Source organism: Nannobrachium achirus (genome assembly GCF_963921795.1).
Source record: "Nannobrachium achirus genome assembly, chromosome: 23".
NCBI classification, from domain to species: domain Eukaryota; kingdom Metazoa; phylum Chordata; class Actinopteri; order Myctophiformes; family Myctophidae; genus Nannobrachium; species Nannobrachium achirus.
This window is the reverse complement of record NC_137830.1, coordinates 16,270,111-16,342,199: the sequence shown is the minus strand read 5'-3', so window position 1 is coordinate 16,342,199 and position 72,089 is coordinate 16,270,111. Positions and strand designations below refer to the sequence as shown.

Sequence of the window (72,089 nt, the reverse complement as noted above, 5' to 3'; positions counted from 1 at the left end):
CAAGAATTGGTGCGACCTTGAGGTTGCATGTCGCCCTGAGGCGTCTTAGTAGTATGAAAACCTGCAGATCATGTGAGTGCGTGCATGCGTCAGACATTTCAACCAACCAATAGTAACAAAACAATAACATCAAACTGACTGATTTACCCATCATTAAAGCAGCATCATACATGTAAGAGAAAGAAGTAGTGAATCGCTTTGAGCACAGTGGTGCTCGAACTTTTTCATGTGAAGGACCTCCAAAATGATAAGTATTTGACCACGGACCCTCATCTCAAAATATTTAGTTCCAGGGACCCCCGAGAATCAAAATTTCAGTTACACACATAAGATTTGCACACATTTTCACGACTTGTAAAAAATAGCAGATCTACAAGCTCGCAGCGCGGCACTTCTGTGAGCTTGTAGATCTGCTATTTTTCAATAGCTAAAGCATAAAATAATTAAGGCAACTCCACCTTGGGCCCTAGTAACTCAGTCCCACTCCCCTCTGTGACGCCCCTGCCTGGATCCTCTGGTGTGCAGTAACAAGTCCTGATCACCTCTACTGCACAGCAGGTCCTGAAGCACACTATCCAAATCACCACAACATTGTTAAAGGTCCCACTGATTCCTTTAATTTATGTATTTCATATACAGTATAAAGCCATAGATCACTCCTATGCCCTCCTGAAATGTAAGTGAAATCATCACAGCCATTCTAGGGCTAAAAGTTGTCAGATAGCGTTCATACTCACTCAGAAACCTGTTGAAATGTCTCCCACACTCTTCTCCTCCACTGACCTCCAGGCTAGTGTGTTGACCAGCCACAGTCCATCTGGTAGTTATTAATGTCAGCTGGTTGTGGTAGAAATACTGAGTGACAACCCAGCTCCACAGACATGCTGATATATCCACACTGATATATATTATCCCTGGTTCTTCATTTGGTGACAACATTTAACAGATTATTAAAAACAACTCTGTTTTCACCTGTTTCTCTCACTCACAGACTGTTTCTCTTCCTGCTTCTTTCAGCCCCACCCCCTCTTATACCTGCTAGGTTGTCTAGAGTTGATTGACACCTGGATAACAAATGACATTGCTTCCATGATCTTGGTATAAACACATATCTGACCAAGTAGCTGCATATCTGCCCCCTAGTGGACCTGGTGCTTTAGACAACTGGTTAGTGCAGCTGTCAGTGAAATGACAAACCTCTTGTCTTTGATGTTTGATGATCTCAAGGTTAAGAGATCAAACACTCTGACTACATTTAAAGTGTAATTAATATGAAAATAATAATACTAGTAGCTGCGCTCCATTTATGTTAAGTTAGTAAATCATTATGCTCATTTCCAATGCTAGCACTTTTGACTCACTGATGAAGTAGGCCTATATTTAAAGTATAGTGTAGGTAGTGTATCAATATGACAGATATGCCACTTTAAAAAGGCCAAATTAAACACATGGGACACTTTATTAGAACACGCTACGGCCTCAGTAGTCAACCACTCAAATTATGTTATTTCACGATGCCTCTCGTTGGGATTGCATTGGCAGCTGCAGAAATAATTTGTAGTTTTTGAAATATTTAACTTTAAGCGCCCAATGCATTGTCAATGACATTTGCCTTTTAAAGGAGAGAAAAATCAAGCCATCAGTGTCAATTGCTCAGATGCAAATGTGCTGGGATTTGATCCCATGACCTGCTGGTGATGATTTAAGAGCTTTTCCAACAGAGATACCATAACTAGAATGTATACATTAATTAAATATCAAATATGTGGGCCCACAGGTGCTTTCTTAGCCCACAGAAGATCATCATGGCATAAAATCCGAGCTGCGCGTCGGGAGGGAGGGGGGGTTATGGTGGAGGGTGGGGGGGCCCTAAAATATTATCGGCCAGGGGCCCTCGTGGGGGTTAATCCGTCCCTGTTTAGGGGTGGGGGCAATGCATGCAAGAAAGATCATACAGTTATTCAATTAAGTAATGACTTAAAGATGAGAAGTCATTATTAAAGATGTCCTTTGCTTCAGTCATCAAATCTGTACAAACCTATATTTGTCATTTTAAGGCTGAAATTGTACCCATGCTAGTAAAGCAAGCCTGATAAAAGTATCACACATTCACAAAATTCACCTGAACACAGGAAATTAAATCTACTATGTTAAAATGTTTCTGTTTCTTATTATTATTATTATGTAATATTAAAGACAGACGAACGAAGTGAACGTCCATACAATCATACGAGCTGAGCCTGACTGCGTTGCAACCTGCAGGAACCGAGATGTTGTTTCGACGTCTCAAATGCGCCAGGAACCGGGACGGTGTTTCGTCTTCTTGCAACGCAGAAACGGCGAAACACCGTCCGTCTTCCGGCTGCGCACAGACCTCCAAACACCGTCCCGGTTCCTGCAGGTTGAAACACAAAATACAGCACGCGCGCGCGCACGCACGCACGCACACCCACACACACACACACAGATTGATTGCTTTATTAACAGTTGTAAAAGGCAGCACAATAATGCCTGCATGCCGTGCGTAATTCTCCATAATGTCCTTCTCCGTTTACTCCTAACAATATAGGCTATATGCCTATATAAACTAGACCAGGTCAACCTGGTTGTGCCAGACCCCCTGTCTGTCATCATCATTTATGACATCATGCCTTTTGTAGGCATGTCATCATCATGTCATCATCATATATACCCTTTATATAGAAAACCCGGACAGACCGACATTTGCTTATGTAGGCCTACCCATTTCATGGGTCTGGCAAAAATAAACTAGACCAGGTCAACCTGGTTGTGCCAGACCCCCTGTCTGTCATCATCATTTATGACATCATGCCTTTTGTAGGCATGTCATCATCATGTCATCATCATATATACCCTTTATATAGAAAACCCGGACCGACATTTGCTTATGTAGGCCTACCCATTTCATGGGTCTGGCAATAATAATTAGAAAGCAGCAAATGGCCTAATGCACTTAATGCAGTGAAATTAATTCTCCGCCTTTATTATGCTTCGCGTTTGACAGAGAGAGAATAAAATCATACAGAAAATTAACAGACTTCTCTCACAGATTATAGAGCTCTTTGAATTATAACAATCGCTGGTTTATAATGCGACTGCTGCGAGCTCCTACCGTAATCACACTACATGATGGGCAGCCGACGTCAAAATCTCGGTGCGCTTCTACTCGGAGGTGGCAAAACAAGTGCTTTTTTTTCAACTTTCACAGTTTGGACGGTGGCTCACTTTACCCCCGTGACTGGAGTCAAGCCATCTGACCTGGCCAAACTGGAGGTAACGTGAGCCGACGGCGAAACTGTGAAAGTGGGGGGGAAAAGCACCTGTTTTGCCACCTCAGAAAATTTGCGTAAATTACCGTATAGGAGCTCGCGGGGACTGTGACGGGAGCAGGGAAAGGGGGGCAAGTCATAGCTCAGTGTCTAGAGTGAAAGCCTAATGAGCAAAAGGTTTCAGGTTCAAATCTCAGTAAGGGACATTAAACTCACCATGGTTCACAAAATGTTGACATAGAAAAAAATACTGTCAAAATACAGTGCTTGATATAGACTGTAACTGTTGATATGAAGGCAGACATTTTTTCTCCAATTTCATTATATATCTTTTATAAATTAACGTCCTACTTCATCATACAACAGACACACATTTTGAGCTTGTAGATCTGCTGCTTTTGCCATTTATTAATACATTTGTATTATGTGAATGCTTTTAAGGCTCGCTGCCCGTCTCAAATAGACTGCACTCTGACGAGATGCAAACTTGCACCTAGCTTCTAGATCAGCTTTTTTTTGGCAGATGTTCCCCCCCAGGATAATGGATTTTGATTATCGCGATAATATCGTAAAAGGCGATTTCTTTTGTCACTTCACTATAATCGTGAAATGAAATCTTCATATTATCCCATCCCTAGTTATAATTTGCTGTTTAACTGCAGTTGATTTAGTTATCAGGGCTGGATTTTGTCACCACCCAATTTTTATTTTTGGCATCACATAGAGAAGACAATATCCCCAGTGTTAATGAGTTACTTGGGCTACAGGTTGGGAAAAATGCAATTGACACTGGGTGAAAAATGGGTAACAAAATCGTGGAATAAAAAATAAAATAAAAAAAACCCTGCCCATCTCTGTTTTGCTGAGATGAAAAACAGATTACAGGGCAAAGGAAAATGTACTGTATATACAGCATTGATGCAACACTGCTGCCTGTGATATGCTTGTCGTTCTTTTGTTCTTTGAACACCAGTCTATAGTTGAATGTAGTATGAAAACTACATTTGAAATATAAATATAGTTTTTTCCCCCCATATTTCCTCTCACATAAAATAAATAACATTTTTGGGGTCTTTGACCACTGGGTGAGAGTGAGAGGTCATGATCGAGGTCATAAAGGACCTGGACCATGGCCTGTTTCATCGTGTGACTAAATAGACATTCTCTGACTTCACTTGAGATTAACTTTATTAAACAAATGGCAACTTTAGAGAACTTAATCAACAGTGTTTCTTATAATTTCTAGTGACTTGTCAATTTTAGAATTGCCCTTGGTGTGGAAACCTTTCCCCGATAATAATAAAAGCCTTTCTATGAACGCCAAACAATATACCACAGACAAACTTGCCATCTGCTGATATATATACCCCCCCCCCCCACCACACACACACACACACACACACACACACACACACACACACACACACCCAAATCACCCTCCTGCTTCGCTCTTCTATGCCTTTTGTCATCGCCGTTATCCGTTGGTGAACATTTTTATCTGTATACTACAGCATGTATCTTAACACATACTAGACAATGTCCTTTTACAGTTACTGATGGTGTACTGTGTTCTAAGGATCAAGGTAGTTTGTCTCGGGTTTGTCTCTTTAAACAGCATTGTTTTATTTTATTGTCTGATAAACGATATTATTTACTACTACTAAAAAGCAGGTGTAAAAAAAATGCTGTTAAAGAGAAAGTCAGATGTCAATTAACTAACTGGCAGAGATGGTAGCACAGACTGAGTGAAGCAGATTGTTTAAATGTCCACAATGGGTACATAATGTGCACTGCATGCATGGTAAAATACTCGCTATAAAGGAGCACTTAAAAACTTGCAATCAAAAGAAGAAGGGTTGTTTGAAATATCGGAAACAGATGTCCAGGGTGTGGAGCTTGAAATAACATCTTCTGGATCTTTGGGTTTGAGATCAGCATTTCAGTCTCTGCAGTAGTGTAGTGCCATCCATATTAGCGGCCAGGACCAGGACAGCTCTTCAGGGATTCCACTTCAAGCTTGAATGTCTGACTGACATGCCTAGAGGAGAGATAACACACTGTGACAAAAAGAATGTGCAAAGAGCAAAACATGACAAAGCTAATTTGCAGTTTAAAGTTGATCAATGATCATGAGGAGGAGCCCAGCAAGTGCTTGGAATACAGAAATAAATCTCCATTTTAACCACATGAACCCTAGGTACTGCTAACTTTGTTTCACGCCAAATAGCAAAAATAAATTATCTACAAGCTCATAACTCATCAATCTGCTAGACATGGTTTAATCAAGAAGACCACTGTAGGAGTCAAATTCAACACCACGAAAAACCCATTGACCTACATCACTGTTTTAAAACGTATCACTAGATAAGATAGGAATAAGTCTATTAATTAAAACACACAGTCAAATCCTGTGTTAAATCCATTTGTGTTCCTCAAAGTGAGGTCCAGGATCCCCTGCCCAGGGTCCAACGCCATGCTGGCTTGGGGGGGGACATAATTTTACTAAAACCCTGGGAATAAATTCCTTACCAAACAATTTCTTCACCAATGTGTTCGTAAAGGTGTCTAGTAACATATCTAACAAAGATTGAAATTCAACATCCCTAGCAAAATATTTGACAGCTAGGTTAATTCTGGGTCTCATTCACTTACTATACACTGTACTATAAGGGAAAAAAATACTCCCAAAATATGCTTTAAGTAGCATGTTAGGGGTCTAACTAGGTGTTTTTAATTAGTCTGAATCCATTGCAAGCATTTGTTTTGCACAAAAAACATTCATTGGGCCAAAATCAGACGCAAGGAATGCTTTTTGTGCAAAACAAATGCTTGCAATGGATTCGGAATAATTAAAAACACCTAGTTAGACCTCTCACATCCCACTTAAAGCATATTTTTGGGAGTGATTTTTTCCCTTATAGTATAGTGTATAGTAAGTGAATGAGACCCAGAATTACCCTAGCAGTCAAACATTTTGCTAGGGATGTTGAATTTCAATCTTTGTTAGATATGTTACTAGACACCTTTACGAACACATTGGTGAAGAAATTGTTTGGTAAGGAATTTATTCCCAGATTTGACAGTAATTCTGCAAATTTTCCCTGACTAAGGGGGTTCTTGCAAACAACATGAGAACCACTCCTGATGTGCCATAGTGTCGTAGTAAATCAGTGTCATACATATTCCCAAGAAAGCCTGGAGACTTGACATCCAGTAATTGGGTGTTATGAAAAAAATAAAAATAATAATAAGATATGTAACCCGAGGGCTCAACTTCAGTCAAAATAAACAAAACTACTTCGCTACTCACCTAAACAAAGGTAGTTTTGTGTTGTTGAAAGTCTATTCTCTGCGGTGGGCAACCTCTCAGCACCCCACCCACTCTGTAAAATACACTATTTTTGTCATGAAATGAAATGCATCCAACTCGACCGCCGCAGACACAACCTGGAAATAACAGCGGCGGTTTTATTTCACGACAAGAATAGTGTATTTTACAGAGTGGGTGGAGTGCTGAGAGGTTTCCCACCGTGGAAAATAGACTTTCAACAACGTAAAACTACCTTTGTTTAGGTGAGTAGCGAAGCCGTTTTGTTTATGTTGACTGAAGTTGAGCCCTCGTAGGGCAGAGAAATCCTGGTCTTGTCTGTGAGGCAGCCTCCTGTCAGAGCGCTCTGAACCAGAGCTATGATGAGCCCTGCCCTAAGGGGCACTATTTAGATTATTATTATTTTTTTATATGAAACAAAATAGGGATGCCAGTCAAGTTGAAATTGGTTAATTGCACTATGTTTACCAGCCGCACCCAGAAGGTAATCCAATTAGGCACCTCTGGGCCGAGTCATCTGAAATACTGGGCACCTTTTTTGTGAAAACAATGGCATGGATTTCTACCATGAGAGGGCAATTCTTTCAACATAAGATGCTGCATTCAAGTTAAGGAGAGTTTCGACAAGGCAATTCTCTTGAATGCTGCCTTCAGGTATGGCATGGAAAGGGGGGCATTTGCATTTCTTCCTCCACATTAAAAACTTCACTTATGGTCTGGAGAGGGCAGTTTTATGGGTAAAAGGGCAGGAGCTCAAGCCCCCCGATGTCTAAGTGTGCACATGCCTGACTATTAATACTGTAAAATGCCTACAAATACAAGAAAATTACTACAAGAGGGAATACACTAAAATGTTGATACCATATGTGTTTGTGTTTTATTTACCCACTTCATATGGAATCTGTTTCAGATCAATGATTTATTTGTAGATTTGAGAGTAACTTTGTAGCTATTGCTGGCAAGTTCTTACAGGCAGGGTTATACAGGATCAATCTGGCAAGCCATCGTCAAAGAAAAGGGAAAACAGCGCCCTATACAGGGTTGACTAAACGCTTATTGTATGGTTCAGATTTCATATCAAGGGACTTTGATATGAGTGTGTTTGTTTAGCGGGTGAGTGTGGGGTGGGGTCAGGGATACATTTGCAATGTCACTCAGCTAAATGGGTAAACAAGACAATTTATTATTATTATTATTTTTTGCCAGACCCAGGGGGTGGGGGGGTCGGCCTACATAAGGCTTTGTCGGTCGGTCTGTCGGTCTGTCGGTCCCTCTTTTCCTCAGTGTGCCTGTCCCTTTTTTCCTCAGTGTGCCTGCTCATCTGCCCCTCCCTTCCCTTGCTGGGCTGATTGCCTTGAGTGCCGTCACCTGTACAGGACCAGCTGAGTTGAGTTGGCTGACGAGCTGCTGACACTATAAATTCCTCAGCCCATCTACAAGCTCACAAACATTTCCAGCTGCTCAGCCTATACAATCCTGTGTGTTCATGTGTTAGTTCAGTGCCATACTAGTGAAAACAGCCGATCTACAAGCTCACTACGCTTTGTTGCTGAGACTATAAAATCCTGTGTGTTCATGTGTTAGTTCAGTGCCATACTAGTTTTCATTGCGGGTCTGGCACGACCAGGTGACCTGGTCTAGTTTTTAAAATAGAACTACTAGCTCACAGTGGTTAAACTGATCTAGATCTGTGGTTCTCAAACTTTTTCATTTTCAACAAGTACCCCAATTGATATGTATTTAACCACGGACCCGTCAGAAAAGATTTGTGTCAATAAAAAGTCAAAACTCAAACACGCACAGTCTTGCAAAAACATGCTCATGGTTTGTTTTTTAACCATGTGACTGGGTTAGGAATAGAAAGCTACCTTTGGATTTAAAATAAATTGTGAACTTGTAAATCAGTGTGGTGCTGATCTTTTCAAATGGGTGGTCCTTGACATGAAAACGTCCAATAACCAACGCACTATACATCAGTGGTTCTCAGTGGTCCGGCGACCACCAGTGGTCCTTGAGGGGGTTCTAGGTGGTCCCCAGCTAAATGATGGAGAGTTGGTAACCAAATGGACCCTTATAGACCTTTAATTCTTAAGAGCGTAAAATGAAACCAAGTGGACCCTTATTTGGTTTCATTTTACGCTCTCAAGAGTTCAATTATTGTTAAAGACCTGCATTCCTTCATTTACAACATTCTATATAATTACTGAATGTAGAGGAATTGTTATTTTGATTGACCTGTTATCAGTCCTATGGTACCACAATATAGCATGGAATTGTGGACAAAATCTTATCCAATGACAACAAAATATTCAAAGTTTTGGCTCTGAGAGGCTAGATGTCATCAAATGGTGGTCCATGGCACAACAGGTCTCCACCAGGCCACACAAATCAGCCTGTTATAGCGCCACCATGAGGCTGATTTAAAAAAATGTGGGGCAGAGGTTCTGAATTAGCATCCAGGGAGTGTGTGTGCTCAGTTTGGCAGCGATCGGGCCAACGGTGCCGGAGATTAGCTGGTAACAACCAGGCCACACAAATCGGCCTGTTATAGCGCCACCATGAGGCTGATTTGAAAAATGTGGGGCAGAGGTTCTAGATTGGCATCCAGGGAGTGTGTGTGCTCAGTTTGGCAGCGATCGGGCCAACGGTGACTGAGATTAGCTGCTCACAAACTGCGAGGACGCACGGACGCACGCACGCACGGACGGACGGACGGACGGACGGACGGGAAAACATACTCTCCCTCAGCCTTCGGCTGGTGGAGACAATAATGGACCTTGATATCAAAAAGGTTGAAAACCACTGAACTACATGACTTAGTTGGGGAGAGCTATAAATTCCAAGGAGGCTGAGTCAGGTGAGGTTCCTCACAACGGCCATTCACAATCGGAAAGTTGCGGTCTCTCAGGTGTTTACGTCTTAAGCGTGGAAGAATGTCTAAGCGGGGTGCCGAAATAAAGAGTTTAAATCGCTCATTTTGTCAGCCGGTGCATTATTTTCCCCATTGTGTTGTGAGGGGGTAGTAATGTTGCCTCTGCGGCCGCAACTTCCGGAATGTCTAAAACATATGGCACTGGCTGACAAAATGAGCGATTTAAACTCTTTATTTCAACACGCTGCTTAGATGTGCTTCCACGCTTAAGAAGTAAACACCTGAGAGACGTGTATGGGGACTTTACTTTTTGGATACGATGTTCACCAAAGGTAAGAAGTGTTCCTGACGGCGGAGCTGTATATCAGAGGGAGAGGTCCCGACAGGAGCTCGTGAAAGTCAACACTCACCACTATGGGACCAGGAAGAACATAACCAAGAAAAACGCCACGTCAAACACCACGAAGTCGAACCAGTAGGAGTGTTTTGGTAGCAGCGACGACACCGCAGGTCGTTCAGTTGTGACATCGTTCTCCCCTGATCCCATTGTAGTAGACCTACAAGTCGAAGCTCCTGTCATTTTATTTACACCGTCTGTCTGCTGAGTGTCCGCTGCTTCCGGGAAGAAGAGAGAGCGATCTACGCTCACAAATATATGCGTGTGCGCAGTGGCGTCAGTTCAGAAAAAGTTAAGGTATGGCAACATGACTGGTGTCTTAAGACACCAGTCATGTTGCCATACCTTAGCAACAGGCACGATGAAAAGTACATATTTCCCTCTGTGTAGCCAAGCAAGGTATGGCAGATGCCTAGCCATAAATTATAACTTCCAGGAGATGTCGCTAATATTCGGACGTTACGTATCTCCTTGGAGTTATAAGGCAGAGTCATATGGCTCTCGCTGGTTGAGCTCCAACGTCCATATTCGGCTCAAAACATGTGCAAATCAATAAGGTGCTCACCGCATCGTCGAAACAGCTTTATATCTACCGATGAGCCCACTCGTTGGCATGTGTTAGTCCATATGTTTCTAATAAATTAATGTTCACTCAAATAACTTCTCAAAGTCTCATCGCTTTCCTTGTTTTTGAACTGCTTGGGTAAAAATGGCCGAACATATCACGTGACGTTGATCGCCGTTGCGATTCGCTCATACTAGGACATGACGTTTTGTATGCGGAAGTATTCCAACGTTCTGTAGTTCTGAAGGCGGGAGCATTCCGACGAGGAAACGCGAGTCTCGGAGAAGTTTGAGTAAACATTAATTTATTAGAAACATATGGACTAACACATGCCAACTAGTGGGCTCATCGGTAGATATAAAGCTGCTTCGACGATAGGGTGAGCAACTTATTGATTTGTACATGTTTTGAGCCGAATATGGACGTTGGAGCTCAACCAGCGAGAGCCATATCTCTGCCTTATAACTCCAAGGAGATACGTAACGTCCGAATATTAGCGACATCTCCTGGAAGTTATAATTTATGGCTAGCAGATGCCATAGCTTGCCATACCCATTTGGTATCTATCTATCAAGGTATCTATCTATCTATCTATCTAATTGACGCCTCTGCGTGTGCGGTTTGCCAACGGGTCGGAGGCCTTAAACTGGATGCAGAATAGACCTACATTTAGAGTGAACATTTTAACTAAAATCTTTGCTTCTGGGGGTCCCTGGAACAAAATATTTTGAGATGGGGGTCCGCGGCCAAATAGGCCTACATGGTGTCAGGCATAATCGCCTATAACATTTTCGCCAGGTCTTTTCGCGGGGCACTTTTGCCGTGGAGGAGAGTCTTTTCACCTACCTGTCTGAGCCATTTCGCCTACCCTCAATTCTGCTGTCAGACTGTCCATGTTTTCATATTATCTCTTTGTCATTTAAATATTATAGTGACTGTGACAGTGGTGTTACATGTCAAACCTACACACGGCTATCCTATGCACTCCATAGTAATCACATAAATACAGAGCTATTGGAATCAGGTGCGCCCAAATAATTAATTAATCCATGTCCCGATACTATACATTCTTTGGTGCAGTATTGAACAGTATTGTAAAATGAACAGTATTGTAGGCCTATATTGTTTTAACATTAGGCTATACAAAATATATATGTAGGCTATTAGCCTATATAGGTCTATAGCCTATAGAATCAACCTTGCCTGTCAACAGGCATAAAAAACTATTTTGCCATTTTTTAGGAATAAAATGTGATGTAAATAATAAATGTCAAGTAAACTGTTAGATTCACTTCACCACTGTCACAGTCACTATAATATTTAAATGACAAAGAGATAATTTGCAAACATGGACAGTCTGACAGCAGAATTGAGGGTAGGCGAAATGGCTCAGACAGGTAGGTGAAAAGACTCTCCTCCAAGGCGAAAATGCCAGGCGAAAGGACCAAATGCGTGTAGGCGAATATGTTATAGGCGAAAGTGCTGGTGACCGCCTACATAGGTCTATCATTTTGGGGGTTCCACATGACAAAGTTTAAGAACCACTCCACTGATGATAATAGCAACATAAGTTTTTTTTTTTCCAGAAAACTGTTAGTATTTAGAAGACCCTAAAATGATATGTATTTGGCCGCGGACCCCCATCTCAAAATATTTTGTTCCAGGGACCCCCAGAAGCAAATATTTGCGTTAAAAAGGTACAGGGTCTTGCCTTAAGCTAGATGCAGAATAGATACCCGCAGCTCAGACCCGTTGGCAAACGAAAGGTCGCCACAAATATAGTCCACCCAATTCCATCTTTCCCAGGTGTTTCGCCCAGGTGGGCGTGGTTTTGAGGCTAGGTTTTTCAGCATAATCTCTTGTGGGTTAGAAAAATCACACCTGTGTGAACTGAGCGGTGGTTTACCCACCTCATAGATCATGTGTACCGATTTTTGTGACATTTGAAGAAAATATGTAGGAAAAGGAGCAAAAAGTGTGTTTTGGAGAAAATTCAAGATGGCGGAAAATCCATCCTGGCGCAAATGGGCGTGGCCTATATGGGGAGATGCGTCTTGACCCAAGGAATCCAGGGAAAAAAGAATTTTAATTTTCCGATCTACGGTTCAAGAGTTACGGGGCAAAACGTAAAGTGGGCCGTTATAGCGCCACCATGAGGCCGAGTGATGTAATTATTTTTCGATTCATTCTTAAAATCATTATGAATCTCCTCTCCGAGGTTTGAAACTGTAGCTCCTATGGTTTACGAGAGAAAAATACTTGAAAGTGATTTCTTGCATTGTCCCATTATAAGTCAATGGGGACAATTAAGCGTCGTTTTTTGCCGATTACGTCGGCATGGTAAGGCGGATCGGAACGAAAGGCAATAGAACACCATTCCCGGCCGAGCCGCACATTTTGATGTATATATTGCGCGAGTGGCGTAAATGGTGCGGCACTAGTTACGCGGCGAAGTTTAGGCTACATACAGACACGGAGACAGACCCACACACACGGCCACGTATAGGAGCGTTGTGACCACCGCTCAATAATTATGTAGTGTTTGTGAGGTTGGGGATAAGGTTAGGTTTAGGCATAGTTTACATTTACTTTAGGGCATATAACCACGCCTACCTGAGCGAAACACACGGGAAAGAGGGGGTCCCACGGGTCACTCTCACACACACACACACACACACACACACACACACACACACACACACACACACACACACACACACACACACACACACACACACACACCAGGCTTGTCAACTCTCCTGGATTTCCCAGGAGTCTCCTGGATTTTGAACCCCTCTCCTGGGAGTCTCCTGGATTGGCAAATCTCCTGGATTTCTCCTGGATTTTGTATCAAACTCCCAAAATTCACCAGAACACAGGAAATGACATCTACTATGTTAAAAATGTTCTGGGGGAGGACCCCCAGACCCCCCGCTTTAGGGGTGGGGGCAATGCATGCAAGAAAGATCATACAGTTATTCACTTAAGTAATGACTTAAAGATGAGAAGTCATGTCCTTTGCTTCAGTCATCAAATCTGTACACCAACATTTGGCATTTAAAGCTGAAATTGTACCCATGCTAGTAAAGCAAGCCTGATAAAAGGGGAAGCGCTCACTATCCCGACTATCCGCTGTTCCGACATGGTCGGCAGGTTAGTTACTTAGCGTCGGCAGGTTAGTTACTTAGCGTAAGGCAGGTTAGTTACTTAGCGTAAGGCAGGTTAGTTACTTAGCGTCGGCAGGTTAGTTACTGAGGTAAGGTTTACTGAGGTTAGGTTTAGGGTTGGGGGTAGAGTTAGGGTTATAGTTTTAGTGTCGGAATACCGGACCGTCGGAACTCTGATGCGGACCCTGATAAAAGTAGCAAACATGCACAAAATTCACCAGAACACAGGAGATTAAATCTTCTATGTTAAAAATGTTCTGGGGGAGGACCCGCTTTAGGGGTGGGGGCAATGCATGCAAGATCATATAGATATTCACTTAAGTAATGACTTACAGATGAGACGTCATTATTAAAGATGTCTTACTTTGCTTCTGTCATCAGATCTGTACACCTACATTTGGCATATTAGGCTGAAATTGTACACATGCTAGTAAAGTAAGCCTGATAAATGTATCAAACATGCACAAAATTCAACAGAACACAGGAAAATATATCTATTAATACGTTTTGGGGAGAGGACCCCCCAGACCCCGAATGGGGAGTTCCGCGCACCCCCCAAAAATAAATCTCCTGGATTCTGACAGTCCAATGTTGACAACCCTGCGCACACACACACACACACACACACACACACACACACACAGACATGGTCCTTCCTGTTTCATGAATTTCAAAATAAAGGGTAATTAATGTTTAAAAACAAAACACAACAATAACAAAGAACCAATACAAACAAAACAACGAATGCTCACATTATCGATGCAGGCATTGATAAACATAACATAACAATTCCCTCTGAGATCGAGATGTAAGTAAAGTAAAACCGTCCTCAAAATTGTGCTTTTATTTTGAAAATAGCATACGACAAAACGCTTCCGCAAAATACACAGCAAATCCATTAGTCTGTAAACTTGGTAACGTTTTTTAATATTTATTTAGAACTTTAAAAAGATCATAACAGTCGTCAATATTATGGAATCTTGTGTCACATCCAAGCATTTGGGAAATGCAGGTATGTTTAGTTGAAGTGTGTTGGTAGCGTGTCTTTTGTAAGTATAAACATGCTGCTAGCTCAGTTGCTAAGGTCAGAGTATCCATATAGATGAGCAAAACAAACGCAATCTCAAACTTTTTCATGTTAATTAAGGACCCCCAAATTTACACGTATTAGTCCACGGACCACCATTTGAAAAAAATATGCCAGGGACCCCATATAAGAGAAGATTTTTACGCCTCTAGCGGTGATTCTCAACCATTTTAATTTCAAGGACCCCCAGTTTGACTTGCATTAGGACTACGGACCCCCATTTAATGGCATTTCTATCTCTGAGACCCCAATTTATATTGTAAAATCAATGTTAATTTAATTCTGAGAGTGTACAAATGGAACACTATCTGAGTTACATCCATGACTTTGGGTCCATTTGCCTCTTAACTATCATTTATCTGGGGACCCCCTGGAACTCCCTCAAGGACCCCTTGGGGTCTCCAGACTCCACTTTGAGAACCGATTACTTAAATGTCATGAGATGACTGGTCAATATCTCACTATATCTGTCTGGTAACTCCCTTCAGCACATGCATGGCAACTGGAAGCCAAACTAGATGGCATTTTGTGTATCAGTCACGATTCATAATACTTTTATTACAGTGTCAATGATATTAGAACATTAGCTATGTACTGCAGACCAGCTAGCTGGGTAGACACCTGGGACTAAACACTCTCTAGTCTACAGCAATGATTGCCATCAGAAGATAGAGCTTTAACTTAAAAAAAAAAAAAAAGATCTTGCAGCATCTTTAAATGAGAAGTGACAGAAAGAAGAAAGTGTGACGGTTGGGCAGTCAGTGAAGACTCCAGTTCAACTGTTACTAATGATTTTAAGAGTGGATGGGGTGTGGTGCCACATTCTCTTATTAATTGTAAACCTGCACGACTGTGATTAGAGTGGAAGCAAATACATGAAGGGTTCTAACATGTTGGCCAGAATTAACTTAGAATATAATGTCATTCTAGTGTCATAATAGCATTATTTTTGCTATTTCTTTTACCATCTATGTAGGGCTGTCACGATGTGACATTTTACATGACGATTAATTGTCACTCAAATAATTGGCGATTAACGATTTAATTGTGTTTTTGACGTTGATAATTACATTTCTGTTTGGCTTTTAGGCTTTGAAGCTGCACATGGCAATCATGACACATAACCTAAATATACAAAAAAATTACTGATATATTTGACAACTTTATACTTAAAAAATAACATTGATAGTGGAAATAGCCGATCTACAAGCTCTCTGTGAGCTTGTAGATCTGCTATTTCCACTATTTTTTACATTTTTTTAGAAAATATATGAACATTTTTCAACATGGAAACGATTATGACAATTATGAAAAATAATCACGATTATTTCAAAAATAATCACGATAAGACGATTATCTAGTAATTGTGACAGCCCTACCCATGTCTGTGCAGATCTATTTCTTCCATTGTCATCTTTACGCCTGCTGATTCCCCCACTACGACTGGTGTCCGCCGCAATGTGGCAAGTGGCTCAGCGAAGAGACATTGTTGACTATGCAAAGCTGGATGATTTCGTGACACTGGTGACAGCCATCGTTCCAGACCTGCTCGAGCCAAGGCAACGCGCTAAACTGCTGCTTCATCTGAGAGCAAGAGTATGTTGAATTGGAAGTCTGTAAAATAGTGGTACATACTGTAGTTACATATACTGTATGAATTGTATTGTCTTTCAAAGCATCTGACAATAATTCCTAATCAGACACTGTTTGTCATTCCAGATTATATTAGAGTTGTGTGGTGTGGAGCAGACAGCCAATATTATATCTATACAACCCCACCTAGAGAGAATCCGTCCCCCTGGACACAAAGGGGTAAGTGATGGTAGCCTGGCGTTGCTCATAGTAATTCCTCACTGCATATCGGATATTGGTCTGGACTCGCGGGCAGAATTTTTCATTTCCAAGGGGTGGGTTAAAAAAAAGGCTCTGGACACGATTGGTTAGACCAGACCAATGCTGGGCCCTGATTCGTTCCCCCAAATTTGGGGGGAATGGAAATGGATTCACAATTGAGCGGGGCCAGACCCATATTCACCAAGGGCAATTTTTTTTTTGCCCTGGCGGATTGGTCTGGTTCCAGGCTGAAGTGATGGAGCATTATACTTTAACAATGTCCTGCATTAGTACAGTACTATTGCTGTTATTTGAAATATAACAATGAAAAAGCCTGTGTGTCACGTCTTCGATTGATTAGTCGCAAGGTTCGAAATTAGCAGGGGCAAAATGGAATTCAAAAATAATTTAAGTGGGCTGAAGAAAATCTCTCAACAGTTTCATTCTCTCTGACCTGCCTGTGGTTAGGGCTGTCACAATTATTACATAATCGTCTAATCGCAATTATTTGACATAATCGCGATTATTTTTCATAATCGTTGAATGTTGAAAAATTTGCATATTGTTTTTTTAAAGTAAAAAAAAATTGTGGAAATAGCAGATCTACAAGCTCACAACGCGTCGCAGAGCTTGTAGATTGGCTATTTCCACTATCAATGTTATTTTTTAAGTATAAAGTTGTCAAATATGTCTGTCATTTCTTTGTATATTTAGGTTATGTGTCAAATTTGTCATGTGCAACTTCAAAGCCTACAAGCCAAACAGAAATGTAATTGTCAACGACAAAAACACAATTAAATCGTTAATCGCAATTATTTGAGCGACAATTAATCGCCATGTAAAATGTCATATCGTGACAGCCCTGCCCGTGGTAATAATAATCTCTTCCAGAGTGGGGAGGCTGAGGTGGACGCTGAGGAGGCCATTTTCCTGGAGCTCATCCAGACGCTGCTAAATGACCCAGCAGAAAGAGAGCATTTTTACCAGGCAAGACATCTCCCTCTCTGGTGCCACGCACCAGAAATAGCCTATTTACAAGCGCACAACACTAACAGGAATTATAAACACATCAGTACAGTGTCGGTAAATATAGAAGGGCAGTTTTTCTGACACCCAGCATGTCACTGGATATTAGATCCCACATTGTCTATTAGTTCTGTCTGTCTGCTAATATTGAACATACTTGCCCACTTGACTCAAAGAGAAGTGCCTGTTTGGCTTGGTAGTGTGTTAAGAAAGGTGTTTTGTGGGATATGATCCTCCCAGGGAGCCAGCTTTAGGCAAAGTGTGATCTTTAAAATGAACAATTATCTATACTTATTCACAACTCAAACATGCTCACCAAATAAAATTCCTTTGCAGGAGGTTTTTCCAATCGAGTATGGAAACAGCTATGACACAGATATGCAGCTTCTTGTATGGGAATTTCTTTCCAAACTTGAGAAACTACTGCCAGTACCAGACCTTGGTCAGGTAAGAGATCATAGAATGTCTTTAAGAGGCTGTAATTTCTGTCTTTCAAAGCTTTCAAATGGATTTACATTATTATTTACACTTACAGTATTAGCACTGCAATGCGATGCGAAAGTGTGGTCTAACCAACACCAACTCGAGACTCCTGGATCGATGCCCTCTACACTCTTCTATCTAAAATAGTTGTCTAGAGCTCTACAGTGTTGTTAGCTAAGCTGTCGCACCGCAGTGCATCTACGTAGGCGGTGCGCTTCTTGTATTAGCACTAAGAATAATATGTGAATATGTATTCAGCTTAGTAAGCAGTGTCATTAAACTTTATCTTCTAAAAATACTAATTAATTAATCACACGCACATCAATTCTAGCCTGACACTCAGCCTGAATTTTCATTGCGTTGCACTCCAGTATTCAGTCTGAAAGCTCTCTGTGCAGCCATTTTCTGGGATGAAAGTGGGAGTCTTTAGCGATTGATTAATACTGGGTCATCCCCATCCCCATTGTGCCGGTTCGAAAACCTGCCATCGACAGTGCCACCAGACCCCTGAATCGCCAGGATATTCTTTTTTAAAGGTCGTGGCTAGTGATTCAGGAGTTGGAGCCAGGCTACATCAGTTCTGAAAGAAAGTGTTTTGTTGTAGTTCAATTGGATTTCTTTTTTCTCTTAACAGACAGTCTCATGGCTCAGTTCTGCCCCCTCTGTGCTGGAAGACTGCATGCAAGCACTTTCCGATCCTGGTGATTTGAAGTCCCTCCTGCAGCATCACAAATGCCTTGAGGATCTTGGTAGCCAAGGCAAGTGGCATTATAACTTACATCCATTAAAAGGGACAAATCTGAGTAGAGTTAACATGGACAAAATAAAATCTAACAATCTGTCGCTTCAACCTCTTTCTTTTTATATATGCAGGTAACACTGTAGAGGTGTCTTCTCAGGTCTTTGCCTGCTCCCAGTGTCCCTTTTTCCACATGCAAGAGTCATTCCTGCTCTTGCACATTGAGCGCAGTCACCCAGAGGAGTACAGCAAGCTACAGAAGGCTGCAGAGAGCGCTGAGGCACCCAAAAAGAAGGCCCAGCGGCCTGTGTTCCCAAAGCCTTTCCCCATCCACAGCAGGCCCGACCCTCATACGTGTCAGGAGTGTGGCAAGACATTCACGCGTGCCTCTGATGTGACCCGTCACCAGCGCACCCACACAGGAGAGCGGCCATACACCTGCCAGGAATGTGACAAGGGTTTCAAGAACTCCTGGGACTTGACCAGGCATCAGCGCATCCACACCGGAGAGCGACCGTTTCTCTGCCCCCAATGTGGCAAGGGCTTCACCCAGATGGGATTACTGAAGCTGCATTTTGAACGGACCGCTTGCAGCCAAACGTGTGATCCGCCTTTGGAGACGGAAACGGAGGAAGTGGTGACGGAGGAGGTGGCGGGGGAGAAGGCGAGCGGTCAGTACAAGTGTCAGAAGTGTGGCGAGAGCTTTGACACCATCCTGGAGCGACTGACGCACCGGCAGAGCCACGTGGCGAAGCGAGTGCGACAGTACAAGTGTTCGCAGTGTGACAAGATCTATGGCCGTGCGTCGGATCTCAGGAGACACCAGATGAAGCACACGGGAGAAAGGCCCTTTCCCTGCGAGTGTGGCAAAAGCTTCACCCACGTGTGGCTCCTGAACAAGCATCGACAGATCCACACCAAGGAGCGCCCTTACCCGTGCACAGAGTGCGGCAAGAGCTTCACACAGCTGCAGATCCTCAACAGGCACCTGTTGATCCACAACGGCCAGAGGCCCTTCCAGTGCTCGTACTGCGAGAAAAGCTTCACGCAGCTGGCGGGCTTGACGAGGCACGAGCGAATTCACACAGGCGAGCGGCCCTATCTGTGTGCCGTTTGCGAAAAGACTTTCCTCACGCACGGCGAGCTGGTGAGACACCAGCGCAGCCACAGCAACCTCAGGCCGTACGCCTGCTCTCAGTGCACCAAGAGCTTCAAGACCAAGCGGGCTCAGAGCGAGCACCTGAACACGCACACGGGCGAGCGCCCGTTCGCGTGCGCGCACTGCGGCAAAAGGTTCGCCAAGTCGACGTCGCTCGTCAGACACAACCTCATGCACACCGGGGAGCGGCCCCACCAGTGCTCGCAGTGCGGGAAGACCTTCCTGACGTCCGGCGAGCTCCTCCTTCACCGGCGCATCCACACGGGCGAGCGGCCGTACCCCTGCTCCCACTGCGACCGGCGCTTCCGCTGCTCCTCCGACCTCAACATGCACGTGCGCTCGCACACGGGCGACAAGCCCTACAACTGTCTGTTCTGTAAGAAGTGTTTCTCCACCTCCACGCGGCTCAAGAGGCACGTGCGCACGCACATAGTCGAAGTTAGTGTCAGTAATGTTTAGTCGAGTTATTTTGAGTGTGTTTCATTTAGGGCTGTCACGATTATGACATTTTACATGACGATTAATTGTCACTCAAATAATTGCGATTAACGATTTAATTGTGTTTTTGTGGTTGACAATCACATTTCTGTTTGGCTTGTAGGCTTTGAAGTTGCATATGGCAGATATGACACATAACCTAAATATACAAAGAAATTACTGACATATTTGACACATTTATAATTAAAAAAGAACATTGATAGTGGAAATAGCCTATCTACAAGCTCACAACGCGACGCGTTGTGAGCTTGTAGATCTGCTATTTCCACTATTTTTTACTTTAAAAAAAATATATGAACATTTAACGATGATGACGATTATGAAAAATATTCACGATTATGACAAATAATTGCGATTAGACGATTATGTCATAATTGTGACAGCCCTAGTTTCAATTGATATTAACGGTGGAGACGCAGGAAATGCAGAGAGTAGAGGAATGACGTGCAGAAAAAGGTCTGGGGATTTGGGACATTTTGGAGCCATGTGGTGTGCGCCTTAACCACATTAATAACCAACTTAATATCCACTCTCGGGTGGATATTAAGATATGGATGTTATGTCTTCCTTTTTGACCATCTTAGTTGTGCTTTTACTGAGAATAAATACTACAAATATTGTATTGTAGTCTTAAAAGCCATGTGAAGGCTGAGCCCAATGGACTGACTTCTAAGTAACAAACTATGAAATCATATTTTTTGCGATAAGCTATGCTTGTTATACAAAATGATTTGCATCGTTGTATAGAAACTAAATATTTTAGTAATGTATTTATTTTATGTGTCCTATTAAACTAGGATCATTGAATCTTGTTTGTTGTTATTAGTATTATTCATTCTTGTCTGTTGCCTAAATTAGCCCTTGCCCGTCCGGCGAGTTCTCTCTAACGCCCTGCCATGCGCTCTGCTCCGATGAAGGACAAGGAATCCCACTGCCCTGTGAGGAGCAGTTGGCATGTACAGTATATTACCATTGACTATATCTGTACTGTGGGGTGCTGAGAGGCTTCCCACCTGGGAGAATAGACTTTCAAAAATGCAAAACTGCCTCTGTTTAGGTCAGTAGTGAAGTAGTTGTTTTATTTTTTTACTAAAGTCGAGCCCTCGCAGCAGGGCAGTGGAAGTCCTTGTCCTGTATCTGAGCCTGAAAACCTTTTGTGTGTATGCTGTAATAAATAGAAAACTAACGGGTGTTAATATTGTCATTCAACACACATTGTGTATGTGCTCACTATCATCAATGCGTTTGTCAAAGGATCCCGCACGTTTCTGATTTAAACCTCAGTTCTGTCTAATAATGCCATTCTAAAACGTTTTTAATAATGATATTCACTGTTGTGGAAGCTAACCGAGACCTCAAAGTGCCCCTTTCCCTAAAAGAAAGACCCCCCCCCCCCCCCCTTTCTTTTATTTCAATGGCCCGCCCAACATCCGTGGCCCTTATCAAGACAAATAATAATGTCACTACCATAATAATTTGTTATTTAAATGAGCTGGCTGCCATCAGTCAGTTTTAGCTCCACTTGTCAATTGATGTATTGCAGACATGTCAAGTGTCCTCCCACCTTGTTATCCTTGCAGCTGCAAACAACCTTATTTGAGACAGACAGCAAACCTTCAAAATAAAATAAAAAATAGCAAAAGCAGCAGATCTACCAGCTCAACTTTACACGTTTCAAGCTTGTGTACCTGCTACTTTTGAGTGACTGTTGTATGATCAATAGGATGTTAATTTATAAATAGAGAGATAAGTGTCTGCCTTCATGTCAATTTACAGTATATGCAGCGGTGGACAGTTACAGCAAGCACTGTGGTGCATCGTTTTGTTTTCTTCACTTTGTAATGTGTCTGACACAATGCCAGAACTGAGACTTGAACCTGCAGCCTTCTGTTAACCAGGCATTCACTCTATCCATTGATCATTGACAAGTGATTCTCAACAATGTAGTGCCAGGGGTCCCATAAGAAAGATTTGTAATTAAAACTTATAACAAAACATTGTTCAACATGTGACAAGCTTCCGCAAGACGGGACACTTAGGACAAGTCTTGAACCCATGGTCCTCTGCCAACCTGGCCCTTTCACCTATGGCTGCCTCTTTTAATGCAGCCGTTCTGAGAAACGTGTATGTCAACGACCCACAAATTGATATATGTATTTGGCCAGACCCCCATGTGATAACATGTGTACATATGGATGATGATAGGATTGTTTACATTGTGGTTCCTAAACATTCAAACATCAAGACAGTCAAGCAACAGCACAACAAATGACAACTATGCTGTTAAAGCGCATATACGGTAATGTACCAGGTGAGGTCGCTACAGGACTCATCATGGATGTGGGTAATCAGAGCTCAGGTGGTGTTGGGTTAGCTCTAAGCTCTGGTCCATCGCGTCTCCTCCCGGAGACGCTCTGACAGACCCATCGGCAAATGGCTAGACCCGAGTATCTCAGCCCCTCCGAGCGCTCAACATCAATCAAAATAAACAAAACTGTTTCACTACTCACCAAACCAAAGGTAGTTTTGCGCTGTTGAAAGTCTATTCTCCGTGGTGGTGAACCCCTCAGCACCCCACCCACTCTGCAAAATACACTATTTTTGGCATGAAATAAAGTGCATCCAACTCGACCGCCGCTTGGGTTGTGAACCATTGTATCTGTGGTGGCTCGAGGTGGGTGCGTTTTATTTCATGACAAAAATAATGTATTTTACAGAGTAGGTGGGGTGCTGAGGGGTTCACCACCGCGGAGAATAGACTTTCAACAGCGCAAAACGACCTTTGGTTTGGTGAGTAGTGAAACAGTTGTTTATTTTGACTGATGTTGAGCGCTCGGAGGGGCTGAGATACTCGGGTCTAGCCATTTGCCGATGGGTCTGTCAGAGCGTCTCCGGGAGGAGACGCGATGGACCAGAGCTAGTGTTGGGTGAAATCTGGCAAGGGCTTCTGCCAGAAATATGGGGCGGGAAGGTTGGTGACGTTCCCCCATAACATCTCATTCTCACTGCAGTTGTCAGGGGGATTGTAGTTGGACAACCCACATACATCTCTTGCTTTTTGACACTTGCTTTGGAAATAAAGGTTTCCCATGCCAAATTGCAAATAGCCTATTAACTTGGGTTCAGAGTCAGACAGATTTATATTGAAATGTTTTTTTTACTAAATCTAGTCTATATATCTCCATATATAGATTTCTATCTATAAAATATCTATCATGATCTCATTAAATGACAATCATAAAAGACCAAAACCCAGATGTCAAGTTTATTCATTTTATTAAGCAATACTGTTCACTTACATTCCTCCTCCAGTGTAAATTGTATATATTTATTTCATTTCATTTTCAAAATTAAATCAACAATTATTTAACATGATATCCCTTATGGATATATGAGCAACACTAACCCACTTAGGGAATCAACAAAAGAAAGGGGGGCGGGGGACAGCATAAAGATCTGACAGGGGTAACGGGTGAAATCTATTGTGCTGCTGACTGCACCCTTGCGTCAACCAAAACGTTGGCCAACACGATTCCCCTTGCGTACAATGAAATAGAAGCAGGTACAAGACATTCTCCATTTGATACCCCAAAAAAGGGAAACAAATAAAATAATCACTCTGTTAAAGTTTGTTCGCACACAAGGATTGGTCACAACAACAGATTTAGAAAGTGCGTGATTGACCACCCGCTTGACAGAGGACGTGACAAAGATGGGTCGTAAAACTGCAACTCAAAGAAAAGAAAAGGATGACAGCTCCTCGGAGATCGCTTTAAAACGACCAGCTCTACACAAACTAAAAATCGTCATGAGAGGCGATGAAAACAGGTCCAATTACTTAAGGCAGGCTTCTGTAAGGCGTTAAAAAAGTCCATTGCTGTAGATCTCGAAGGAGTTAGTCCAAAGTGTCTCAGTGTGGCTTTGTGTGAAGACATAATCCTGAGTGCAGTGTGTGAAGGGAAGTTTAATTTTGTCCATTTTTCCTTTTTTGTGTGTATGTACACATGTATGTGTGTGTAGAGAGTTTGTCTCACACTGCTAGGCTGGCTGCTCCAGGGTATCCTTATACCAGACAACCTTATTTTTCGGATCTAAAAAGAAAAGACAAAGCTTTGTTAAGTGCGGGTTTGCTTGTATAACCTGCTGCAACGGATCTCAGAAACTCTTCAGTAATTTGGATATTGTCATTAGAAATAAATACTAGAATATCAGGACATTCACAACAAGCAGACAACTGCTAAATAGGTTAAAATAATTGATCACAGAAATTCAGCTTTTATAGCCGTGTGCAATCCTAGCAATCTTGACAGGGCTGAGAGTTAATCATCATGTGTTCAAGCTGTGGTCTGAGGAGCACATTTTTCAAGCCCGACTATTGTTCTATCCACACACACACACACACTGCAATGGTTTTCAAATATTTCCAAATCCCAGAGGGAAGTTAAGGTCTATTGAAACCAAGAAATTATTTTTTTTAAGCTGATACACATTGAAAACTCAGTGTAGAGTGAGCATACCTTTTTGTTTGTTACAGACAGCATTCCATTCTATGAGAAAATAAAAAGGTCACAGTTAGAAATCGATGTTGTGAAACACATATCGTCATATGACAAAATAACCATTCGTAATAACCATTCGTTTCGGTGTGCAGTGGCTTGAATTATTCTAGAAGCACTTACCACGATTATGATATTTTAAGGCCTCCACCAGATGGCGACAACTAAGCAGTAGCTTCCCATTACTCTCATCCACCTCTGGACATGGGCCAAGAGTGACTGAGGTAGCGGCCGGAGCGGGCACTTCGTCAAGGGGCTGGGCCGCGCAACACGTCCCCTGTTGTGGGCTAGTGGGTTCTTTTGCGTCTGTAGGTGGTGGCGTCACAGCAGAGGCTGCAGGGCACGGCGCCGTGCCCTCCGCTGCCGCTGGCCTCGCTTCACTGATGAAACTGAGGCCCCACTGATTCTGTAGCAGCACTCCGATGGCTGGAGGGTCCTCCTCCAGTGCTCCACCTGTAGCCCCCGACTTCACCTTGGAGGCGTAGCTGACAGCGGGCTGCAGCTTGGCAGGGCTATCCTGCACGGGGAAAGCAGGCGGGGGCTTAAGCAGTGACAAACTGTCCCCCACCCACCTCTCCTTCTGATTCAGCTTCTGGGATCTGTCGTACACGCGCCCAGACCCCTTCTGGTGGCTTTCTCTGCGCAGGCTGCGGCCTTTCTGCTGCTGGCCCCTGCGCTCCTTTTCCCCGCGGAAGGTGAAGGCGTGCGACGTCGGGGTGGGTCCGCTGCTCAGGTCACCCTCGGGGGTCCCGGGCGAAAGGCGACGGGGCTGTTGGTCTACCCCAGCAATGCAACCTCCTCCGCCTCCACCGTTTCCTGAGCCGGGGGACAAGCGCCGGTTGCGAATATGCGGTTCTGAGTTGGTAGTGGAAACAAGGACTGCTGGATCACACAGGGCATCAGTCTCACATGCAGTGTTGTTAGATTCCCATGTACCTGCAAAAGAGTAACAAAATGTAGATGTAGATTAGGCTTGTCACGATACTGGATTTCTAACTTCAATACGATATTTTGAAACATTTCGATACTCGATACCATTTTCGATACCACGCAACCAAAGCGATTTCAGTGCAAATTTTTTTATTTTTATTTAAAGAAAAATACAGAACTTCTTGGGGTAGATGGTAGTGCCCTTTTTAAAGGCCTGCCTTTGATTTTTTTCACATTCTAAGTACAAATAGGCCTTTAAAATAACTAGGAATAAGCCAAAGTAGGAAGGACACACATAAAATTAATGTTGGTGTAAACCAACGAGAGAGGTAAAAACTGATCAATATTATTGAAACTATGGAAAAGTCATATTGAAAATCGATACTATATTCAAAATCGATACTTTTCGATAAATCGATATTTTTGACAACACTAATGTAGATACTAGACCTAGTATATGGTGACCAGGTGTACTGGTTAGTCCAGGATTGTCAGGGTTTCAAGCTGGTGTGCCAATCCCTGACACATATCTATAAAACGCTCAAATGTTGTGGTTTTCAATCATCACTACTACCAAATTACAATAACGTTGTACTTGTGTATCACTTACATAGATGTTTATCATGCTCTGCACCATCATAAAGCGTAGTCACTAGGTGTTATAAGCACTAAAATATTTGTCCCCCATTCTTACATGATCCCTAACCTAGTAGTACTGTGTATTTTTGTTTGTCAGTTTTATACAGCACTAACTGCGTGGTTTGTGTACAACACACACACACACACACACACACACACACACACACACACACACACACACACACACACACACACACACACACACACACACACACACACCATAAAATATATCAAATCATTACCAAAAGAAATAGCAGTTGTCAGATTACTTCTGAATTAAGTTCTCTTCTTAAATCATTTGGACGATCGACCGGAAGGGCCAACATTTTGACTCGAACTCAGACAGGTCCCGGATCAGTAGCCTTCTTATTGCCATAATAAGGCACCATAGCAGTTAAATCTTAACATTTAACCAGTTAAGTAGTGAAAATAGATTTGGTGTAACTGGCCTTAAGTCAACGATAGCCCGTTATGATTCATGTTATGCGGCAGACAGACAGACAGACAGACAGACAGACAGACAGACAGACAGACAGACAGACAGCCATTAATAACACCGATAGCAGCTAGCCAGTAGTCGATGAACGTACTCCGTTTTTAAGTAAGTAAAAGTATCAATACTGCATGTAGACATACTCTGTAATAAGTAAAAGACCGGAATTCAAAATGTACTCGAGTAAAAGTGTGAAAAGTATTGGTATCAAAATGTACTTCAAGTAGTAGAAAACGTTAAAGTACTCGTTACGCAGAATGTCCATTTCACAAGTTTTCCAATGTATACAATCTCTTGAAATAGCAGATCTACAATTTCACAATGCGTCGCTGTGAGTTTGTAGATCTGCCATTTTCAAATGGCCGAAATGTAGCCTAAATAGGGATTAAGTGGTTAATGTATGTTTTGTAAGACACATCTACAACGTAACTAGTAATTAATGTTTTCAAATAACAGTGGCATACAAGTACAATATTTGTCCCTTGAGATGTAGTGGTGTAGAAATAAAAGTATTGGAAATTGGGAACACTCAAGTTAAATAAAAAAATACCTCTAAATGGTACTTAAAGTAAATGTACTTAGTTACTTTACAACCACTGTTAGCCACGTTAGCTGCGTTACGCCGAATTAAGCACGATGTCGTCCCGTTTTGTTGCACTAAAAGGCCCCAATCCAAACTAATCTGCCGCGACAAGAGTAATGTCGTGTCACAAAAACCAGCGTTGTGATACAATTAGAATTTCTATTGGACTGTGTTAGTTAGCTAACAGTTAGCAGCAGCGTTAGCAACAACAGCCAAAGTTTCATAACCTCCATTCAAAAAGACTGAAGTGAACACTAAGCTATGTTAGCATAGCTGCTAGCTTAGCACTCTGTTTAGTGGCAAAAATCCCCGGCTGAAACCCAAGCGTTCTGGAGGTGAGGAACGTCAACGACAGCAAGAGTAAAAGTTGTTCAGACTCACCCGTTTTGATATGCATGTCTTTTCTAGGACTGACGCGTTGAAGTTAAACCGTTTCGGTAACTCTGGGTTGTTTACAGGGTACGCGTAGAGGGTTAGGGTTATAGAAGGTTCTGCTAGCGGCGCTAAATGAGCCTCCTGGTGGAGCCGAGCCACACGGAAGCAGCGACGCAACGGGGGGAGGAGCCGGAAATGACGATTGCCATGCGTCGTTTTCCCAACGGGTCTGAGGTACTCTATGGTCTGAGGCCTTAAGCTAGATGCAGATTCGACCCAAATTCAGAGTGAAAACTTTTAACTCAAATATTTGCTTCTCGGGGTCAATGGAACAAAAGGTTACATGTCTCCATTCCGACACTAACCCTATCTCTAACCCTAAACCTAACCTCTATGGAAGTGTCGCCACTCCGACAATAAGAAGTCACTGTCGGAGTGGCGACATGTCGGAATGGAGAGCAGTCACCGGAACAAAATATTTTGAAATGGGGGTCCGTGACCGGCCACGGACCCCCCATCTAAAATATTTTGGCCAAACTACATTTTGGGGGTAACCCTTCCCTCCTCCCCTCATTCTCAAACGATATGGAGAAGATGTCTCACACATAGACTGATTGCGGCCTAACAGTTTTCTGGATAAACTTATGTTGCCATCAGTGGTTCTCAGACTTCACTTTGTCATGTCAAGGACCGCCAGAATGATGTATATCATGGCCACGGACCCCCGTTTCAAAATATTTTGTTCCAGGGACCCCCAGGGCCATGCAGAACCAAATAATAAAAAAAAATGTTCACTCTAAATTTGGGTCTATTCTGCATCTAGCTTAAGGCCTCAGACCCGTTGGCAAACACCTGCGTAAAAATAGCCGACTTACAAGCTCACACCGTCAAACGGCGTCGCACCGCGACGCCTTGTGAGCTTGTAGGTCGGCTATTTTTGCGCGCGACACTGGCGCGCAACTAATCAGACACTATCTAGATCAGTGGTTCTCAACCTGTGGGTCGGGTCCCCAAATTACTTTAGGGGGTCCCGAGATGATTAGCTTAATGTGGAACATTGTTTTCTCACTAAAAATTAAACAAACCAACATAAAGTTTAAGTGTATAGAGCACATTTCTAAAAGGCAGAAATTGTGAAAATAGCCGATCTACATGCTCACGTTGTCGTTGTGAGCATGTAGATCTGCTATTTTCACAAAAGAACCGTCTTATACAAAATGTAATGGCTCAACTCTTAGTGCTCGTCAGGGTGTGGGGTCCCCAGTTAAAATATGATTATTTTGGGGGTCGCGGCCTGAAAAGGTTGAGAACCACTGATCTAGATAAGATAAGCGTCTTGTTTCCTAAGCACTGGGTCGGGACCCATGTGTGGGTCGCGGACACATTTTTTATGGGTCCCCGAATGTTTTTGTTTCCTACATTTTGTTTTTAATTATTTCAAAACATTTTCAAAAAACATTTTTCATAATAAAAAACTAATTTCATGATTAAATAAAATAAAAAATCTAAGAAATTCCACAAATTAGGAAACAAATGTTTAAAGTAGCCTAGTTAAAATAGCCGATCTGTGTTCTACGAGCAGTGTGAATTGTGAGCTTGTAGATCAGCTATTTTCACTAGTTTGGGTCCCAGGCGAATGTCTAATTTCTCTTTTAGGTCACGACTCACAAGCTAAAAAGTTTAGATATGGGATGTGTGTGATTGTGCATATAAATCACACATTCATACCATTATTTAAAATGATTTTAATTTATTGAAATGCGATAAATAAGGATAGGCCAGTGTTAATGTATTGCTTGTATATGTGGAGCTTCCCAATCCCACATTTTGTGACGACCACACATTGCAAATAAAAACACAGTATATACAACTACACAAAAAGTTATTTTTTATTTACTCTACAGTACTTTGTCTGCACTCATTTCCCAGTACAGAGGCACATTCTGTAAAAAAAAAATTAAAAAAGAAATTAACCACTTTCAATCCGATACTGTCCCTGTTTGGGGCATGTCATAGGTGAAAATCTATAGAGCTGCAAAGATTGACGTAATTTACACATCCTACCTGGTTCCTGTTTCTCCCCCCCCCCCCCCCCCCCATTCTGAATTCCCATAGAATTTTTTCATATCGCATCATATGTTCCAAACATAAACAAATGATCTCAGCGGTTTGATTCATATGAAGAAACAACTGATGGTGAGAAAACATAGTAACATTTTCGCCAGAGATAGACTGTATCAAATATGACTATCATAAACCATACAGAGCCTCCTCCCCGACAATATCGTGGAGACCTTTGTTTATTTTTGGACCACAATGCTTATATGAGACGATTTTAAGATGACTCAATGTTATTCTCCATAGAGAAATTACTTCCGCGAACCGGGGGATGAGTGAGTGACGTCATGATTTCCCTTGGTTTCGCTATTTTGAGCACATTTTCAGAATATAATGCCTGGAGCAGTGGTTCTCAAAGTGGGTTGCAGGGACTCTGTGTTCCTTTATGGGGGTCTAAATGGACCAATACAAGTCTATAACTCTGACAATGTACAAATGGAATATGGAACCAAAAGAACCCTAGCGGGTCCATTTGGTTCCATTTGTACACTGTCAGAGTTAAGGGGAGACCTTGACATATTTTGAAAGTTTGAGAAACACTGTAATAGAGGGTATGTGCGGAACATCATCATACCCGGAAGTTATGCGGGAAAGCCTACTGAGTGGCAAAAAACTACAGTACTTTCTGGCCTTGACAGCCCATACATCCAAAAAGAAAAGTCCTAACTGATTGCATTAAACAACGTTAAACTCACTTTGCCACTCGATTTGCCATTCGCATACCCTCTATAGATTACCGCAACAAGCTCACAGCATGTTGCATCTTTGAGCTTGTAGATTATTTTTGCTATTCAAAATATGTCAAACAATATTAAAAAATATATTCTTCAAACATGGCCCATGAACTGTACTTGCTCACATCACATTTTATGTACAACCTTATGTATGATTTTTTTTGTGTTCCCGTTTAATATTCATCTGAAGTCAGTAGCTGTACAACCCTGTATTCTTCTATGCTCTCAGTCTCTCCAGGTCACTTCCACTTCATCCGTTCTGTATCTGAGCACAAGAGAGACATATCATTAGATTAGACGACAGCATGTGTGGGGACATGAATAATAACACCCACACCCAGCTCTGATATGGCAAGTTACAGTAACCAATGTTGTAGTTTGTCAAAGCATTTGGCATTTGTGTTGTTAACTGCATTATTTTGACCCATCTGTATGGTTGAGTATGTTAATACAATAACCAATACCACTGTGGTGATTGTAGTTGGTTTACCTGTTCTACTGAGAAATGTGTATTCACTACTGGTGATTATATTCACTGGCTTAGTCTGCAGTGGCTGGGTTAAATGAAGAAAAACATACCTTTGGGTAATCCATGAGTCCTCTAACTTTGTTACGTAGCCGGATCTGAACATCTCCCAGCCAGCTTGTGCAATCATTGCTCCATTGTCAATACAAAATCTGTAAGATCATAAACACAATGTTATCTAGTACTCCACCTGCAAAAGAATGCTTGCAAGATTAGAATTCAATATCACATTTTGGCGCACGAATTATACTACAACTATAAATTAACCACTTCCACCCTGGTATCCCTGTTTTGGACCAGTTCTTATTTAAAAACTGACCAAAACAGGCAGTTGTATTCAAATCAGTTCAAATCTGATTTCTAAAGATGCGTCTCAGTCTGAACGCAGGAACCTGCTCTAACTAGGGCATTCACCAACTATTCGAATATTCGAATATCAAAGTCATTATTCGACCTTGTTCGCCGAAGTCGAATATTCGCTTATTTTAAAAACATATATATAGTTTATAAAGCTTGGCTAGATAGGAAGTCATAAGAATGAGTTGTCAATGCCCCTGGTGGATGAAACATAATTGAACTGGGGACCCCCACCCTGACACTTGGAATTGTAGGTATTACATGTAATGTGACTCGGTTCCACAGATAAATATTGTGAAAATAGCAGATCTACATGCTCACAACGCCTCGCTTTTGCGAGGCGTTGTGAGCATGTAGATCGGCTATTTTCACAATGTTCGCCTCTTGCTTACTTAATATTTGACAGTTTGGCCAGTCCTGTCGAATATTCGACTATTCGAATACTTTGAGGTCGAATAATTCGAATACTAAAAATCACTATTCGTGAATGCCCTAGCTCTAACCACCCAAGTCGCATATCTAAGCTGTCCAAAACGTGACCAGCAGCGCTAACCGAGCGTCACTGATGCCATTACAGTACGCGAGAATAAAAGCATTTTTCGAAACACAAATTAATTTATAATTCATTTACATTTCATCTTCAAGTGTGCTCATTCTATGACGGAAAGAAAAAGCTAAAGAAAATGTCATTGCTTTATCATTTTCGAATCCTTTTCCTTTTTCACTGCATTCATTTCCTGAAGTTTAAAAAGTATTTCTCCTATTTCAATTACATTTTAGAATTTGCCATTTGATGTAGACACAGGGCAGATTAGGATTGACGTTGTTTAAATCAGTCTGAACGCATAGATCTGTGACAGATCCGATCTTATCATTTGCAAATGCAGTGTGAACAAATAGTGGCAAATAAATCGGATTTGCCGCAACCTTTCGTTTGCCAACGGGTCTGAGCTGCGTGTATCTATTCTGCATCTAGCTTAAGGCAAGACCTAAATTCATTTTTAACGCAAATATTTGCTTCTGGGGGTCCCTGGAACAAAATATTTTGAGATGGGGGTCCGCGGCCAAATACATCATTTTGTGGGTCCTTAACCACTGATATAGGCCGATTCTACAAATGTCTTCTAAATCCTAACAGTTTTCTGAAAAAACCCTGTGGGAAAAAACTTGCTATATCAGTGGTTCTCAAACTTTGTCATGTCAAGGACCCCCAAAATGATAGGTATTTGACCCCCATCTCAAAATATTCTGTTCCAGGGACCACCAGAAGCAAAGATTTGAGTTAAAATGTTTGGGTCTATTCTGCATCTAGCTTAAAGGGGAAGACCACCCATTTTCAATATTGAACTGTGTCATTAATATACCTTAGAGGAGTTGTGTGGAAATAGAAAAAAAGTCCCCCCCTTCTATGTTGCCTAGAACTGGAGGATTGATTTTGGGGTTTGTATTGTAAATTACAACTTGATGACATCACACATTGTACTTTACAATACAAACCCCCAAATCAATCCTCCAGTTCTAGGCAACACAGAAGGGGGGGAACTTTTATTCTATTTCCACACAACTCCTCTAAGGTATATTAATGACATATTTCAATATTGAAAATGGGTGGTCTTCCCCTTTAAGGCCCAAGACCAGTTGGGAAACCCGCACACACAGATTTGCTAAACGGGGCCAAAGAGTCTCCATTGAGTCTTCGGTCATCATAAAATGATCGCGATAATGAAAATCCATTAACCTGGGGCGGAACATTTGCCAAAAGATAGCAGATCTACAAGCTCACAAGCTTACAAGCTTGCTATCTTTTGGCAAAGACATTTGATAGAGTGAAAAAAGACTGTATCAAGTACGTATATTATAAGTATCTTTTACCAATTATAGAGGGTTTAAGTGGTACCGGATATGGAGCTCGGCAAATAAAAGGTGAGCCTGTAGATTGGCTATTTTTGCAATGAATAAAGGTGTTCTAGAGATTTTGGCTTGTCCACTGGTGGTTGAAAAACCACTGGCCTGGACACACTGGCATACCTTTCATCAATAGCAAACATCTTTGCTTTTCTCTCCTCACACATCTTCTCCATCATCTCCTGCAACCGTAGATTACCTGCACATTAAACACACAGTTGGGGGACCTTTATTTCATCTCACCGACATTGTACACTGTATATAGTATACTCATATATCACATAGTCATTGCTGATAGTCTGTACATACATCATTATTCATATTGGCGATGGATGTACATTTATACTTATTTATTAGAATATGCCTAGGTTAAGTCTACTTAGTTTTATGTTACGTACATTTTAAATGTATTCTTATCTGATTGATTGATTGATTGAAGACTTTATTAGAAATTTGCATAGGAAAAGCTACAGTTTCATGACAGAAAAGTTCACTGGTGCAATTGACGTCCAGTTGTGCAATACCCGTTGTATCTGTCTGTCTGTGTCCCTTTCATGCCCATACATTATATGGAGATCTCTTATCTCTGTCTGTCTGGCTCTCTTTTATGCCCTATTATGGTGTTCTGTGTGCAGGCCAGTCTGTGATGTCATCTCCAAATTTGGGCACTGTAGTGATTCAGTCGTCTCCAAATTTGGTCACTTGTTTCATCATGTCAGACAGACATTATTTGGGCATTGTTTCAGCATGCGGCTGTGAGGCTGTTACTATGGGGAGACACTTCTTCTTTCGTGTATCATCGTCCTTGATGATTGGTTGACAACATTGTATTTCACAAGATTTCTTGTTACTTAGTATCAGTGATGTCAGCATGCGGACAGACGGCAGACGACGGACAGACATTCCGTAAGTTAATACCGTAGTTAGATAATCAGATATGCCATCCAAGGATTAGGACAATGACCTCTCCATGAGCACTTTCCTGTAATTTACTGGATTACCGGAAGAGTTCCGGTGGTGTTAATGGATTCCTTTTCCTCCTCACAGTCAAGTGGTACATTCCCCAGGGAAACGCAAAAGACTGAATATCAACAATTAATGGAACGATGTTGTGCTATGAACCTATGCGAATTCATTGAATGTATCAATAACAGCCCAAACATAGAACTTGTGAAGCATCGAGTTTGAAGCCACTCTTACCCTTTTTTCCTGTTGAAAGGCCTTGTCCTAAACTTTCGCCCATGAGTATGCTAGGGCAGGTTCTTAAACTTTTCAGGCCGCGACCGAGAGTTGAGGCATTACATTTTGTCTAACAACGCCTTGCGTTGCGAGGCGTTGTGAGCATGTAGATCGGCTATTTTCACAATTTCTGCCTCTAATATTTGACCCACAGGTTGAGAACCAGTGTGGTAGGGAACAAGGTTATTCATCCACAGGGTACTCACAGCCAACTCCACCAACAATGAGCACCTCCTGGGAGCCACAGTGGGCCATGGCTCTCTCTGTGATCTCCACCAGCATGGCAAACAGGGTCTCCTGCAGAGGGAGAAGACACTACAGGTTGATCATATATCTACTATCCTATATCACCATTGTTTGACCAAGTGATGATTGAATTTGAGAAATGTAACTGATCAGGACAATCTTTCCTCTGAGAATGTCAGTGGGATGTTGTTTTGGCAGCGTTGAATTGAAGGAAACTGTTAAATATCCAGTGTTTAATATCTGCTAGACATTTAACTAAACTTGGCAAGGTTGTTGGGGCTTCACCGGAAGATATATGTGTATAGTCTGCATATCAATGAAAGTATGTCTTAAGACGTGAGGAAGGGGGAAACAAACATGGACACCCAATGACACTATTGCAAGACAGTCCAAGATATGCCAAACCACCACTGCAGTATTCTTTTAATAAGTATACTGTGATCAATGGTATTGAAAGTAGAGGCAGGTTAATGTGAATTTGTGGTTTGAATTTGTACAAACCATGTACAATAAACAGCAGCATTTCAGTTGGGCACACAAATTGGGACCAGTTAGAAGGCAACTGACAGTGGTGGGGTAAATATAGATGGATTCATGGGTGTACTGTTTCTGAGCAACAGGAGAGATATACGCATGCCACCTTCAAAGCTCCCATAATAACTTTAGATTGGAGTTCAAGTCCAACCTATAGCGGTCTCCTTTTCAGGTACATACATGAACCAGAACGTGGAGGGGTGAGTATATATAGAAAAGGGCCGGTCTCACCATCAACATAATGAATGGAAGACACCTGATACATTGCCGCTACTATTGATATTTCAATGAAACAATTATCAATGATGTCAGTGAAACAATTAATCAACAATGTGTAGGGTCAACAATCATAGAAACCAAACAACAACAAACAATCAGAGGATTAAAATTCAAATAGCTATTCCAATACGAACCCAACAAAGGTGTGTCTGCGTTCTGGTATGTAGGATCTCACCAGTTGATCTCTTGGGTGAGATAGGAAGGGGGTTCCAGACCGTACGCGGTCACCGTGAAATCCCCGGGAGCGTGCTCGTTCGTGCATGCGCACGCGGGCGGCGAGAGATCGGATTGCGTTCATCTTTGTGAAATACCGCGCGGCGTTTACTCACTGAGCGAGTTTGTTTGTGTCTCACCGCGGCGCGGCCGCCGCTGATCCCAGCGGGAGCCCCTGCGGCAACCGCTGCTCATCTGAAGAGCCCTTTATGAGGATATCTTCTGCATAGTACTGTGTTTTATTCATTTAATGATGTATGAGTTGTAAAAAGGGACCCCAACTGAAACAAGCCCTAAAGCTTTATTGTGGTGTTTATCCTTTTAGTTGACCTTGTACCAGTGAGCTGTTCTGTACTGTACCTTTTCCTATGCAAACCTCTAATAAAATCGTTTCGTTATTCTGGGAGCTTTGAAGACGGTATGCAGATGGTTCTCCTGTTGCTCTATTTGTCCTTTTTACCCAGCACGTGTCACATTTATTTTTGGATATGCAGTGCAGTCCTCTAGGACTGCATCTGTGTACTGCTTCTTCTGACCTGCAAGGAGAAGCACAGGTCCTCTGCCGTACACTGACCGGAGCTCAGCATCTTGTGAGCAGCCTCCTACAATGACATTGTACGTTAGGATTGCAACGCATTGCACCCGGACCACAACTGCAAAAACAAGTTACATCAAGACTATTTGCATAGCGTTCACATGGAAATCCACTGTGGTGGATAGAGAATACATAGAAATGCATACATACAAACTATGCAAAGATTGTCCAAAGTAAATTAAACCTTGGCTGGATACAAACCTTAGCTAAGATATGGCTGTGTGCAAGGGAGGGAGATTATTGTAATAACTATACCAGGGGTCTTCAACAGGGTGTCCGGGACCCCTAGGGGGTCCTCAGAGTTACTACAGGGGGTCCTCCATATCTTTGTGTGATAGAAACCTTTTTCTCCTTTTATTATATTAACCACTTGAACCCTAGCATCCATATTCTGAGAACCTAACCAAAAATAGCAGATCTACAAGCTCACAACGCCTCGCAGCGTTGTGAGCTTGAAGATCGGCTATTTTCGGCAAAGAGGTTTGGTGTAGAGAAGAAAAAGAGTGAAAGGTCAAATTTGTTAAGTATTGGCGGTTCAAGTGGTTAAAGTTATACCATGTAACTTTTTTTATAAAACAAATCTTAAAATGGTCCTAGCTGTTAAATCGCTAAAGTTTTAGAACCCCCACTCCGTTATTTTCAGCTTCTAAAGCCTTCTCTTTATATGTTTTCTATGATCCCTGCCCGGGACCGGTTTTCGCGGAAAATTTGCGTCATCACACTACCGGCCAATCACAGCGAGGGTTATACACTGCCGGCCAATCACAGCGCAGAACATACACTGCCGGGCTCTCTGGTGGGTTTAGGAAACACGCCTTCAGGAAGTACACTGCAGTGTTTACACTGGAGGAGTCTAGCATGTAACTACCCAACCGCTGCTCGTAGAAGGACACGGGAGACCTCATTGAAAGCGTCTCGGCGAGGCGAGGCGGACGCGGTGGTCTGACGGCCCGGTCCGCGAGCGAAAAACGGACGAAAAAAGCAAACGCGACCGCGGTTTGCTATACTGCTACAGACCACCAGTTGAGCAACTTACACAGTATAGCTTTAAATATCTGAAAACACAAATTGACATGAATCCAAAATACACTGATGATTGTGCTGTCAAATGATGAAACTATATGGTATCTATGGGTTGTGGGGGTCCCTGCTTCATCTTTCTCTCGACTAAGGGGTCCTTGGCCTTAAAACGTTGAAGACCCCTGAACTATACACAAAGCTCCTTATCCTTGCCCTGTGTCAAACTTCCAAGATTTGCAATGAAAAGCTTATGTTCATTTCAGAACACACCTTACGGGTGTGGATGACAGCTGCTTTGACTGCACATTATGTTAAATACCGGTAAGTGTAATTGATTTACCTCGATGAAAGATAAAATCCCTGAGAACGAGACATCCATCCCTTTGACAGTATATGGTAGCTCCACATATTGGCTCCCCCTGTAAATGTGGGTTGAAAATAAATTTGAATAGTGCTAAATACAAACACAAACACACAGCAAGTCCTAAATCAGACCTAATATGAGCCAATATTTTCTGAACTCATCTTCTTAGTAAACTCAAACCAGGTCATATAAGCCATCCTCAGACAGAAAGATTGTTATAGAGGTCGACTGATACTAGATTTTTGAGTCTGATGTCGATAACAATATTAAGAAATATTGGTGAAATGTGACGATTCCAATATCAATATATGGTAACGTCCATTACATTTTAACAATGAAGGTGGTTCCAGGTGGTCCACAGCTAAATGATGGAGAGTTGGTAACCAAATGGACCCTTATGGGTCTTTAACTCTCGAGAGCGCGCTCCCCGGAGTTACGTTATTGTTTAACATCTGCATTTCTTAATACAAGAAGTCTACACAATTAGAGAATGTAGAAGATATTTTATTTTGATCAATGTTTGCCTGTTTTCTCTCCTATAGTACCACTGTACCATGTCCATACAGCATGGAACTGTGGACAAAATCGTATCCAACAATAAGAAAATCTTAAAGGTTTTGCGTCCGAGAGGCTAAATCTCATCAAATGGTGGTCCATGGCTCAAATGCTAAATATATAATGGACTTTGATATGAAAGAGGTTGAAAACCACTGGTCTAGCTCATTCCAGCACCTCTACCTCTACCAATTTCAAGCAAATAAAGGACGGCTGGTACTCACTTCTTGGCCATCTGCTCTATGTTGTAACCAGGACTGGGGTCATTGGAAATCTACATCAGAAATGGTTCCAAAGGGAGGGATGGAAAAATTATGGAACACATATCACATGAGAGACAGATCATTCTTCTGAACAACATAATCATGGCACACACCTTAATAACTCTGGCAAACCTGTCCAAGCAGTTTCCCACCGCAATGTCAATGGTCTCCCCAAATATTCTGTATCGTCGCTCTGAGTATGCGATGACCTTCACAGGGAGAGAGAGAAAAAAAACCTTGCCAATCTGTTCTTAGACAACAAATGCATATGCAAACGTGAGTCTTAGCCAAGCATGGGGAAAATATACAATCGGCTTGTAGAGTTTCATCAAAACCATGTATTCTTAAATCCTCTTTGTAGCAAATATCAACATCTGCTGCAGCGAATATCAACAGCTGCTTATCAACAGCTGCTTTTGACCAGCCAAGTACATTTTTACTTGGTTCCCTACGCTGTGAGCAAGGATAGGGATTCACAGCTCACAAGTAAGTTGTGTCCAAGCGCTACTGTATAATGATGCGCAATTAAAAACAACCTAACCATGTTTTCTTAGGTTTAACTACTAAAGGAAGCCCAACTCCAAGGAAGATCTTAAAGGAGTAGTTCACCCCAAAATGACTTTTTTTCTATTGAATAGTCACGCCATGGAGAGTAGAGTTCAATAATATTTTTTGTTTTTTGTCACATTCCTAAGACAAAAATTTGATTCGAGTAAATTTACCCCCATTGATTCCGGATGGGGGTCCCCATCCGGAACGAATGGGGGTAAATTTATTCTAGTCTCCATGGCGTGACTAATCAATAGAAAAAAAAGTCATTTTGGGGGTGAACTACTCCTTTAAGGCTTCGGCTACTAACCTGTGTATTTCCCCCACTGACATAGAGCACAGTGGGGTTATCGGCATGGGTGATGAGACGGCCCATCTCAATGTGCCCGATACAGTGGTTGACACCAACAAGGGGCTTCCCCCAGAGCTGGGCCACTGTGCGTGCCACCAGAGCCACTGTTACCAATGGAGCACCCATTCCAGGTCCTGAGGAGAGAGACAGGAAGATGATAGCCACTCCACACTGCAGGACAGTAAAGCCTCATAACGCTTTACTGAAATGAAAAACATGTACAACTTGGCTGCAATCTGAATTCTAAGTTAAATTCTTGGCAATTTAAGACTAAGCCCTGATAAACTTAATCATACGAAGAATAGAAAAACTATTTGAACCATTTTGAAAATATAATGACATGACCAAAACAGGGGTGAAAATGATGATCTACAAGCTCACAGTGCCTCACGCTGCGAGACGTTGTGAGCTTGTAGATCGTCTATTTTCGGCAAAGAGGTTTGGTGTAGAGGGGAACAAGAGCAGACTAAGTACAGAGTGAAAGGTCAAGTTTATTAAGTATTGACGGTTCAAGTGGTTGAATATCTGAAATTGACATTAATGCGGTCAAACAATGAAACTATATGGAATCTATGACAAGGATGTGGGGGTCCCTGCTTCATATCTCTCTCAACTAAGGGGTCCTTGGCCATGAAAACGTTGAAGACCCCTGTACTATAATCTTTTACCTTTAGTGTATGCCACACAGTCGATATCAGAAGGCTTCAGTCCTGCTTCCTCGAGAGCCTCCTTCAGTACAGTCAATATGACACCACGGTGATGCCTGGCCGTCTCACTGGGTAGGAACCCTGATGGGGAGAAATAGAACAAGTTAGCAGTTTCAATGCTGGGAATCTTTTTGTGCAAATAGCGCTTTTGCACAGCAAACACAGACTCCTGTGAGGACTTCAGCAGTGTTGTATTATATACACATCATAAATATGAGTTAAATATTATAACGATCACGCAAAAATCTCTTTGGGTTGCCTGTTGCCTGACGGAGCTGGAGATCTGGGGTCGACTCCAGCTCGGTGCGCGAAACGTTACAATATATTTAAACCAGTAAGACTCCCTAATCGTCCGTCAGGTAGCATGTATACACAAATTGGCCTGTAGTGTCCATTAATGTTGTCTGCAAGCAACCTCATGGTGGCGCTAGAAGAGGGGGATGTGAGAAATCAGTGGCGGAGGTGGTTGTTGTTTGCCAGCCAAGGAGTGTGTGTGTGCAAAGGGGCAACGGTGCTGGAGATAAGAGTAGGGCCAAAAGTGTGACGTGACGGACAGACTGGGGGGACTGACTGACTGACGGAGGGACAGCCGGTGGAGGTTTTCATAGTCAAGTATAGTTTCCAAATACATACAAATACATTTTTCAAGACACCAGATGCATCTGTTGGGTCTCAAGCTGAAAACCCAGTAGGTACCCAGAACCAAAATGTTTTAATTGTCACTACTCAAGTACAAGATGTGAAATGACAACAATACAGGTGATTATTATTTTTTAATTGTTGGAGCTTTCAATAACACAACGTCCTGCTGCCTCCTGCATTATGTGCAATTTAGAAACAGGTGTTACGCAGTATCATTGAGTGATTTACAGCAAAAACTTCCAAATTCCAAAACTTAGAAATATAATCACATGCACAGAGTTTTTAGACAGCTCATGTCTACGGAGGATTTGTATGAAACAAACACTTTGCAGATAGAAAGAGGATAATTCAAGCTTTCCATGAAGCTGAAATGTGAGTTCAACATCGTTTGGATGTTGAAGGACTTTTCTTGTTTGGATGTATGGGCTGTCAAAAAAAAGTTGCAAGTTGAGACATATGAATATGTCATAAGGCATGTGCAGTGTTGTTTTTGAAAAGTCTTTAAATATTTCAAATCCTTCTAAGGTTTTTTGAAAAACCTATGTTTCTATGTCAGTGGTGCTCAAACTTTTTCATGTGAAGGACCCCCAAAATTATATGTATTTGGCCACGGACCACCCCCCCCACTCTGTGCCACGCTGTGAGCTTGTATATCTGCTAATTTTCAATAGCTAAAGTATAAAATTAAGGCCCCTCCACCTTGGGCCCTGGTAACTCAGTCCCACTCCCCCCCCCCCCCCCCCCTTCCCCTTGTGACGCCCCTGAGAATGTCAGTACTTGCCTTGTCCAGGAGGTGTGATGTAGGTGCGTCTGGGGTTGGAGAGTACAACCCCATCCTTCACAATTCCTATGCCAATTTTATTGGCACTGCCCTCGAAGCCGATCACCACAGTCATGACAGCTAAAGAACTACAATTAAAAGATAAGATGAACGGGGGGGTTAAATGGCAACACACACAATCTTACATTTGTGCCATATCAGTAGACTGTGTTGCAGTGGCGTAAAGTAACTAGTAAGTACATTTACTTAAGTAATCTAAGTACAGTTTTGAGATATTTGTACTTTACTTGAGTATTTCCAGTTTTCAGTACTTGTATGTTGTGTGTATGTGTGCTTGCACACAGGGTGTGTGTGATGCGTCAGTGCAGTAGTACTGGGTAGAAGTGCTTGTAGCTTAGTGCATGCTGCATGCTGCCCCTGCTTGCTACTTTTGCTTTCAGCTACTGCCGCCGGCTAGCCCTCCTTGCGGGGGGTGAACAGAGGAGCCGAGTGAGTAAGTCTCCTCTTGCCGGTACACAGCCTCTCCACCGCCAAGACTCTTGCAGTGCCTCCTCGTGGCTACACACGGATACTGGGACCTCGCGGTCCCAGGCTAAACTGTAGGGGATCGGGGAGCGGCAGTGGGCCCCATAGGTGAGGTGCGCAGGCCCACCGGCGTGTGGACATGCCCTGGCGCCTTGCCAACCACTGCCCCAACTATGGGTTAAATAGCACCACTGCCTAGTGGGCCCCCGGGAGAGGAATAGGCTAAGGGAGTCAACCCCTACAGAAAAATCAATCCCTTTGGGTTGGCGTCAGGAAGGGCATCCGGCTGCAAAAAATTTGCTCCAAATATTCTTGATATGGCTGGACAAACACAAAAGAGGCGGGGTACAGCCTTAAGTACCCCGTGGGCATTTTCATCAGCCTACGACAAAAAGAATGATGAAGAAGGAGGCCACACCGCAGGTGGATTACATCCAGGAGATGACGGCCATCGGCCCGATGGACTGCGGGGTGGTCGGAAGCGGAACAGAGAGGAGCAGGAGGTGTGTGTCAGAGTGGCTACATGGAACATCGGTAGCATGTCGCGTCGGTCAGGGGAGGTGGTAGAGGCTCTACACAGGAGAAGGGTGGATATCTGCTGTGTTCAGGAGTCAAGATGGAAGGGTGGAAGTGCAAGGATGCTTGGCCTGATCGGTAGACGGTACAAGTTCTTTTGGCAAGGCTGCAATGAAGGGACAGGTGGTGTTGGAGTACTTATCGCTGAAAAGTGGATAGATCAAGAGTTAAGTGTCAGTAGGGTTAATGAGCGGATCCTCTTTGTGAAGATGATTATTGGGAAGCGCCTGACAAATTTTATCTCAATCTATGCCCCCCAAGTTGGCAGATGTGCAGACGAGAAGGATGCGTTCTGGGACAAGGCCATCATGGTGTTAGCCGGGATCCCCCAGGATGAGGCTATTATCCTTGGGGGTGACCTGAATGGACACGTGGGGAGGGAGTCAGGTGGCTTCGATGGAGTCCATGGTGGACAGGGTTATGGCACACGGAATCCAGAGGGAGAGAGGATTCTGGAGTTTGGAGATGCACTGGAGCTGGTGGTGTGCTACACGTTTTTCAAGAAGGACGAAACCAAACTAGTAACATACAGTTCGGGCGGCTGCAAGAGCACGATAGATTACATCATGGTCAGAAAGGAGGACCGCGTCCTGGTCAGGAATGTCAAGGCTATTCCTGGAGAAGAGTGTGTGTCTCAGCACCGCCTAGTCATCGGAGATCTAGCTCTGCGAGTTAAGAAGGTGGGGGCGAAAAAGCATCTGCCCAAGTTGAAAGTGTGGAAACTACAGAAGGTAGAAAGTCAAAAGGAGTTTCAGGAGAAGATTGAGCAAAGAGTAGTGGAAGTGGAGGAAGCGATGGAGTCAGGAGACGTGGACGGCAAGTGGCAGGCAATGAAGAAGGCTCTGCTGGAAGCAACAGATGAGGTGTGTGGGTGGTCAAGGGGTGAGGCGAGACGTGGTGGTGGAATGACACCGTTGAAAGAGCAGTGAATGAGAAGAGGCGTTGCCATAAAGTATGGAAGAGATCTAGAGATGAGGCAGACAGAGTACGCTATGTAGAAGCAAAGAGGGTGTCACGGACAGCAGTATGGGAGGCTCAAGAGATGAAAAGGAAAGAATTTGCACGTGAGCTGGAAAGTGAGAGAGGGCAAAAGAGCTTCTTCAAGATAGCAAAGCAGATGGTGAAGGATAGGCGGGATGTAACCGGTGCAAGCTGTGTGAAGGATGAGGATGGTAACATTGTGACAGACAGCAGAGGAGTGAAGGAAGTATGGCGAAAGTACATGGAGAGGCTGCTGAATGTGGAGAATGACTGGGATGGAGAGGTGGGATGTGACATAGTGGAGGGTGAATGCTGCCCAATCATGCCAACAGAAGTGGTGAAAGCCCTGAAAGCCATGAAAGAGGGAAAGGCGGCTGGACCATCTGGAGTGGTGGCAGAGATGCTAAAGGCGGCAGGGGATGTCGGTGTGCAGTGGATGACTGACCTGTGTAACAGTGTCGTGGCTGAAGGGCACATTCCAGAAGACTGGACAAAAAGCATCCTGGTGCCACTATTCAAGGGGAAGGGTGACCCACTAGCATGCGGGTCATATAGGGCAATTAAGCTGCTGGAGCATGGAATGAAAGTGCTAGAGAGGGTGTTGGAAAGGAGGGTGAGGACACAGGCAGAGGTGGATGAGATGCAGTTTGGCTTCATGCCCGGTAAAGGTACAACAGATGCAATCTTTGTCACCCGACAGATGCAGGAGAAACATCAGGAGAAGAGGAAGAGGTTGTACTTTGCTTTTGTCGACCTGGAAAAAGCATTTGATAGGGTGCCAAGAGAGGTAGTGAGGTGGGCCCTAAGGAAGTCTGGAGTGGAGGAGGGACTGGTCAAGGTGGTTATGGCTCTTTACAGCAGAGCACGCACAGTAGTTCGAACGGGAACAGGAGACAGTGATGGGTTCGAAGTGAGGGTGGGTGTCCATCAGGGATCAGTGCTCAGCCCATTGCTGTTCGCTATTGTGATGGATGTGGTATCGAGGGAAGTGAGGGGTGGACTACCATGGGAGCTTCTCTATGCAGATGACCTGGTACTGATGGCCCACACCAGAGAAGACCTAGCAGAGAGGCTTGCGGCCTGGAGGACATGCCTGGAAGTGAAAGGGATGAAGGTGAATGCGGATAAGTCAAAGGTCATGGTTGGTGGTGCTGGCCTGGGAGTTATACCGCAGTCAGGAGCATGGCCATGTGGAGTCTGTGGGAAGGGAGTTCAAGCAAACTCTATCCAGTGCGGGGGCTGTCAGAAATGGGTCCATCGAAGATGCAGTGGTGTAAAAGGCAGCCTGCAAGCTGCAATTGCAACATTTCAGTGCAAGCGGTGCAGGGGAGAAGTCCCACAACCAGATGCAGCCGAGCAAGAGGGGCTTGAAGTGGACGGGGAGACGTATGCGGTGGTGGACAGTTTCTGCTACCTGGGAGACATGCTGAACGCTGATGGGGGGGTGGACCTAGCGGTGACCACAAGGGTGAGAAGTGGGTGGAAGAAGTTCAGGGAACTCATGCCATTTTTAACATCCAAGGCTCCATCCCTGAAGATGAAAGGGCAAGTGTACTCAGCCTGCGTCAGAAGTGGCATGACGTATGGAAGCGAGACATGGGCCCTGAAGGTGGAGCATGAAGACAAGCTGAACAGAGCAGAGATGAGGATGATTAGATGGATGTGTGGCGTGTCACTCAGGGAAAGAAAGAGCAGTGCAGAGCTGAGACAGAAGATGGGAGTGGAGGCTATTGCCGATGTGGTGAGGAGAGGCAGGACACGTGGTGGTGAGGAGAGGCAGGACACGTTGTAAGGAAGGAAGAAAATGATTGGGTGAAGAAAGTGATGTCGTTTAACGCAGAGGGGACAAGACTCAGTGGCCTTGTGGTTAGAGTGTCCGCCCTGAGACTGGGAGGTCGGGGGTTCAATTCCCCGGCCGGGTCATACCAAAGACTATAAAAATGGGACCCAATGCCTCCCTGCTTGGCACTCAGCATCAAGGGTTGGATTGGGGGGGTTGATCACCACCAATGGGGATCCTGTCTGTCTGTCTGTCTGTCTGTCTGTCTGTCTGTCTGTCTGTCTGTCTGTCTGTCTGTCTGTCTGTCTGTCTGTCTGTCTGTCTGTCTGACCAGCTCAGTGGCCTTGTGGTTAGAGTGTCCGCCCTGAGACTGGGAGGTCGGGGGTTCAATTCCCCGGCCGGGTCATACCAAAGACTATAAAAATGGGACCCGATGCCTCCCTGCTTGGCACTCAGCATCAAGGGTTGGATTGGGGGGGTTGATCACCACCAATGGGGATCCTGTCTGTCTGTCTGTCTGTCTGTCTGTCTGGACTACAGATGAAAATTAGCCCACGGCGGGCTAACTCTGGCTCATTTACATAGAAGTGAAAACTGACATGTCCATTAATGAGCACGGTCCCTGTCAAATAAACAGATCTTAACTCTTAACTCTTAAGACCCAGTGGCCGGCCTAAGAAGACCTGGCAGACGACCGTGGTGGCTGACATGAAGGCACTCGGCATCGACCATGAGGTGGCCAAGGACCGTTCCCGGTGGAAGAGAGCCATATCGAGAAGCCAGTCCAACCCAGCGGTGCCTGGAAAGCGGACTTAAAACAGATGATGATGATGATGATGTACTTCTACTCCACTACATGTCAGAGGCAAATATTATACTTTTACTCCACTACAATTATTTGAAACTTCAGTTACCAGTTACTTTGTAGATATTTTGATTATTATTACAAAATAATATACATTAACCACTTCAGCCCAACAGGAATTTAGGCCATTTGAAAATAGCCGATGTACAAGCTCACAATGCCAATTCATTTCAATGTTTTTTTGCAGAAACTCTCAACTGGCATGAAACCACCCCCTTCCCATTGAAGATGCATTGGCAGAATGGGGATCCACTCTCATAGGTACTTTGGTGTGGCTTCAGCCTTAGGGTGCCCTCACACCAAAATACCTAGAGTGGAATCCGCCAATGCATTTCAATGAGAATGGAGCGTTTTCTGCCAGTAGAGGATTTCTGCAAAAAAACGTTCCATTCGCAATGAAATGCATTGGTGGATTCCGGTATTTTGGTGTGAGGGCACCCTTACAAAGTAGTCCTAGAGCGGCCATATGTTGGGTCAAACAGGTGTTTCAATTGTTTGATTGGCATAGAACTAATGATCTACTACTCCAATCAGAACACCTGTGTAAGGCTGTGTTTGACCCAAAATATGGCGGCTCTAGGACTACAACTGGCACACTCTTACATTTACTTAAAGGGGAAACCACCCATTTTCAATATTGAACTACAGTATGTCATCTTATATATACATTCCTCCTATTGCCGCATCCCACTTCCAAGCCCATTAACGCCCCCTTTACATCGACTTCAACTCATAGGTAGTCGTTGTCTAGGACTTAAGGAATACAGCCCCTAACCCTATGCCGTCCGCTCATTCGCTAAGCACGAGAGAGAGGAGGCAACAGGGGAGGGGGGGCGGGCAAGCGAGAGAGAGAGAGAGTGAAATTTGACACCACTGTGTTTGCATGTGCAGCTGCTGCTGCTGCCTCCACAAGTGAGTGCAGAGCACGGCAGCAGAGTCCCCGCTACAAGACAAGCATCAATGATCAAATATAGAGCAGTCCTGCCTGAGCGCCCGGAGGGCGTGAAGTCCTAGGAATGGAGCGGCGGCGCAGCCGCCGCGAATTTCTAGTTAATATACATTAGAGGAGTTCTGTGGAAATACTAAAAAAGTTCCCCCCCTTCTGTGTTGCCTAGAACTGGATTGATTTTGGGGAGTACTTTTTCCACCACTGAGCTTACATTTGTGCAACATCAGTTAGACAGTGTTGCTCTCTTGGAATGCCCAGAGACATTATTACACACACAGTGCAATCCTCAGTTTAATAAACTGTAGTGCTACAATGACACTAACAACAACAGACAGGCTAAATAGCCTTAGATCAAGACTATCATAGAAGATGTATTTTATCACATTTGCACATCTATGATGTAAAAGTCAGACTCGATAAATATATAATCCAGTGGTGTAAAGTAACCCGATTGATTGTTTGAAGAATGTTAGTTTGCAGAGGAAAAAGGTACAGTTTCATGACAGTACAGTTCACTGGTACAAGGTCAACTAAAAGGATAAGCTCAAGTAAGCACATCACTTATTTAAATTGAGATCCTTTTTTTAACCATAAGTAAATGTACAACATTTGAGTAGTTTTGTGTGTGTGTGTGTGTGTGTGTGTGTGTGTGTGTGTGTGTGTGTGTGTGTGTGTGTGTGTGTGTGTGTGTGAGAGTGAGAGTGAGAGAGAGAGAGAGAGAGAGAGAGAAACTACCTTGCTTATTTATCCAACTACCTTGCTTATTTATCACCAATAGTTTTCATCAATTCAAGTCAAGTTATTATTTTCAATTCTAAACCAGCTTCAGTTTCTTCTTCCCAGGCATGCAGTCTGTCTGGAGGACCCACAACAATGCTACTGGGAACCTCTCATACTCGCCTTAATAAAAAAGAACAGTCCTGTCAAACTGGTGTTTCAACACAGTTTAACTTTTAATTACGCATCCGCGCAATAACATAAGGGGTGATGATATCACGAAAATGTGGTTGTATAGAGAAGGAGATATTTATGGATGGATATAACCAAATATCCACCAGGCATTAGTTTAGACAACCCGCTAGCTCTGTGCCAGCTTTAGAAGGAACGCTATGTCACCGATGAGGCCTTGCGCTCACAGCCTCTCGTCTGTAGTAAAAAATATATATACATACACTTTTACTACTCACCAAAACAAAGATGGCTTAAGATGTTGAAAGCCTACTTTCCTTAGTGGCAACACTCGGAGCCCCCTCATCACGTCTGAAATACACTATTTTGGCCAGAAAAGGAAATATTTCAGCGGAGGTTTTAGCTACTCCACAGCGCCCTCTACAGATCCTGACAATAGAACATTCCATTGATAAGATTTTGCCTTCCGGTGAAATACTTTCTTTTCTGTCTAAAAAGTGTATTTTAGAGGTGAGGTGGGGGGCTCAGAGTGTTGCCACTAAGGAAAGTAGGCTTTCAACTCCATAAAGCCGCCTTTGTTTTGGTGAGTAGCAAAACAGTATTTTATATTATTTTACAGACGAGGGTGCGCAGCCTTTGCTGCGAGCGCAAGGCATCATCTGTGACATAGCGTTAGTTAGAGCTTAGACAACCCGCCAGCACAGCACACTACAGCACCATGAGTGAACGAGCGCACGTGCCCAGAAGTGAAGCTGCAGACCTACAAGCTCACAAAGCGCCGTGTGGCGCCCATTGTGGCCTCACCCGTTGTGAGCTTGTAGATCGGCTTTTTTCCGGTGCGCGACACCGGCGTGCAACAATCACCCTACGTTGTCACGAGTGTTTTTGCTTTGTGTGTGTGTGTGTGTGTGTGTGTGTGTGTGTATGTGTATGTGAGTTAGAGATGGGATTTATGGTTCTTTGAAGTGAGCTGGATTTCTGGGATCCGTTCCTTTCAAAGAGCCGTTCAAAAGCCGTTCATTTGAGTTACTAGTTACTTTGTAGATTTTGATTATTACAAATTCACTTCAACCCTATACATTTCAGCCATATAGGCTACATTTCTGCCATTTGAAAATAGCCAATCTACAAGCTCACAATGCGTCGTGAGCTAAGATCTACTATTTTCAAATATTTTTTTCTACATTTTAACTACATTGGAAAAACTGTGAAATGGGACATTCTGCATAATGACTATTTTCTAATATTTTTAAGTGCATTTTGATACCAATAATTGTGTACTTTTACTCAAGTAGGCTTTACATTTTAATTCCAACCTTCTACTTGTGGCAGAGTGTTTCCACGTTTCAGTATTGATACTTTATCATAAGTAAAGAATGTTTGTACTTTTTCCACAACTGTTCATTTAGAAAGGAACGGCTCCCTACTACGAACCGGATCCCATCGTTCATTTCAAAGAGCCGTTCGAAAGACTCGATTCGTTCGCGAACGTCCCATCTGTAGTGCGAGTGACTGACTGGATTCGCAGAAGTCTCGCACAGTTTTCCTTACATCCGATTGTGGAAGACGTAAAAGTAAGATTTCTTTCAAATATTTCCAGACACGACCACCCTTCAACGAGACTTTGATGTAATCGCAGTTGCAATTGATGATAAAAACCAAACAAATGCATTAAAATATGTAACGTGGTTAGTTTAGTTAGCCAGCAAGTGGATCTCTTTGTCACAGACTAGCTTTAGCATCCATAGCCATTCATTCATTGTAACAAACTACAACAATACACCCTTTCAGCTTGAATTTCTGCATGCATGCATCACGTACTGTACAAGCGTTGGTTGCATGTGCACACTGTGACAATATTAGATAATACATATATTGCATAATTTTGCAACATTGTGGCACCCTTAGATAATACATATATTGCATAATTATGCTCATTGAATTTGTGGCACTATTTGTAAAGGCCATTGCACTGGGTTTATTTGTTAGATTGTTGTTATTATTCTCATTGTTATGTTTGAGTTTATCTACTATTATTCTGCTTTATTGGCTTGTTTATTTGATAATTGATTGATTAATTGGCACCTTGGGCACGCCTCTCCTGTGCCTGGTTGATTGGGAACCAAGGGCATATATAGGCCTAAGTGATGAGGAGAAGGCATGCACCTGTGTGGACACAATGTTTTATACCAGCAAAACCAGATACCAATGCCAGGAGATGTACTTTGTAACAATATGCACTGTGGAATCAAGTTAAGTAAAGAATGCAAAACGAAGTTCAACCTGTGGACATTGGGTTATTTATGGCTGCGTACAATTCCAAGTCTTAACCAGGTGTATCAGTGGGTTTTGGAGGAAATGTTTGGAGCTGACAAAACTAGCACTAAAGTATAAAACAAGTCCTATTGGAGTTGGATATTGGAATAGGCCTATTGGTTTTGAACGCTCAAAAGGATTGGACACGCAAACAAAAGGAAGTCACTTTGCAATACAAAGACGCAATGGAGGTCGGTATGTAATGGAACATGAATGTAAAGCTGTATCCACGATTTTCCTACGCCCCATAGTGCATTGCGCAGACGTTTGCACCGATCTTCCGCCGCCGATTTACAAGCTCACAACGGGTTGCATCTGCGACGCGACGTGAGCTTGTATGTCTGCTGTTAAACCCGGAAGTTTGGTCCTGATAGTCTCCAGTAAACCCCCGGGGAAAATTGTGGATAGGAAAACAGCATAACTATTGGAGTTATTTGATTCGTGTTTGTCACTGCCGGACTTTTATTGGTGACACGTTTGCTGTATTGCCGTCCTTTTTATTGTTTGTCACTGTTTGGATTTTTATTAGTGACACGCTTTTCTACAGTCCATTATTAGTTTCGTATTGTCACTGCCAGACTTTTATTTGTGACATATCGTTTGCTTAGCCACTGCCACTGCCGTTTTATTTTTGAAACTGTATGTGAGTTACACAAAGGAACCCACATTATAAAAGGAGGAGCATGGCTTTGCACATAGAGGATTGGCAGGATGCTGATGATCCTTCAGAGCTCAGTCCGGATGTTATTGATAAAATGTCAGAAGACTGGTGGTCAGAAGACCCTCCAGAGCTCAGTCCAGAAGTGATTGAGAAAATGTCAGAGGACTGGTCAGACGACCCTCCAGAGCTGAGCCTGGAGGTGATTGAACAAATTGTAAAAAGCTATTTTGATAATGTACAGGACACTTCACTTGCTTCCTTAAATAGGAGTGCGGCTTCAGGTCAGATACAGGGTCTGAGGGAGCGCAGGGGAAGCAGTTTTGCCATTGACGTTGCTGTGGTGGAGAAGACGGGACACTCCTCCCCCACTAACGAAGTTCGTTTCGGCTGCCTCAAAGAGGGACACATCAGCCTAGACTGTGAGGAGCAGTTTAGGTGCGATGTGTGTGGCCTAGATCATCCAGGACTCAGAGTAATCCACACTGAAGATCAGGGTAAAAGAACATCTTCTGAAAATGTGGAGCTATCTAAGGAACCGGTTGGCAATGTAGCTGCTGCCCCACAGGCTTCATGTGCGCCTATTGGGGCCGGTGGCGAGGACAATGTTATGTGTTCAATTGGAAGTGGAATCGACAGCAGGAGCAAGAGGGGCTGCTCCATTATTACCACCAATGCACCCTACATCATGCACACAGAGGAAACCGTTCAGAAGAGAAGATTCATGGAGAAGATCCCAGAGGAGCATGCTGACAAGTCAAAACAACGCCTCAACCTGAAGAGAAGTTTTCATGTTCCAGAGGGAAGGGACATGGACTTTCTGTGGTGGTGTGAGGGCTACATCGAGCCCTCTCCAGTCAGCCGAGAGAGAGAAGTGACACAACCTGTCATCAACTGCTGGAGGCCCCCAGACTAACCAAACCTCTCTTCTCAAACTTTCTCCTTTTTCTTTCTTTTGCAGTGTCATCATCAAAAGAAGATTCAGTCAAGATTACATACATGACACATACTACATAACCTTGATTAATGTTTTCTTGTTTATGGCTTAAACTTATTTTTTGTAATTGGTCATATAATTCCCAATTGGGGGGGAGTGTAAAGGCCATTGCACTGGGTTTATTTGTTAGATTGTTGTTATTATTCTCATTGTTATGTTTGAGTTTATCTACTATTATTCTGCTTTATTGGCTTGTTTATTTGATAATTGATTGATTAATTGGCACCTTGGGCACGCCTCTCCTGTGCCTGGTTGATTGGGAACCAAGGGCATATATAGGCCTAAGTGATGAGGAGAAGGCATGCACCTGTGTGGACACAATGTTTTATACCAGCAAAACCAGATACCAATGCCAGGAGATGTACTTTGTAACAATATGCACTGTGGAATCAAGTTAAGTAAAGAATGCAAAACGAAGTTCAACCTGTGGACATTGGGTTATTTATGGCTGCGTACAATTCCAAGTCTTAACCAGGTGTATCAGTGGGTTTTGGAGGAAATGTTTGGAGCTGACAAAACTAGCACTTACACTATTATTAGATAATATATGTATAGTATAGGCTATATAATTAATATTGCATATGCACATTTAGCTCTGGTCCATCGCTTTCACCTCCCGCATTGCTCCCGGTGAAGCTCTGACAGACCCGTCGGGAAACGCATGGACTCGAGATTGTCGGCCCCGCCGAGCGCTCAATACTAGTGAAAATAAACAAAACCGTTTCACTACTCACCAAACCAAAGGTCGTTTTGCGCTGTTGAAAGTCTATTCTCCGCGGTGGTGAACCCCTCAGCACCCCACCTACTCTGTAAAATACATTATTTTTGGCATGAAATAAAGTGCATCCAACTCGACCGCCGCTTATTTCCGGGTTGTGAACCATTGTATCTGCCAAAAATAATGTATATGACAAAAATAATGTATTTTACAGAGTAGGTGGGGTGCTGAGAGGTTTACCACCGCGGAGAATAGACTTTCAACAACGCAAAACTACCTTTGGTTTGGTGAGTAGTGAAACGGTTTTGTTTATTTTCACTAGTATTGAGCGCTCGGCGGGGCCGACAATCTCGAGTCCATGCGTTTCCCGACGGGTCTGTCAGAGCTTCACCGGGAGCAATGCGGGAGGTGAAAGCGATGGACCAGAGCTAATGCACATTGTGCCATTATTTAGATCAGGGGTCTTCAACGTTTTCAGCCCAAGGACCCCTTAGCTCTGAGAGAGATGAAGCAGGGACCCCCACTACATATCGTATAAAATTGTGTTGCAGATTAACAATTTACATGGATTATTTCTTATACAGTTTAGACTTGACAGCACTATCATCTGTGTAGGTTGGATTAATGTGTATTTTCATATATTTAACCACTTGAACTGTCAATACCTACTAGTCTGCACTTCTTTTCCCTCTTCACACCAAGCCTCTGTGCCCCAAAAAATAGCTGATCTATAAGTTCAAAATGCCTCGCAGCAAGAGGCGTTGTGAGCTTGTAGATCTGCATTATTTTTTTTTGCTAATGTTCCACTAAGAATAGGGATGCTAGGGTTCAAGTGAGATTTGGTGGACCCCCTGTAGTAACTCTGAGGACCCCCTAGGGGTCCCGGACCCCCTGTTGAAGACCTCTGATTTAGATAGGCCCCTACATGTAATGTATATTGTTGCATTATGCACTATGTAGCACTATTTTTGGCAAAGAGGTTTGGTGCAGAGGGGGAAAAAAACAGACTAAGTACAGAGTAAAAGGTCACGTTTATTAGCTAATGACAGCTCAAGTGGTTAAATATCTGAAAACACAAATTGACATGAATCCTAAATACACTGATGATCGTGCTGTCAAACGATGAAACTATATGGAATCTATGAACAGGTTGTGGGGGTCCCTGCTTCATCTCTCTCTCACCTAAGGGGTCCTTGGCCTGAAAACGTTGAAGACCCCTGGTATAAAGGGATGACCTGACTTCTAAGTTCTGACCTGCCATTGCAATGACCCCCCCCCCCCTCTTCTCTCTTGCAGCGGAACGCCTGTTGTGTGTTGCTGTGCGTGTTGCGTGTCTGCAAAGTGTGCGTGGTGCAAGAGTACATTCAAGTATGAGTAAAAGGGGAAAGAAAAATACGGACGAAGAGGAGGCTGTAGATGGAGATCAGGAAAACGGCACTGGTAATATTGAATTATGCACTCTTTATGCCTTTTATTGATAGGACAGTAAGTAGACTGACAGGAAATGGGGAGAGAGATGGAGAGTGACACGCAGCAAAGGTCGTCGGGAACGGGACTCGAACCCGCGACACGCTGTCAGGCTGACATTGCAGGCAGCCCAGGGTGCCCAGACCACCATGCCCGCGGCCCGGCCTGAATTATGCACTCTTAACATAACATAAGTGAATAAGTGGCAGCAACATATTACATTTCTAGAATGTTACATAACTGTTGTCACTGTCAGGTGTGTCGCACCAAATTCTGGGCCCTGGGTACAAGGATTCACTGCCTGCTGGCCCCCCATTTAGACTGGGAACACGTTATTACGCATTATTTTGAAAAATCATGAAACTTTGTGCAAGTCTTTGGATATTTTTGACCCGATTCTTTAAATGTCTTCTAAATCTTCGAAAAGGTTTTTTGAAAAACCTATGTTTTTATGTCAGTGGTGCTCAAACCTTTTCATGTGAAGGACCCCCCAAATGATATGTATTTGGCCACGGACCCCCATCTCAAAATATCTGGAATAAAATATTTTGAGATGGGGGTCCGTGGCCAAATACATATCATTTGGGGGGTCCTTCACATGAAACCCCCCCAGAAGCAAAATTTGAGTTACAAATGTTCACTTAAAAATACATATATTCAAAGACTTGCACACATTTTCACGACTTTTCAAAAATAGCAGATCTACAAGCTTGCAGCGTGGCACTCGGTGCCGCGCTGTGAGCTTGTATATCTGCTATTTTTCAATAGCTAAAGTATAAAGTATTGGGCCTCCTTGGGCCCTAGTAACCCAGTAACCCAGTCCCACATTTCCCCCCCTTGTGACGCCCCTGGTCACACTGTCCTTCACCTCACAGCCCCAGCAAAGAAAGGGAAGAAGACCAAGGAGCCAGAGGCTCCCATATTGTATGAAGATCCTCCGGACAAAATGACCAGCAAAGATGGACGTGCTGCCAACACGAAGATCACCTCCTGGAACGTGGACGGGCTGAGGGCCTGGGTGAAAAAGAAGGGGCTGGATGTGAGTTTTTCTTCTTTTCTTTAAAAAAATAAATCTTCTCTTCTGGAGGTTCCTTGCACAAAACACAAAGCCTTTTCAAATGGGGGGGTCGGTGGCCCAATACATGTCAATTTGGAGGTCCTTCACTTTAAAAAGTTTGAGTAGTACTGATAGATATGTCATTGTTTGACCTCATCGTTGTCAGGTAGAAAACCTGTTATATCTATACCTTTACTTTTCAGGAAATGAAACAAAAAAAGCTGTGTTGCCATCAATCCAATGTAGTCACAAGGTCTTGTTAATACTTTTAAATTGGTTATTATATAATGTATAGTACAGTATACGTTATAAACCCCCCAGTTAACATTTATTTTCTTTCAAGAATAGCATATCTACCATTTAGACCTGAACGCAAATCTGTGTCACTTTAGATTTGAAGCACTTTAACCATTGTTTTATGTTTTAACTATTAAAAAATAGCAGATATACAAGCTCACAGCGTGGCACAGAGTGCTGCGCTGCGAGCTTGTAGATCTGCTATTTTTGAAAAATCTTGAACATTTTGTGCAAGTCTTTGAATATTTTTGACCTGATTCTTTAAATGTCTTCTAAATCCTTCTAAATCAGTGGTTCTCAAACCTATTCATGTCAAGGACCCCCAAAATGACATGTATTTGGCTGTGGACCCTCATCTCAAAATATGTTGTCCCAGGGACCACCCAGAAGCAAATATTTGAGTTACAAATGTTCGCTTTTAAAAAGATACATATTCAAAGACTTTTCAAAAATAGCAGATCTACAAGCTCACTGTGAGCTTGTAGATCTGCTATTTTTCAATAGTTAAAGCATTACATAATTCTAGGCCTAAATGGGTCAATGTTTCTGCCTGACGGTGACAATACACAGGTCTCACATTCACACGCACTTGGTGCATTGTATCTGTCAAATGGATTTGACTTGTCAGGAGCAGTGTGGTCATGATTCATGCTGGGCCCCTGATTCAGCCCGGGAAAAAGAGTTGGAGAGGCCCTCATTGCGCGCTATAGAGAGATCTCTCTATAGCGCTGCTGCTACTCAGATCATGACAAGTGACAAGCCAGTGGGCCAATTACTGCACATGAGTTATATTTCGTCGTTGTCGGGTGGAAACCTTGTATGTCCAAAACCGTTTGTTTTGTATTTATCATTTTAAAAATGATTTAAACTAGTGAAAACAGCCGATCTACAAGCACACAACGCCTCGCACCGCGAGGCGTTGTGTGCTTGTAGATCTGCTGTTTTCACTACTTTTGTGCGACGGCCTTGTATGGTGAAGCAAAAAAATGTACAAATTTTGAAACTTGGAGATACGAGGTTTCTGCCCGACAGTGACGATTTACTTTATTGGCCGCCCAGCCCCCAAAATGAACAAAGGCCGACATTTTATTGAAAAAAAATCCTAATGGCTGGCCTGGACCGGCCGGGAATGAACCGGCCGTTCGGGAGTTGTCCCGCTTTTCCCAATGGCCAGCACGTCCCTGCTCATGCATCAGTGTGTTTCTATCTTCCAGTGGGTGCGGGATGAGGCTCCAGACGTGCTGTGCCTGCAGGAGACCAAATGTGCGGAGAAGTCCCTTCCTGCTGATATCACCTCCATGGAAGAGTATCCCCATAAGTACTGGGCCGGCTCTGATGAGAAGGAGGGCTACAGTGGGGTGGCCATGCTCTGCAAAACCGAGCCCCTCAACGTAACCTATGGCATTGGTGAGTGGTGCACGCCGGACAGCCCTTTAACCATCCGAGAGGTAATCACTAGACCGCCACGGTAATCACGTGGCTACCGTAATCACGGTAATCACTAGACGGCCACCTTAGAATGGACTCCACTGGAAAGCCCTCTCTAGATCCGTGCCAAAACCACAACCACACCAAACCAATGTTTAAACTTAAAGATCAGTGGTATCATTTGGGTTCCCAGGGAATGGCAATGGACCAATCCCCAATCACATACACACCCATTGTAACAGTTACAATGGGTGTGTATGTGATTGGGGATTGGTCCATTGCCACCCCCTAAACGTTCAAATTTTTTGCATATTCTGTTCAACTTAACATTGGACTTGTCTCCTCTAGGGTGGCCATCTAATCATGACCAAGTAAGATCTATTTGCCCCAGATCAGGTGTCGCCTCAATTTCATTTGTGCATGTAAATCCTTTGCTGAACAATCGTCTACTCATCCACCAGGCAAAGAAGAGCACGACAAGGAGGGTCGCGTCATTACCGCGGAGTTCCCCACCTTCTACCTGGTGACGACTTATGTGCCAAACGCCAGCCGGGGCCTGGTGCGCCTAGACTACCGCAAGACCTGGGACGTGGACTTCAGGGCTTACCTGAGCGAGCTGGACAAGAAGAAGCCCCTGGTGCTGTGTGGCGACCTGAACGTGGCCCACGAGGAGATCGACCTGAAAAACGCCAAGGGAAACAAGAAGAACGCCGGCTTCACCCCGGACGAGCGCGAGGGCTTCAGCCAGCTGCTCGCCGCCGGCTTCGTCGACAGCTTCCGCGAGCTCTACCCCGAGCAGGCGAACGCGTACACCTTCTGGACCTACATGATGAACTCCCGCTCCAAGAACGTGGGCTGGAGGCTCGACTACTTCCTGCTCTCCACTGCGTTGGTGCCGGGCCTGTGCGACAACAAGATCCGAAACAAAGCCATGGGGAGTGACCACTGCCCCATCACTCTGCACATAGCCGTTTAGGTTACTGTCTGGTCAAAGTGGATGAAAAACCCATTCGTTTTATAGCAGTGTTGTTGCATTGTTTTCACTCTGTTCTATATACAGTTCTATATACTGTTCTGTTGTTACCCGACTACTGAAACTACTGTTGGCCAATGTACACATATTGAGTGGAGCACCCGTTACTGGGGATAAACCCCGATGTCCACTGTTAACTTCTCTCGGATGAATCACCAAACACACTTATTTCTGTAGATTCAGGGATTAATAATGATACGGTTGTAATTTCCAGGCTTGGCTCAAACCATAAACATTGTCTTTTTTTTTTTTTTTTTTACACAATGACAGCGAGGGCAATTTATGTAAGGCAATAAAGTCAGAGTAAACTGTTCCTAAACATTGTGTTATACGTAGATCAACCTTATTTGGCAATGTTGTAAACAATATAAAGCTGATATTTGAGACCAGTTTCTAATGACCGTCTACTCCCAGTTCAACATGCCCTTGCCACAAGAAGCACCTGGACAGCATTCTGTTGTAAGGTTATATTATACACGTCTCTTACAAACCTGTATGTTTTCTGTCCTGAAGTGTACCCATACCAATAAAAAGAATAGAATTTGTGTCCTTTTCCATTTAATTACATTAAGTGTTCAGAAAGGAATATACCTGGGGTGCCCGCTGGCCTGGTGGTCAAGGCGCATACCACATACTAGGCTATGATGCCTGCTGGCGTTGCCGGTTCGATTCCCGATCCGGACGACCTTTGCCACATGTCATTCCCCATCTCTCTCCCCATTTCCTGTCAGTCTACTGTCCTATCAATAAAGGCATAAAAAGCCCAAAAACAAATCTTTAAAAAAAAGGAATATACCGTAGATTTAAACATTTGTATGTGGTCTCCTTTTAATTGCAAAGCTAATGACAATTGGTAAAGAAAAATATGCTACAATACATTGGGGGCATTCAAAACATAAATGGTAGCAGAATAAATCCACTTACAAATAATGTTAGACATCTTTTGTCCACAGTAGAGCTATACCATTAACCCCAAAATCAAAACTAAATTGACAGGAGCAATTTCTAAATTACAACTTTTTCCCCCACAGTATATTGTATAAGCATTTTATCAAACTAAAGTACAGAGAAAAAGATGCCGTCTAAATTGCAGCAATACATATTTTAGCTGAGTAACTTATGTTGTGCAGCCTTATCACCTTTATTGACTTCTCCAATTAAAATAAATCTTAATAAAATGCTAATAGCTATTTAATTGTTTGAACATTCTATTATCTAACCAAATTATTTCACCCCAAACTCCTTGGTAATATTTTGAGGCTTTTCAATGTCACTGTGTATCCTCTAATCAGAAGATCATTCAAATTAAATAAATATACATAGTTATCAAGAATAGAGCATCGCAGTGGGCGTGGTTTACTTGTCCCACTAAAAAAATCTCCTGTTCATTTTCCTCAGACTTTCACGAAAATATAACAATTATGTTAAGCTTAGAACCAAGCCATCCAGGATTGCAGTGAATCATGACCACAAAACCTTTGTTTCTATGAAAAGAACATTTTGAAAATCGCTAAACAAAGGGTATTTATTAAATGTAGTCTATCAAATAATGTAATATTAAAATATGTTTTCACATAGGACAAAAGGTTTTATCGTCATGATTCAATGCAATCCTGGATTGCTTGGTTCTAGGCTTAACATAATTGTTATAACATTTTTGGTAAAAGTCTTTGGGGAAAATAAATGGGAGATTTTTTTTAGTGGGACCAGTAAACCACTTCCGCTGCGATGCTCTATAGTGAGAGTGTACAGGCATAATTTGGTCTGCTTTATGGTGAAATATTACTTTTAAGGATGTCACATTATTCTTATGACAGAAACCAAAATGTCAAAGAATTATCTGTTATCAAGATGCACACAAGAAGCTCCTGGGTTCATTAAAATATGAACATAACCATTTAATTGTACGCATCATTTGTAGAAGCCTATCCATGCACACGTTGAGTAGCCTATTTCAGAATTTACAGTTGCAGGTTACAGTTTACAGATTTTTAAGAGTCACTGGTTTGGGCAATGCCTGTGGCTGTAGTATTTTTTATAAAACTATTGCAATCAAATCCCCCGAATTATAGCAACTAGCGAGCACCGTTTCTGGTAATTATTCACTCTGGAATTATAACTTTGACTAAATGATTGACCATCTCTGATGCCTGTTGGTTCTGCCAGTTGCCAGTTCACAGACAAAATGAGTTTGAGGACCCAGGTTCCAATCACATTCCATCTTGCCTCGCATGTCTCGACTCTCTCTCTCTGCCCTTGGTTTCCTGTCTCTCTACACTGACCTATCTGAAATAAAGCATAATGCAATAACAACAAAAACATAAAAAATTACTAAACGTATCATAGGACACACTATATGGGATGATAGTTTGTGTCCTAACTGACTTGCCCTGCAATTACATACAGTAGCTATAACAAAATGCTGATGGTTATCTATTTAGTTAGCTACTGCTGACAAACTGGCTTAACATCTAGGATCCATCCCTTAAAGCATACATGGGTAACAGGGGGCCACATGCGGCCCCTACCTTCACTTAATGCGGCCCACAGGTTAATATCAGAATACTGATGTATTATTGATTTCAGCTGTTCCAATTCCAACAGGCAAACATGACCCACTTTAATTCCTTCAGTCTATAGTAGTAGCTTAATGACTAGTATAGTAGTACTATAATGTTACTTTTTTTTGTCCAACGTATTTGTATTTAGGTTCATAAAGTTAACATGAGTATACTGTAACTAAATGTGTTTGAAATTAAATCAAAATGTTACATTTCAAGATTCCAATTAAAAAAATAACAAAACATAATTCAGGATTCCAATTCAAAAAAAGCAAAAATAGCTGATCTACAAGTTCAAAACGCCTGTATGAGATACTAGAATGACAAAGTAGAACATAGCAATATGCAATGTGGCCCTCTGGAGTGAAGGTGGAAATATAATGGCCCTCTCCATCATCAAAGTTGCCCACCCCTGCCTTAAAGTATCTGACGAGTTACGACTTTAGGGCATGCGTTCGCTGGTGCATTTTGAGGTGATACGACTGTTTGAATCCTTTGCCACATTCTACACACAGGTAGGGCTTCTCTCCGGTATGCGTTCGCTGGTGTCTCTTGAGTCGATTGGCACTGAGGAAGCTCTTCTCGCACTCGTTACAGGAGTACGGGCGAGCCCCGGTGTGGTAGCGCAGGTGGATGGTAAGGTAGCAGGACTGGGTGAATCTCTTCCCACAGTGTGGGCACTGGAACGGCTTGTGTCCCGTATGAAAACGCTCATGCTTCAAGAGCTCTGCATGGGAGAAGAAGCCTTTTCCGCAGTCGGAGCAAAGGAAAGGCCTCTCGCCAGAGTGCGTCAACTCATGTCTAGTCAGAGTAGCCTTGTAGACAAAGCTCTTGTCGCACTGGGAGCAGCTGAACACGTTTTCCCTGGTGTGACAGCGCTCGTGCTTCTTCATGTTTCGCTCTCTCTTGAAGCTCTTCCCGCAGAAGGAGCACATGAAGGGCATTTCCTCAGAGTGAATCTTCATGTGGCTCAGTAAGCCACCCTTGTAGAGGAAACCTTTGCCACACTGCGTGCACTGATGGGGACGCTCTTTCTGGTGAATGCGTTGGTGCGCTTTGAGGGCGGCCTGGTAGGCAAAGCTCTTGCCACAGTTGCACGTGTACATCCTCTCCTCCTTGTGCGTTTGGAGGTGTCTGTTGAGGTAGCTGGCGCAGCCGAATGCGACGTAACAGTGCGGGCATTTGTAAAGGCGCTCCGTCTTCTCCTCCCCATCCCCGTGGGTCTTCAGGTGTCTCACCAGGGCAGACTTCCAGGTAAAGGCCTGACCACACTCCGTGCACCTGTAGTCACCATTCTCCACGTGGGTGCTTTTATGTTCCCTCTGCGCTGCCAAGGATTTGAAGAACTCGCCGCAGATGAGGCACTTGTACTCACGGCCGTCCGTGTGGGTTTGCTTGTGCCTTTCCAGCGACTGCTTGAAAGAGAACCGCCGCCCGCACTGAGAGCACACATACGGCTGTTCCCCCGTGTGGAGACGCCGATGGGCTTTCAGCAGCGACTGGAACTTGAAGCACTTCTGACAATCTGGACAGCTAAAACGACCCTCCTGGTCTACGGGGAACCGCGTGGGCGATTTGTTGTTCCTGCCTTCACCAGAATGGACGTCATCGATGTGCTGCTGGACATGCGCTTCATCCGTATGACAGAAGGAGCACGTAGGACAGGAAAAGGCAGGTGATGATCCGTCTCCAACAGCCCCTTAAGAGAAAGATTAGGACTATATTGATATGGCAAAGCAAACACTTTCTATCAAATGCTCGGCTATGATCAAAAGGAAATGCGTGCATTGCCTGGCTCTATAATGGCCCACGAAGGAGGCAAGAAAAACAGTGCTAATTATTTTCAGTCTCCTCAACAGTACACACTAAACTAAGTATATTTAGAAACAGATGATACAGTAGGTGAGAGCAAAGAGAACAAGATTAAGGTCATTAGATCTTTATAGACTGGCTGGATTGGCTATCAGGTGTCCGTTACTGGATATTGAGCCACCTCAAAGTCACAGTCAGCAATTTAATCAAAGTTCTTCTAAATGAATGCTGATGAAATTCATGTAACCGTAACAACTAGAATAAACTGTAGCAGCTGTTTGTTGGACTAGAACGTGGTTTCATTGTGTAGTCCTGGGGAGACATCGACGTGGGAACTACCAGGTGTGTAGTCGAGATCACAATGAAGGCCCAGTTCGAATGGGGACTGATCAATGGGGAAGTCCGACCTCTCAATATTCCGACCAGGTTAACATTCACCAGCGTTGGCAGGTTGGCATTCCACCAGGTTAGCATTCACCAGCGTTAGTTTTACTGAGGTTAGGGTTAAGGTTAGGTTTAGGTGGTCGGGTCGAAGGCGCTCCAGCGAGTGGTAAAGTCCGCCGAGAGGATCATCGGCTGCCCCCTCCCCTCCCTGGCCGACCTGTACAGCTCCCGCCGTCTCATGAAGGCCAACAGTATCCTCAAAGACCTATCCCACTCCGGGCACTGCCCACTTTAATCTGCTGCCCTCGGGCAGACGTTTTAGAGCCATAAAGCCAAGAACAAATAGGCTCAAGGAGAGTTTTTGTCCCAGAGTGTATATGAGTCACTGAACACTGTGTGACATGGGTCACTTTTATTACTTGTCTTTGCTATATATTTTTTTTATATTATTTTAACTTGTCTTGTATAACGCACTTTAGGAGTTTGCTCCCATTTTGTTGTTTTTAAACTTGTTTTAAATAATGGGAGGTCGGAAAAATGGGAGGTCGGAAAAATGGGAGGTGGGAACTATGACATGGAGCCGTTTGAATATGGGTGTGTTCTCAAAGTGGATCCCAGGGACTGGGGGTTCCTTTAGTGGGGTCTAAATTGACCCATACAAGTCTGTAACTCTGACAGTGTACGAATGGAACGTTCCATTTGTACACTGTCAGAGTTAAGGGGAGACTGTGACATTTTGAAAGTTTGAGAAACACTGATGTATTGTAGTTACGTATTGCAGGCCCACCTTCATCACCATCCTTTGCAGACACCATCGGTGAGCCATAGGAATGCTCGGTACTGGTAACATAGAAAAGTGAACAGTAGGATATTAATAAAAGCAATGATAAGAAGAAATGAAGTAACCTCAAACTGTAAAACATGTTTTCATATAGGTTCATGACTTAAAGGGATATTCCACTTTCAACAGGGAAACAGTGGAAGGGCCTCTCTCCACATACACACCCATTGTAACTTCAAACTTCATTTTAACCATGATAGATTCATTAAAAACACCCATTATATTTTCTGGTGACTCATAATGCCCTCCTAATACGTGAGCAGGCCGTGTTTTATCCATAACTTTTTTCATTTATTTGTTTATTTATTTGAAAAAATGAAATACAAAAAAAATATTATTAAAAATAAATGAAAAAACACGGTCTGCTCACGTATTAGGAGGGTAGTATGAGTCACCAGAAAAAAACAATGGGTGTTTTTAATGAATCTATCATGGTTAAAATGGAGTTTGAAGTTACAATGGGTGTGTGTGGGGAGAGGCCCTGGGCCTGGAGGGCCTGGTAACATTTACATCAAATATCTAAATATTGAATCAAGCAAATTAAAAACTGTCCAGGGTGTTCATAAAAGCCTGATTAGACGATAAAATTATCAAAAGTTTTTTTGAAAGTGAAATATCCCTTTAAGCCTCAGCTACTTCATTCACTGATACTTTAAACCTCTAGATAGTCAGTGTGCCATGACAACATAAACTTTAATGACACCCCATCAAAACTTCCAACATATTTTGATTGTCAGGAGATTGTTATAACGATCATTACACTCAGAGCAATAACCCACCTATCTAACCTATCAAAGTTCTGAGTTTTAATGAATGTAGAATTATGTGCAGGATGTCATTTGCTGCAAATTAGGCGGCTTAATTTAACTGGCCATGTTTAAAACTATATTTGATTTTAAAATAAAAATACTCTCTCTCACACTTCTGCCAGTGTGCCAGTGATCACCCTCCCCTGTGCCAATGTTGGCACCTGTGCCTAAGGTTGCCTAGTACCCCTGCTTTAAACCTTCATAACCGGAGATTCTCAAGCAAGGGTTAGGTCAGGAAGATCAACATTTGTATGTTTGTAAGTTTGAAATGAGTTATACAAATAAAGCATATCGTTACTGTCGGGTGGTAAACTTGGCTTGTATGTCAAAAACCTTTACTAACCTTTACCTTTACGTTCAGGATTGAGGATTGGTCAAACTTCACATGACAATTTGGCCCTCCAGATAAAATCATTCATTCATTCAGAATTCATAAAAATATAGAACTAAAGCACATAGAAAGTATAGATCTAGAACACAGATTGTATAGATCTAGAACACAGATTTCATAGCTCTAGAACACATAGAATAGAAATTCACCGCTTCACTTCGAACCGAGGTTTGATTTTTTATTCATAATTATTTTTTAAACATTTAAAAATAGTGAAAATAGCTGATCTACAAGCTGACATCACTTAGCATCGCAAGGTGTTGTGAGCTAGTAGATCTGCTATTTCCACTACTTTTGTGCGACACGCTGGTATGATGAAGTGGGGCATTAACTTATGGAAAAACATAAAAAGTTGAAATATGGAGATACAAGGCTTCTGCCTGATAGCGACAATATTATTAATATTACCTGTTGAAAGGCACTGGTTTCAAAGTGGGCGGCTTCTCCGGTATTGTGCCAGTCTGTCTTTTCTTAACGGCTGAATCTTTCCCGATGCGTTTCTGCAAATTGATCACCTGAATCTTCATGGTGGGTTTCCGTGTGCGGCCGCTGGTGCGGACTTTGACCAGGGAAATCATCTCACCCCCAGACTGAGAGGAAGGGCAATGACTCCCCTGACTACCCTCTTCCTTTGGATCATGATCACAATTCTCACTACCAGTCTGTCGGGGTGGGCTGTCGATTTCAGGAGGCGCAACAGCAACCTCTTCATCCTCTTCTTTGCTTTGTACGGCTTTCTCCGTCTTTTGGCTCTCAACAAGTCCACTTGAGTTGGATCCAGCGTAGTAGTGACCGTCCGTGTCACTTTTAAGATGTCTCGCTAGCGTCAACTCTGAGCCAAACCTTCTGTCGCACTGCGGGCAAACATATGTGCCGTCCTTCTTATGTTTCTGTTTGTGCTCCAACCGAGCTGAAAGAGACCGGAAGGCCTCCCCGCAGACTACACAGTCATAGGTGCGTCCGCTCTTGTGTGTGTATTTGTGTCTGTCTAGGGACTGCCGGAAAGAGAAACACCGATCGCATTCGTTGCAGCGGTAAGGGCGTTCGCCAGAGTGGATGACTCTGTGTGCTAACAGGGAAGAGGCAAACTTGAAGCTTTTCTCACATTCCGGGCAGGCATGAGGCCCAGAGGGGGTTTTGTGCTGAGGAGACGCCTGTTCGTCCACAGTTTCTTCTCGGTGGACGAGGACCGCCAGACCACTCTGACAATGCTGCATTTCATCTGCTGCTTCAGTCACCTCTGCACCCTCAGTTTTCTCCACCCGAATCACTTCTATTGGCTGCCCAGGAAGCATTTCCATAATGTCTTCAGTAACCGTCTCAATAACCGTTCCTTCAAAGCAGTTTCCTTCAATCACCACCTCCGCCGCATCTTCTGCACTCGTCCCCAGTTCGACCTCGGCATAATCCGTCACTGTGATGATCTCCACTGCTACATCGTCAACAAATGACACAGGGTTGGTATCGTCATTGAGGCACCGAAACGGATCCATTTGGTTGTCACAGCTGGGCTGATGATCTGTAGCTACTGCCACTCTACTAGGGTGAATGACGGACGACAGGGTGGAAATGATGCACTCACCCATGGAGGAGGGAGGAACTTGACAAAAACAAGAAATCACAGAAAATTATTTTTCATAAATCTTAATATGCTTGTTACGTAATGGAACAATGTGTGAACTATGAAGAATAGGATTATCTTGTAGCATCATATAAGTAAGACGTGATGGCAAACATTCTTCACTTACCATGTTGCTCTAAATGCCCAAGGTGTTTATGGTGTTTAAGTAGATTCTTCAGGTCCGTAGGTGCAGAGACTGCAAGTACGCATTCTTCCAGAACCGAGGTCGCACCACCAAGCCAGGATACGGTCTGTGGGAGATTGAGAAAAGGCCAGATCTACTTAACTCATTCTGGGCGATCCCCGTAGAAACCGTAGATTTCCCGCTGTACCGCGGTGCCATGCCCGTCGATCCCGGAAGTTTAATTAGCTTTAATCATTATGAAAGGATTAAAAGTATTATCGCAGATTTTCGCTGATTCTGGCTCTTTAGGCCCGACCCCCTAACTGTATCCGGTCATTTCCGGTCTGGACCGGATCTAGCTTTCCGTATCCGGTCTGAGCCTGGGCCATAGTCCCGCCTCCGTTGGTTTACAGTGTAACAGAAGAGAAAGCTACTCGGCGATGGAACACTCGTTTTTCAATCGGATTTTTGCGTTTGGAAACTTTGATCCAGTCTCTACACGCCTGGATTATGATCCCGCACATATCGTGCGTTTTGTGCGCGAACGTGTCCACTTGTTACCATAGCGCACAGTTGGCTTTTTTCAATGTTTTTTCATGTAAACACTGGCAGATAAGCAGGGATACAGCGTGGCAACGGATATGTCTATTTCAATGGGGGTTTTTTTATTTGAAAGCTTGTCACCGAGTCTACAGTCTACTAGATGAGTCGCGCACAGATTGTGCACGATGCGTGCGCGTGCCCACGTTAAAAGGTAAGGACAATTTGGCAGCTGCTTACTACAGCTATGTTTAAAATGGCAGCAAAATTGTTAACTGCCAGGGGGTCCCCAGGACTCTATACTTGGCCTGTTCCTTTTTCCCCATCTCTTTGCCCAAAAATAGCTGATCTACAAGCTCACAATGTGGTTAAACTAAGTATTCTTAAACATTTATCATGACTTCACTTACCTGCTCGAGGTCAGGAATTGGCAAGAACTGAGTCAGTCGACAAAGGAACTCATAGAACAGAGTCTGCAAATCAGAGTCATAGTGTGATCCATATTCTACAGGGAAAACCTCCTGTGAGAGAAGAGTGGGGAACATGCAGTACAGCATGAATGTCATGTTGGTCACAGGTTTGTTTCTAATATGCACACACTAGGGCATTCACGAATAGTGATTTTTAGTATTTGAATTATTCGACCTTAAAGTATTCGAATAGTCGAATATTCGACAGGACTGACCAAACTGTCAAATATTAAGTAAGCAAGATGCGAACATTGTGAAAATAGCCAATCTACATGCTCACAAGCATGTAGATCTGCTATTTTCACAATATTTATCTGTGGAACCGAGTCACATTAAATGTAATACCTACAATTCCAAGTGCTTGTCAGGGGCATTGACAACTCATTCTTATGACTTCCTATCCAAAAACCCGCTCATGCTCGTTTGCCAAATTCCATAGACATCCAACAGATCTACCTCTAGACTGCTAGATGTTACGGTAAGTGATGTCTCACCATGAAAAAAATGTCCCTCTGTTCAGAGTCTTTAAGAAGAGTTTGGACAAGTTCAAGGAAATGAGCCTCCATGGCATCCATTTCATCTTCATTCTCCTGCAACAGGGTTAAGCAGAGGTGAGAACTCGGGTCACATACAGTACTTAAGACTAAATAGCAGTTTTTCTTACTTGGGACTAGGCTTGTCACAATGATTACTGTACATAATTGTCTAATCGCAATTATTTGACATAATCGAAATTATTTTGTCATAATAGTTATAATCGTTTCAATGTTGAAAATGTTAATATATTTTCAAACATTTTCAAAAATAGTGGAAATAGCCGATCTACAAGCTCACAACCCGTCGCATCTTTTTTTTAAGTATAAAGTTGTCAAATTATGTCAGCCAAATATGACAGCCATTTAGGTTATGTGTCATATCTGCCATGTGCAACTTCAGAGCCTACAAGCCAAACAGAAATGTAATTTAAACAAAAAATACAATTAAATCGTTAATCACAATTATTTGAGTGACAATTAATCGTCATGTAAAATGTCATAATCGTGACAGCCCTACTTGGGACTTGACTTGAAAACATTTGAAACCCTCGACTCTGGCTTCATTGTGAATTAATTGATCCACAAGTGCGAATCAGCGCGATTCTTCTGCCCCGGTTTTGCATTGTAATAATATTTATTAATGGAAACTATGCTTAAGAGTGATACTGTTTACCAGTACCATTGAAGTGGTATAAAAACGTGTCTTTAATACATTATAAACATACAAGGCAGTATAATCAGCTTGAAACACTGTAGTGTGTTTAGTTATTAAATCATAATAACTTTTATAATCATAATGCTTTCATAACAATAAACATAAAACATTATAAAGCAATTTATAAAGACAAATAATATAATATTCCATAATTGCTGGACACTTACAGAACCTTTTTTTGCAAGGATCATTGTATATTTATAATTGCCATAGTTGTAATACATTATAATAATGCTATTTTGTATTATATTGACTGACATAATGCATTATAGTGGGATTATAAGTCAAGTAATTAAATCACCGAAGGTGTAGGCAAAACATTGGTGTATTATTTTTATTTAAAGAACCCAATGACCACGGATACTGACTTCCCACTACTAATCACACTATAATGCATTATAACCGTGATTATAATGCATGATTTCAAATATTATAATGTATTACAACTATGATAATTATAATGGCCAAAATATCCTGATCCTGGCCAAGAGAAAAAGTTATGAGTGACCAGTAACTATGAATTGTTATATAATTGACCTCTTTAAAAAAAAAAAAAGCTGTATAATGTGTTATGATTTCATTATGAGTACATGTGAGTGCTTATAACTGTAATTATACAGTGTTACAATCTGATTACACTGCTTTTAAAGTTAAGTCATAATAATAAGTCATTATAAAATACTTTATAATCCATTATATGTAGGTCATCACAAGGTGCATGTGAACCTTGAAGAAGTACATCTTGACAGAAGTCATGTTTCATTATGTGTTAAGCTACAATTTTCAAACTTACCTCTACAGGCTTTGACGTCACTGGTTTGACTTTGTCAAGGTACGATAAGATTAATTCAGGATCCACCAGTTGTTCACTGCGGCACAGCTCAAGAATGTACTGGAAAATAAATAATGGCAGATCAAAAAAGTGAGTACACAAGTTCAAAGCTCTAGATTTTTACCAGGGATCAATAGTTTTATCTTACCCTGAAACATTCTGTATACAAATTCTTCCAAGGAAATTAAATTAAAAGCCTCTTGTTTTGTCAAGATTCTTTGTTACACATCCATATACACTATACAGACTGAGAGAGTATAATTAAAACTAGTAAGACGCCTCAGGGAAACTGATAAATAGGATATCTTTGTTTAAACATGTAATAGTTTGTTTAATATCAAGGTGAACTTAAAAACTAAAATGATGTCTCCTCCAGACCATCTGTCACTCTGCAATCTGCTGTGACTGGCCTGAGGATGTCACACCTATATGTAAACCTCTCTTGATCTATTTGTTCCCTGCCTGATCAATGCTATATTTACTGTATCACTGTGTCCTTTGATCAAGTCTTACCTCCTGTTTGAACCATCTGTCTGTCTGTAGGCCATGACTTTGTGTATTGAGACTGTATTTAAAGGTACTGTATATTGACATGAGGGACTCAGTATTGGCCTGGCAGCCGTGAGGTGATGCCAGTGCCGGAGGACTCTCTCGGGATCCTGTGACTCTTTACTTGATTTTATGCTATCCTGGACTTTGTTTTTGATGCTTCTCTGAATAAAGCTGCAAGGAACGACTACCTCATTACCTCCGGATTCCATGTTCTTTTCTATTTTTAGTGAAAGTTCTATCTTTCTTTTATTTGTATTTCTTATTTATCAGAAACATGCGACCTCGCCCTTCTGGCCAGTGATGTATATCGGACCAGTTACCCATATATGGAGATCCATGTACTGTATATTGTACATCCCATTTATACCCATACATGGAGATCCCTGTCTCAACCAGCCGCACAGATATGGGCTGTCTTCCTCCATATATGGGCATTCCCATATGAAGTCCTGTTAGATATGGGCTTAATATTGATGATATCAGGGATCTCCATATACAGTATGGGCATAAAAGGGATTCCCATGAGTGGTTCCCATGACATCACAACATACACTATATTTTATGCCCATACATGGAGATCCCTATCTGAACCAGCCACACAGATATGGGCCATGTCTTGGCCATCTGGCCAGTGATGTATATCGATGACATCAGGGATCTATGGGCATAAAAGGGATTCTGGGGAATACCCATATATGGACTTTTACATAGGTGATGTCACCTGTGATATCACCTGTGATGCTTGCAGATCCAACATTTTCGCTATTTTAGAAATGGGGTATGGTAACTTATTTTCGGACTTTCTGAAATGACGCCTCTGTGTGTGAATATGGCAGCGAACGGGTGAATCTTAGGTGAATGTAACACCATTTATCATATGTATACCCAAATGAGATCAGACTCGGAAGTAAGTAAAGTATAAAAGGCCTAATATTTCTATAATTGCTATGAAACCTGGAGTGGCTATAGCCAGTGATTTTGGGCATAAAAGATTTACGTCTGATAATGATGCACTGTGCGTGTTCAAATCGAGTATACTTTAAATGACTTCAGAACGGTGCTATATAACACCATTTATCATATATACCCAAATGCAGGGCTTGACATTAAGGCTTGTCCTGTTGTCCGGGACAAGTAATAAATCCTTCGGGACAAGCTCATTAAAAATATACTTGTCTGTTGGACAAGTGGCTCTTGGTTTCACTTTTTCTGCAATGTTCCTAGCAGCTTTGTGCTGTATGCAGACTATGGACTGACCATAATATCGCATGAAGGTAGAAAGGGGGGTCGTTAGCAGAAATGTTGTTATTTATTCTATTTCAATGTCTGACTCCTATGCATGCTTT

At 42.8% G+C, this 72,089-nt stretch overlaps 3 protein-coding genes across 3 annotated transcripts; 1 reads left to right on the top strand and 2 right to left on the bottom strand.

The window, feature by feature from the left end:
* Positions 1-23,703: 23,703 nt before the first annotated feature.
* On the bottom strand, positions 23,704-28,163 carry LOC308309216 (uncharacterized protein). Its single transcript, XM_080754717.1, has 4 exons — positions 28,027-28,163; positions 25,124-25,936; positions 24,962-24,991; positions 23,704-24,535 (listed from the first exon to the last, which is right to left on the bottom strand). Exons 1-4 carry the CDS (start codon positions 28,040-28,042, stop codon positions 24,483-24,485), a joined length of 912 nt encoding a protein of 303 aa, XP_080610843.1. The 5' UTR covers positions 28,043-28,163; the 3' UTR covers positions 23,704-24,482.
* A 2,001-nt stretch (positions 28,164-30,164) lies between these two features.
* LOC308309208 (tRNA N6-adenosine threonylcarbamoyltransferase) lies at positions 30,165-48,516 on the bottom strand. Its single transcript, XM_080754709.1, has 12 exons — positions 48,411-48,516; positions 42,000-42,127; positions 40,538-40,657; positions 39,828-40,003; positions 39,082-39,177; positions 38,930-38,979; positions 38,127-38,205; positions 36,708-36,773; positions 35,106-35,196; positions 33,784-33,859; positions 31,452-31,550; positions 30,165-31,137 (listed from the first exon to the last, which is right to left on the bottom strand). Exons 2-12 carry the CDS (start codon positions 42,112-42,114, stop codon positions 31,098-31,100), a joined length of 1,008 nt encoding a protein of 335 aa, XP_080610835.1. The 5' UTR covers positions 42,115-42,127; positions 48,411-48,516; the 3' UTR covers positions 30,165-31,097.
* A 1,560-nt stretch (positions 48,517-50,076) lies between these two features.
* apex1 (APEX nuclease (multifunctional DNA repair enzyme) 1) lies at positions 50,077-58,808 on the top strand. Its single transcript, XM_080754714.1, has 5 exons — positions 50,077-50,158; positions 54,570-54,713; positions 55,616-55,779; positions 57,309-57,501; positions 57,984-58,808. Exons 2-5 carry the CDS (start codon positions 54,644-54,646, stop codon positions 58,496-58,498), a joined length of 942 nt encoding a protein of 313 aa, XP_080610840.1. The 5' UTR covers positions 50,077-50,158; positions 54,570-54,643; the 3' UTR covers positions 58,499-58,808.
* The last annotated feature ends 13,281 nt before the right edge of the window (positions 58,809-72,089 follow it).

What these genes read in the sequence shown, in the direction of transcription:
- LOC308309216 (XM_080754717.1), bottom strand. An exon ending in CTTAAAATATCATAATCGTG is followed by an intron (nt 24,992 to 25,123) that starts GTAAGTGCTTCT and finishes ATTTTCTCATAG; the next exon opens with AATGGAATGCTGTCTGTAAC. An exon ending in TGTCTGTAACAAACAAAAAG is followed by an intron (nt 24,536 to 24,961) that starts GTATGCTCACTC and finishes TTTTCTTTTTAG; the next exon opens with ATCCGAAAAATAAGGTTGTC.
- LOC308309208 (XM_080754709.1), bottom strand. Translation starts at nt 42,114, where the DNA reads ATGACTGTGGTGATCGGCTTCGAGGGCAGTGCCAATAAAATTGGCATA. An exon ending in TCAGTGGGGGAAATACACAG is followed by an intron (nt 39,178 to 39,827) that starts GTTAGTAGCCGA and finishes CTCCCTGTGAAG; the next exon opens with GTCATCGCATACTCAGAGCG. An exon ending in ATAGAGCAGATGGCCAAGAA is followed by an intron (nt 38,206 to 38,929) that starts GTGAGTACCAGC and finishes CCACATTTACAG; the next exon opens with GGGGAGCCAATATGTGGAGC.
- apex1 (XM_080754714.1), top strand. Translation starts at nt 54,644, where the DNA reads ATGAGTAAAAGGGGAAAGAAAAATACGGACGAAGAGGAGGCTGTAGAT. An exon ending in TGAAAAAGAAGGGGCTGGAT is followed by an intron (nt 55,780 to 57,308) that starts GTGAGTTTTTCT and finishes TCTATCTTCCAG; the next exon opens with TGGGTGCGGGATGAGGCTCC. An exon ending in CAACGTAACCTATGGCATTG is followed by an intron (nt 57,502 to 57,983) that starts GTGAGTGGTGCA and finishes CTCATCCACCAG; the next exon opens with GCAAAGAAGAGCACGACAAG.